Source organism: Apodemus sylvaticus, chromosome 13 (genome assembly GCF_947179515.1).
Source record: "Apodemus sylvaticus chromosome 13, mApoSyl1.1, whole genome shotgun sequence".
Lineage (NCBI taxonomy): Eukaryota > Metazoa > Chordata > Mammalia > Rodentia > Muridae > Apodemus > Apodemus sylvaticus.
In genome coordinates this window covers 100,356,656-100,428,744 of record NC_067484.1, presented here as the reverse complement: position 1 = coordinate 100,428,744, position 72,089 = coordinate 100,356,656, and positions in this window count along the sequence as shown.

Genomic DNA, 72,089 nt, shown 5'->3' with positions numbered 1-72,089 from the left:
AACAAGATAATTTCGCACGATGTGGGATTTCCTTAAAACGTAGTATTCTGACATATTTTTTGGAGAGAAAACTCTCCTGGGCGTTCTCTTTTGAGGCTACAAGCTTAGACATACACGTAACACCAAATCTTTTCGAATCACAATGTGTTGTTTTGGAAAAACCAGATAATTTTGCACGATGCGTTATTTCTTCTGGTAAAGTTTAAGTATTTCAATTACGTACTTATTTGTCTTTACTCTGCAACACTATATTTCCTTATAACGTTGTATTCTTACATGTTCTTTCGAGAGATAACTCTCCTGTGCATTCTCTTTTAAGGCTGCACGCTTAGACAAATAACGAACACCAAAGCTTTTCGAGTTACAACAAGTTGTTTAGGAAATACAAGATAATTTTATATGATGCATTATTTCTTCTTGTAAAGTTTAAGTATTTCTAATATGTACGTATATGTCTTATTCTGCAAAACTGTATTTCCTTGTAACGTGGAATTCTTACATATTCTTGTGAGAGAAAACTCTCCTGTGCATTTTCTTTGAGGCTACACTCTTAGACATACACGCAACACCAAAGCTATTCGAGTTACAACAAGTTGTTCTTACATATTCTTTCAAGAAAAAAACTCTTCTTTTCGTTCTCTTTTGAGGCTGCATGCTAAGAAATATATACAACACCAAATGTATTCGAGTTACAACGTGTTGTTTATGAAAAACAAGATAATTTCGCACAATGCGGGATTTCCTTAAAGCGTGGTATTCTGACGTATTTTTTCAAGAGAAAACTATCCTGTGCGTTCTCTTTTGAGGCTAGACGCTTAGACATACAGGCAACAACAAATATTTTGGAGTTACAACGTTTTGTTTAGGAAAAACAAGATAATTTCGCACGATGCAGGATTTCATTAAAAGGTGGTATTTTGACATATTTTTTTCGAGAGAAAATTCTCCTGTGGGTTCTCTTTTGAGACTCCACGTTTAGACATACACGCAACACCATATGTTTTCGAGTTACAACGTGTTGTTTACGAAAAACAAGATAATATTGCACGATGTGTTATTTCTTCTCATAAAATTTAAGTATTTCTAATACGTACGTATTTGTCTTTACTCTGCAACACTGTATATCCGTATAACGTGGTATTCTTATATATTCTTTCGAATTAAAACTCTCCTTTGCATTCTCTTTTGAGGGTACATGCTTAGACATACACGCAACACCAAAGCTTTTAGAGTTACAACGAGTTTTTTAGGAAAACCAAGATAATTTTGCACGATGCATTATTTCTCCTCGTAAAGTTTAAGTATTTCTAATATGTACATATTTGTCTTTACTCTGCAACACTATAATTCCTTATAACGTGGTATTCTTACATATTCTTTCAAGAGAAATCTCTCCTGTGCATTCTCTTTTAAGGCTGCACGCTTAGAGAAATACGGAACACCAAAGCTTTTCGAGATACAACAAGTTGTTTAGGAAAAACAAGATAATTTTGCACGATGCGGGATTTTCTTAAAACTTGGTATTCTGATATATTTTTTCGAGAGAAAACTCTCCTGGGCATTCTCTTTTGAGGCTACACGCTTAGACATACACGCAACACCAAATCTTTTTGAGTTACAACATGTTGTTTAGGAAAAACAAGATAATTTTACACAATGCATTATTTCTTCTCATAAACTTTAAGTATTTCTAATACATACATATTTTTCTTTACTCTGAAACACTGTATTTCCTTATAACGTGGTAATCTTACATATTCTTTCGAGAGAAAACTCTCCTGTGGATGCTCTTTTGAGGATACACACTTAGACATACACGCAACACCATATCTGTTCGAGTTACAACGTGTTGTTTAGGAAAAACAAGATAATATTGCACGATTTGTTATTTCTTCTCATAAAGTTTAAGTATTTCTTATACGTACTTATTTGTCTTTACTCTGCAACACTGTATTTCCTTATAACTTGGTATTCTTACATATTCTTTCCAATTGAAACTCTCCTGTGCGTTCTCTTTTGAGGCTGCATGTTTAGACAAAAACACAACACCAAAGCTTTTCGAGTTACAAGTTGTTTTGGAAAAAAGGTAATTTCGCACGATGCGGGATTTCCTTAAAACGTGGTATTCTGACATATTTTTTTCGAGAGAAAACACTCTTGTGCATTCTCTTTTGAGGCTACATGCTGAGACATACAAGCAACACCAAAGCTTTTTGAGTTACAACGTGTTGTTTAGGAAAAACAAGATAATTTTGTACGATGCCTTATTTCTTCTCGTAAAGTTTAAGTATTTCTAATATGTACGTATTTGTCTTTATTCTGCAACAACATATTTCCTTAAACGTGGTATTCTTACATATTCTTTCTAGAGTAAACTCTCCTGTGCATTCACTTTTGAGGCTAAAGGCTTAGACATACACGCAACACCAAAGCTTTTCGAGTTAAAATGTGTTGTTTAGGAAAAACAAAATAATTTCGCGCGATGCGGGATTTCCTTAAAACGTGGTATTCTGACATATTTTGTCGAGAGAAAATTCTTCTGTGGGTTCACTTTTGAGGCTAAACGTTTAGACATACAAGCAACACCATATCTTTTCGAGTTACAACATGTTGTTTAGGAATAACAAGATAATATTGCACGATGTGTTATTTCTTCTCGTAAAGTTTAAGTATTTCTAATACATACGTATTTGTCTTTACTCTGCAACACAGTATATCCTTATAACGTGGTATTCTTACATATTCTTTCGAATTAAAATTCTCCTGTACATTCTCTTTTGAGGCTACACGCTTAGACATACACGCAACACCAAAGCTTTTCGAGTTACAACGTGATTTTTAGGAAAACCAAGATAATTTTGCACGATTCGTTATTTCTTCTCGTAAAGTTTAAGTATTTCTAATACGTACATATTTGTCTTTACTCTGCAACACTATATTTCCTTATAACGAGGTATTCTTACATATTCTTTCAAGAAAAAACTCTCCTGTGCATTCTCTTTTAAGGCTGCACGCTTAGACAAATACGGAACACCAAAGCTTTTCGAGTTACAACAAGTTGTTTAGGAAAAACAAGATAATTTTGCAGGATGCGGGATTTTCTTAAAACGTGGTATTCTGACTTTTTTTTTTTCAAGAGAAAACCCTCCTGGGCATTCTCTTTTGAGGCTACATGCTTAGACATACATGCAACACGAAAACTTTTCGAGTTACAACGGTTTGTTTAGGAAATACAAGATAATTTTGTACGATGCATTATTTCTTCTTGTAAAGTTTAAGTATTTCTAATATGTACGTATTTGTCTTTACTCTGCAAAACTGTATTTCCTTGTTACGTGGAATTCCTACATATTCTTGCAAGAGAAAACTCTCCTGTGCATTTTCTTTTGAGGCTACACTCTTACACATACAAGCAACACCAAAGATTTTCGAGTTACAACAAGTTGTTTAGGAAAAAAAAGATAATTTCACATGATGCGGGATTTCCTTAAAACATGGTATTCTGACGTATTTTTTTTTTGAGAGAAAACTCTCCTGTTCGTTCTCTTTTGAGGCTACACGCTTAGACATACACACAACACCAAAGCTTTTCGAGTTGCAATGTGTTGTTTAAGAAAAACAAGATAATTTCGCACAATGCGGGATTTCCTCAAAACGTGGTATTCTGACATATTTTTTCGAGAGAAAACTATCCTGTGGGTTCCCTTTTGAGGCTACACTTTTAGAGATACACGCAACACCAAATCCTTTCGAGTTACAACGTTTTGTTTAGGAAATACAAGATAAATTTATATGATGCATTATTTCTTCTTGTTAAGTTTAAGTATTTCTAATATGTACGTATTTGTCTTTATTCAGCAACCCTTTATTTCCTTATAACGTGGTATTCGTACATATTCTTTCTAGAGAAACTCACCTGTGGATTCTCTTTTGAGGCTACACTCTTAGACATACACGCAGCCCAAAAGTTTTTCTAGTTACAACGTGTTGTTTAAAAAAAATAACAATTTCGCACGATGTGGGATTTCCTTAAAACGTGGTATTCTGACACATTTTTTCAAGAGAAAATTCTCCTGTGGGTTCTCTTTTGCGGCTACATGTTTAGACATACACGCAACAACAAATCTTTTCCAATTACAACGTGTTGTTTAGGAAATACAAGATAATTTTTTACGGCGCTTCATTTCTTCTCATAAAGTTTAAGTATTTCTAATACGTACATGTTTGTCTTTAATTTGCAACATTGTGCTTCCTTATAACGTGGTATTCTTACATATTCTTTCTAGAGCAAACTCTCCTGTGCATTCTCTTTTGAGGCTACATGCTTAGACATACACGCAACACCAAAGCTTTTCGAGTTACAACGTCTTGTTTAAGAAAAACAAGATAATTTTGCATGATGTGTGATTTCCTTAAAACGTGGTATTCTGACATATTTTGTCGAGAGAAAATTCTTCTGTGGGTTCTCTTTTGAGGCTAAACGTTTAGACATACACGCAACACCATATCTTTTCGAGTTACAACATGTTGTTTAGGAATAACAAGATAATATTGCACGATGCGTTATTTCTTCTCGTAAAGTTTAAGTATTTCTAATATGTACATATTTGGCTTTACTCTGCAAAACTGTATATACTTATAACGTGGTATTCTTACATATTCTTTCGAATTAAAACCCTCCTGTGCATTCTCTTTTGAGGCTACACGCTTAGACATACATGCAACACCAAAGCGTTTCGAGTTACAACATTTTTTTTTTTAGGAAAACCAAGATAATTTTGCACGATGCGTTATTTCTTCTCGTAAAGTTTAAGTATTTCTAATACGTACGTATTTGTCTTTACTCTGCAACACTATAATTCCTTATAACGTGGTATTCTTACATATTCTTTCAAGAGAAAACTCTCCTGTGGATTCTCTTTTAAGGCTGCACGCTTAGACAAATATGGAACACCAAAGCTCTTCGAGTTACAACAAGTTGTTTAGGAAAAACAAGATAATTTTGCAGGATGCGGGATTTTCTTAAAACGTGGTATTCTTAAATATTTTTTCGAGAGAAAAATCTCCTGGGCATTCTTTTTGAGGCTACATGCTTAGACATACACGCAACACCAAAGCTTTTCGAGTTACAACGTTTTTTTTAGGAAAACCAAGATAATTTTGCACGATGCGTTATTTCTTCTCGTAAAGATTAAGTTTTTCTAATATGTACGTATTTGTCTTTTCTCTGCAACACTATAATTCCTTATAACGTGGTATTCTTACATATTCTTTCAAGAGAAAACTCTCCTGTGGATTCTCTTTTAAGGCTGCATGATTAGACAAATACGGAACACCAAAGCTCTTCGAGTTACAACAAGTTGTTTAGGAAAAACAAGATAATTTTGCAGGATGCGGGATTTTCTTAAAACGTGGTATTCTGACATATTTTTTTTCGAGAGAAAACTCTCCTGGGCATTCTTTTTGAGGCTACATGCTTAGACATACACGCAACACGAAAGCTTTTCAAGTTACAACGTGTTGTTTAGAAAATACAAGATAATTTTGTACGATGCGTTATTTCTTCTCCCAACACCAAAGCTTTTCGAGGTACAACATGTTGTTTAAGAAACACAAAATAATTTCGCACGATGCAGGATTTCTGTAAAACATGGTATTCTGACATATTTTTTCGAGAGAAAACTCTCCTGTGCGTACACTTTTGAGGTGACAAGCTTAGTCATACACGTAACAAAAAGTCTTTTCGAGCTACTACGTGTTGTTTAGGAAAAAAAAGAAAAATTTGCACGATGCGTTATTTATGCTCATAAAGTTTAAGTATTTCCAATTTGTATGTATTTGTCTTTACTCTGCAACACTGTATTTCCTTATAACATTATATTCTTACATATTCTTTCGAGAGAAAACTCTCCTGTGCGTTCTCTTTTAATGCTGCACGCTTAGACAAAAATGCAACAACAAAGCTTTTCGAGTTAGAACAAGTTGTTTAGGAAAAAAAAAAGATAATTTCGCACAATGCAGGATTTCCTTAAAATGTTGTATTCTGACATATTTTTCTGAGAGAAATCTCTCCTGTGCGTTCGCTTTTGAGGCTACAGGTTGAGACATACAAGCAACACCAAAGCTTTTCGAATTACAACGTGTTGTTTAGGAATAACAAGATGATTTCGCACGATGCAGGATTTCCTTAAAACGTGGAATTCTGACATATTTTTTCGAGAGAAAATTATCCTGTGGGTTCTCTTTTGAGGCTACACATTTAAACATACATGCAACACCAAATCTTACCGAGTTAACAACATGTTGTTTAGGAAATACCAGATAATTTTGTACGATGCGTTATTTCATCTCATAAAGTTTAAATATTTGTAATACCTACGTATTTGTCTTCACTCTGCAACACTGTATATCCTTATAACGTGGTATTCTTTCATATTCATTCGAGAGAAAACTCTCCTGTGCATTCTGTTTTGAAGCTACACGCTTAGACATACACGCAACACCAAATCTTTTGGAGTTACAACATGTTGTTTAGGAAAAACAAGATAATTTCCAACGATGCAGGATTTCCTTAAAACGTGGTATTCTGACATATTTTTTCCAGAGAAAACTCTCCTCTTCATTTTCTTTTGAGGCTACACGTTTAGACATACACGGATCACCAAAGCTTTTCGAGTTACAACATGTTGTTTAGGAAAAATTGATAAATTCGCACTGTGTGGGATTTACTTAAACATGGTATGCTGACATATTTTTTTGAGAGAAAACTCTCCTGTGCGTTCTCTTTTGAGTCTACACACTTAGACATACACACCACACCAAATATTTCGAGTTACAAAGTGTTGTTTAGGAAATACAAGATAATTTTGTACCATGTGTTATTTCTTCTTGTAAAGTTTAAGTATTTTTAATATGTACGTATTTGCCTTTACTCTGCAAAACTGTATTTCCTTGTAACGTGGTATTCTTACATATTCTAGCGAGAGAAAACTCTCCGGTGCATTCTCTTCTGAGGCTACACACTTAGACATACACACAACTCCAAAGCTTTTTGAGTTAAAACATGTTTTTTAAGAAAAACAAGATAATTTCGCATGATGCGGTATTTCCTTAAAACGTGGTATTCTGACATATTTTTTCGAGAGAAAACTCTCCTATGCATTCTATTTTGAGGCCACAGGCTTAGACATACACGTAACACCAAATCTTTTCGAGTTACAACGTGTTGTTTAGGAAAAATAAGATAATTTTGCACGATGCGTTATTTCTTCTCATAAAGTTTCAATATTTCCAATACATAAGTATTTGTCTTTACTCTGCAACACTATACTTCCTTATAACGTGGTATTCTTACATATTCTTTCGAGAGAAAACTCTCCTGTGCATTCTCTTTCGAGGCTGCACGCTTAGAAAAAAACACAACACCTAAGCTTTTCGAGTTACAACAAGTTGTTTAGGAAAAACAAGATAATTTCGCATGATACCGTATTTTCTTAAAACGTGGTATTCTGACTTATTTTTTCGAGAGAAAACTCTCCTGTGTGTTCTCTTTTGACGCTACAAGCCTAGACATACAAGTAACAGAAAATCTTTTTGAGTTACAACGTGTTGTTAAGGAAAAACAACATAATTTTGCACGATGCGTTATTTCTTCTCGTAAAGTTTAAATATTTCCAATACGTATGTATTTGTCTTGTCTCTGCAACATTATATTTCCTTATAACGTGGTATTCTTGCATATTCTTTCGAAAGGAAACTCTCCAGTGCGTTCTCTTTTGAGGCTGCATGCTTAGACAAAAATGCAACACCAAAGCTTTTCGAGTTACAAGTTGTTTAGGAAAAACAAGATAATTTCGCACAATGCGGGATTTCCCTAAACGTGGTATTCTGACATACTTTTTCGAGAGAAAACTCTCCTGTGCGTTCTCTTTTGAGGCTACACGCTTAGACTTACAGGCAACACCAAATCCTTTCGAGTTACAACGTTTTGTTTAGGAAAAACAAGATAATTTTGCACCATGCGTTATTTCTTCTCTTAAAGTTTAAGTATTTCTAATACGTACGTATTTGTCTTTGCTCTGCAACACTGTATTTCCTTATAATGTTGTATTCTTACATATTCTTTCTATAGAAAACTCTCCTGTACGTTCTCTTTTGAGGCTAAATCCTTAGGCGGACACACAACACCAAAGTTTTTCGAGTTAAAACGTGTTCTTTAAGAAAAACAAGATAATTTCGCACGATGCGGGATTTCCTTAAAACGTGGTATTCTGAACTATTTTTTCGAGAGAAAAATCTCCTGTGCATTCTCTTTTGAGGCTACAAGCTTAGACATACACATAACACAAAATCTTTTCGAATTACAACGTGTTGTTTAGAAAAAACAATATAATTTTGCAGAATGCGTTATTTCTTCTTGTAAAGTTTAAAAATTTCCAATATGTACGTATTTATCTTTAATCTGCAACACTATATTTCCTTATAACTTGGTATTCTTACATATTCTTTCAAGAGAAAACTCTCCTGTGCGTTCTTCTTTGAGGCTGCACGCTTAGACAAAAACGCAGCACCAAAGCTTTTCGAGTTACAACAAGTTGATTAGGAAAAAAAGATAATTACGCACGATGCAGGATTTCCTTAAAACGTAGTATTCTGACATATTTTTTGAGAGAAAACTCTCCTGTGTGTTCTCTTTTGAGGCTACATGTTGACACATGCAAGCTACACCAAAGCTTTTCGAGTTACAAAGTGTTGTTTAGGAAATACAAGATAATTTCGCACGATGCAGGATTTCCTTAAAACGTGGTATTCTGACATATTTTTTCGAGAGAAAACTCTCCTGTGCATTCTCTTTTGATGCTACAAGCCTAGACATAAATGTAACGCAAAATCTTTTCGAATTGCAACGTGTTGTTTAGGAAAAACAAGATAATTTTTCACGATGCGTTATTTCTTCTCGTAAAGTTTAAGTGTTTCCAATATGTACGTATTTGTCTTTACTCTGCAACACTGTATTTTCTTATAACGTGGTATTCTTACATATTCTTTCTAGAGAAAACTCTCCTGTGCATTCTCTTTTGAGGCTACACTCTTAGACATACACGCAACACCAAAGCTTTTAGAGTTGCAAGGTGTTGTTTAAGAAAAACAAGATAATTTCGCAGGATGTGGGATTTCCTTAAAACGTGGTATTCTGAAATATCTTTTGGAGAGAAAACTCTCCTGGGCGTTCTCTTTTGAGGGTACAAACATAGACATACACGCAACAAAAGTCTTTTCGAGTTACAACGTGTTGTTTAGGAAAAACAAGATAATTTTGCACGATATGTTATTTCTTCACATAAAGTTTAAGTATTTCCAATACGTACGTATTTTTCTTTACAACACTGTATTTCCTTATAACATGGAATTCTTACATATTCTTTCAAGAGAAAACTCTCCTGTGCATTCTCTTTTGAGGCTACACACTTAGGCATACACGCAACACTAAAGCTTTTCGAGTTACAACGTGTTGTTTAGGAAATACAAGATAATTTGGCACGATGGGGGATTTCCATAAAACGTGGTATTATGACATATTTTTTCGACAGAAAACTTTCCTGTGCGTTCTCCTTTGAGGCTAAACGCTGAGACATACAAGCTACACCAAAGCTTTTCAAGTTACAACGTGTTCTTTAGGAAAAACAAGATAATTTTGCACGATGCAGGATTGACTTAAAACGTGGTATTCTGACATATTTTTTCAAGAGAAAACTCTCCTAGGCGTTCTCTTTTGAGGCTGCACGCTTAGGCATACACACAACACCAAAGCTTTTCGAGTTACAACGTGTTATTAAGAAATACAAGAAAATTTCGCACGATGCGGGATTTCCTTAAAACGTGGTATTCTGACATAGTTTTCGAGAGAAAACTCTCCTTTGCATTCTCTTTTGAGGCTACAAGCTTTGACATACACGTAACACTAAATCTTTTCGAGTTACAACGTGTTGTTTAGGACAAACAAGATAATTTCATACGTTGCAGGATTTACTTAAAACGTGGTATTCTGACATATTTTTTGGAGAGAAAACTGTCCTGTTCGTTCTCTTTTGAGGCTGCACGCTTAGACAAACACTCAACACCAAATCTTTTCGAGTTACAACGTGTTGTTTTGGAAATACAAGATAATTTTGTATGAAGCGTTATTACTTCTCATAAATTTTAAATATTTCTAATACGTATGTATTTGTCTTTAATCTGCAACAGTGTATTTCCTCATAACGTGTTATTTTTACATATTCTTACGAGAGAAAACTCTCCTGTGAGTTCTCTTTTGAGGCTACAGACTTAGACATACACGCAACACCAAATATTTTCGAATTACAACGTATCGTTTAGGAAAAACAAGATAATTTCGCATTATGCGGGATTTCCTTAAAACGTGGAATTCTGACATATTTTTTCGAGAGAAAACTCTCCTGTGCGTTCTCTTTTGAGGCTACATGCTTAGACATACACACCACACCAAATCATTTCGAGTTACAACGTGTTGTTTAGGAAATACAGGATAATTTTTTACGATGCGTTACTTCTTCTCTTAAAGTTTAGGTAATTCTAATATGTACGTATTTGTCTTTACTCTGCAAAACTGTATTTGCTTGTAACCTGGTATTCTTACATATTATTGTGAGAGAAAACTCTCCTGTGCATTCTCTTTTGAGGCTACACACTTAGATATACACGCAACACCAAAGCTTTTCGAGTTACAACGTGTTGTTTAGGAAAAAGAAGATAATTTTGCACGATGCATTATTTCTTCTCGTAAAGTTTAAGTATTTCTAATACGTACTTATTTGTCTTTACTCTGCAACACTGTATTTCCTTATAATGTTGTATTCTTACATTTTCTTTCAAGAGAAAACTGTCCTGTGCGTTCTCTTTTGAGGCTACACGCTTAGGCATACACGCATCATCAAAGGTTTTCGAGTTACAACGTGTTCTTTAAGTAAAACAAGAATAATTTCGCACGATGCGGGATTTCCTTAAAACGTGATATTCTGACATATTTTTTTCGAGAGAAAACTCTCCTGTGCATTCTCTTTTGAGGCTACACGCTTAGACATACACGCAACACTAAAGCTTTTCGAGTTACAACGTGTTGTTTAGGAAATAAAAGATAATATTGTACGAAGCATTATTTATTCTCCTAAAGTTTAGGTATTTCTAATACGTACGTACTTGTCTTTAATCTGCAACAGTGTATTTCCTTATAACGTGTTATTCTTACATATTTTTTCGAGAGAAAACTCTCCTGTGGATTCTCTTATGAGGCTACACGCTTAGGCATACACGCAACTCCAAATATTTTTGAATTATAACGTGTTGTTTATGAAAAACAAGATAATTTCGCACTATGCGGGATTTCCTTAAAACGTGGTATTCTGAAAAATTTTTTCGAAAGAAATCTCTTCTGTGCGTTCTCTTTTGAGGTTACATGCTTAGACATAGAAGCCACAACAAATATTTTCGAGTTACAACGTGTTGTTTAGGAAATACAAGATAATTTTTCACGATGTGTTATTTCTTCTCGTAAAGTTTAAGTATTTCTAATATGTACGTATTTGCCTTTACTCTGCAAAACTGTATTTCCTTGTAACGTGGTATTCTTACATATTCTTGCGAGAGAAAACTCTCCTGTGCATTCTCTTTTGAGGCTACACACTTAGACATACACGCAACACCAAAGCTTTTCGAGTTAAAACATGTTGTTTAGGAAAAACAAGATAATTTCGCACAATGCAGGATTTCCTTAAAACGTGTTATTCTGACATATTTTTTTCGAGAGAAAACTCTCGTGTGCATTCTCTTTTGAGGCTACACGCTTAGACTTACAGGCAACACCAAATCCTTTTGAGTTACAACGTGTTGTTTAGGAAAAACAAGATAATTTTGCACGATGCGTTATTTCTTCTCTTAAAGTTTAAGTATTTCTAATATGTACATATTTGTCTTTACTCTGCAACACTGTATTTCCTTATAATGTTGTATTCTTACATATTCTTTCGAGAGAAAACTCTCCTGTGTGTTCTCTTTTGAGGCTAAACCCTTACGCAAACACACAACACTAAAGTTTTTCGAGTTAAAACGTGTTCTTTAAGAAAAACAAGATAATTTGGCACGATGCGGGATTTCCTTAAAACGTGGTAATCTGAAATATTTTTTCGAGAGAAAACTCTCCTGTGCATTCTCTTTTGAGGCTACAAGCTTAGACATACACGTAACACAAAATCTTTTCGAATTACAACGTGTTGTTTAGAAAAAACAATATAATTTTGCACAATGTGTTATTTCTTCTTGTAAAGTTTAAAAATTTCCAATATGTACCTATTTGTCTTTAATCTGCAACACTGTATTTCTTTATAACTTGGTATTCTTACATATTCTTTCAAGAGAAAACTCTTCTGTGCGTTCTCCTTTGAGGCTGCACGCTTAGACAAAAACGCAGCTCCAAAGCTTTTCGCGTTACACCAAGTTGATTAGGAAAAAAACATAATTACGCACGATGCAGGATTTCCTTAAAACGTGGTATTCTGACATATTTTTTGAGAGAAAACTCTCCTGTGTGTTCTCTTTTGAGGCTACACGCTGAGACATGCAAGCTACACCAAAGCTTTTTGAGTTACAACGTGTTGTTTAGGAAAAACAAGATAATTTCGCACGATGCAGGATTTCCTTAAAACGTGTTATTCTGACATATTTTTTCGAGAGAAAACTCTCGTGTGCATTCTCTTTTGAGGCTACACACTTAGACTTACAGGCAACACCAAATCCTTTCGAGTTACAACGTGTTGTTTAGGAAAAACAAGATAATTTTGCACGATGCGTTATTTCTTCTCTTAAAGTTTAAGAATTTCTAATATGTACATATTTGTCTTTACTCTGCAACACTGTATTTCCTTATAATGTTGTATTCTTACATATTCTTTCGAGAGAAAACTCTCCTGTGTGTTCTCTTTTGAGGCTAATCCCTTACGCAAACACACAACACTAAAGTTTTTCGAGTTAAAACGTGTTCTTTAAGAAAAACAAGATAATTTGGCACGATGCGGGATTTCCTTAAAACGTGGTAATCTGAAATATTTTTTCGAGAGAAAACTCTCCTGTGCATTCTCTTTTGAGACTACAAGCTTAGACATACACGTAACACTAAATCTCTTCGAATTACAACGTGTTGTTTAGAAAAAATAATATAATTTTGCACAATTCGTTATTTCTTCTTGTAAAGTTTAAAAATTTCCAATATGTACCTATTTGTCTTTAATCTGCAACACTGTATTTCTTTATAACTTGGTATTCTTATATATTCTTTCAAGAGAAAACTCTTCTGTGCGTTCTCCTTTGAGGCTGCACGCTTAGACAAAAACGCAGCTCCAAAGCTTTTTGCGTTACACCAAGTTGATTAGGAAAAAAACATAATTACGCACGATGCAGGATTTCCTTAAAACGTGGTATTCTGACATGTTTTTTGAGAGAAAACTCTCCTGTGTGTTCTCTTTTGAGGCTACACGCTGAGACATGCAAGCTACACCAAAGCTTTTCGAGTTACAATGTGTTGTTTAGGAAAAACAAGATAATTTCGCACGATGCAGGATTTCCTTAAAACGTGGTATTCTAACATATTTTTTTGAGAGAAAACTCTCCTGTGCATTCGCTTTTGACGCTACAAGCCTAGACATACACGTAACACAAAACCTTTTCGAGTTACAACCTGCTGTTTAGGAAAAACAAGATAATTTTTCACGATGCGTTATTTCTTCTAGTAAAGTTTAAGTATTTCCAATATGTACGTATTTGTCTTTACTCTGCAACACTGTATTTCCTTATAACGTGGTATTCGTACCTATTCTTTCTAGAGAACTCCCCTGTGCGTTCTCTTTTGAGGCTACATGCTTAGACATACATGCAACACCAAAGCTTTTAGAGTTGCAAGGTGTTGTTTAAGAAAAACTAGATAATTTCGCAGGATGCGGGATTTCCTTAAAACGTGGTATTCTGACATATCTTTTGGAAAGAAAACTCTCGTGGGCATTCTCTTTTGAGGGTACAAGCTTAGACATACATGCAACAGAAAATCTTTTCGAGTTACAACATGTTGTTTAGGAAAAACAAGATAATTTTGCACGATGTATTATTTCTTCTCGTAAAGTTTAAGTATTTCTAATACGTACGTATTTTTCTTTACAACACTGAATTTCCTTATAACATGGTATTCTTACATATTCTTTCAAGAGAAAACTCTCCTGTGCATTCTCTTTTGAGGCTACAAACTTAGACATACACGCAACCCGAAAGCTTTTCGAGTTACAACGTGTTGTTTAGGAAAAACAAGATAATTTCGCACGATGGGGGATTTCCATAAAACGTGGTATTCTGACATATTTTTTTGACGGAAAACTCTCCTGTGCATTCTCCTTTGAGGCTAAACGCTGAGACATACAAGCCACACCAAAGCTTTTCAAGTTACAACGTGTTGTTTAGGAAAAACAAGATAATTTCGCATGATGCAGGATTTCCTTAAAACGTGGTATTCTGACATATTTTTTCGAGAGAAAACTCCCCTGTGCATTCTCTTTTGAGGCTACATGCTTAGTCATACACGCAACACCAAAGCTTTTCGAGTTACAACGTGTTCTTTAAGAAATACAAGATAATTTCGCACGATGCGGGATTTCCTTAAAACGTGGTTTTCTGACATAGTTTTTCGAGAGAAAACTCTCCTTTGCATTCTCTTTTGACGATACAAGCTTAGATATAATGTAACACAAAATCTGTATGCGTGTATGTCCTAGTGGGTAGCCTCAAAAGAGAACACAGGCCAGTTTTCTCTTGAAAAAATATGTCAGAATACCACGTTTTAAAGAAAATCCCGTATCGTGCGAAATTATCTATTTTTTCCCTAACAACTTGTTGTAACTCGAAAAGCCATGGTGTTGTGTTTTTGTCTAAGCATGCAGCCTCAAAAGAGAACGCACAGGAGAGTTTTCTCTCAAAAGAATATGTAAGAATACCACGTTATAAAGAAATAAAGTGTTGCAGAAAAAAGACAAATACGTACGTAATGGAAATTCTTAAAATTTAACAGAAGAAATAACGCATCGTGCAAAATCATCTTGTTTTTCCTAAACAACACGTTGTAACTCGAAAAGATTTGGTGTTACATGTATGTCTAAGCTTGTAGTCTCAAAAGAGAACGCACAGGAGAGTTTTCTCTCGAAAAAATATGTCAGGATACCACGTCTTAAGGAAATCCCGCATCCTGTTAAATTATCTAGTTTTTCCTAAACAACATGTTGTAACTCGAAAAGCTTTGGTGTTGCGTGTATGTATAAGCGTATAGCCTCAAAAGAGAATGCACAGGAGAGTTTTCTCTCGCAAGAATATGTAAGAATACCACGTTACAAGGAAATACAGTTTTGCAGAGTAAAGACAAATACGTACATATTAGAAACACTTAAACTTTACGAGATTAAAACATCATGCAGTATTATCTTGTTTTTCCTAAACAACACGTTGTAACTCAAAATGATTTGGTGTTGCGTGTATGTCAAAGCTTGTAGCCTCAAAAGAGAACTCACAGGAGAGTTTTCTCTAGAAAAAATATGTCAGAATACCACGTTTTAAGGAAATATCACATCGTGAGAAATTATCTTGTTTTTTCTAAACAACACGTTGTAACTCGAAAAGCTTGTTGTTGCGTGTATGTCTAAGTGTGTACCCTCTAAAGAGAACGCACAGGAGAGTTTCTCTCGAAAGAATAAGTAAGAATACCACGTTATAAGGAAATACAGTTTTGCAGGGTAAAGACAAATAAGTACATATTAAAAATACTTAAATTTTACGAGAAGAAATAATGTATCGTACAAAATTATGTTGTATTTCCTAAACAACACGTTGAAACTCGAAAAGATTGGGTGTTACCTGTTTGTCTCAACATGTAGCCTCAATAGAGAACCCACAGGAGTATTTTCTCTCGAAAAAATATGTCATAATATCACGTGTTTTGAAATCCTTCATCATCCGAAATTATCTTGTTTTTCCTAAACAACACATTGTAACTCGAAAAGCATTGGTGTTGCATGTATGTCTAAGTGTGTAGCCTCAAAAGAGAATGCACATGAGAGTTTTCTCTCGAAAGAAATGTCAGAATACCATGTTTTAAGAAAATCCCTCATCATGCGAAATTATCTTTTTTTTTCCTAAACAACTTGTTGTAACTCGAAAAGCTTTGGTGTTGCGTGTATGTCTAAGGTGCAGTCTCAAAAGAGAACGCACAGGAGAGTTTTCTCTCGAAAGAACATGTAAGAATACCACGTTATAAGGAAATATAGTGTTGCAGAGTAAAGACAAATACGTACATATTAGAAATACTTAAACTTTACAGGAAGAAATAACGCATCGTGCAAAATTATCTTGTTTTTCGTAAACAACATGTTGTAACTCGAAAAGCATTGGTGTTGCATGTATGTCTTGCATGTATGCAAGATTGTAGCCTCAAAAAAGAATGCACAGGAGAGTTTTCTCTCAAAAGAAATATGTAAGAATACCACGTTTTAAGTAAATCCTGTATCATGCGAAAATATCTTGTTTTTCCTAAACAACATGTTGTAACTCGAAATGCTTTGGTGTTGCATGTATGTCTAAGCGTGTAGCCTCAAATGAGAACGCACAGGAGAGTTTTCTCTCAAAGAATATGTAAGAATACCACGGTATAAGGAAATACAGTTTTGCACAGTAAAGGCAAATAAGTACGTATTAGAAATACTTAAACGTTACGAGAAGAAATAACACATCTTGCAATTTTATCTTCTTTTTCCTAAACAACACATTGTAACACGAAAAGATTTGGTTTTGCATGTATGTCTAAGCGGGTGTCCTCAAAAGAGAATGAACAGGAGAGTTTTCCCTCGGAAAAATTTGTCAAAATACCACGTTTTAAGGAAATCCCGCATCGTGCGAAATTATTTTGTTTTTCTTAAACAACACGTTGTAACTCCAAAAGTTTTGGTGTTGTGTGTATGTCTAAGAGTTTAGACTCAAAAGAGAACGCACAGGAGAAGTTTCTCTCGAAAGAATATGTAAGAATACCACGTTATAAGTAAATACAGTGTTGCAGAGTAAACACAAATACATACTTATTGGAAATACTTAAACTTTACGAGAAGAAATAACGCATTGTAAAAAATTATCTTTTATTTCCTAAACAACACATTGTACTGGAAAAGATATGGTGTTGTGTGTATGTGTAAATGCGTAGCCTCAAAAGAGAATGCACAGGAGAGTTTTCTCTCGAAAAATATGTCAGAATACCACGTTTTAAGAAAATCCCGTATCATGCAAAATTATCTTGTTTTTCCTAAACAACTTGTTGTAACTCGAAAAGCTTTTGTGTTGCATTTTTATCTAAGGTGCAGCCTCAAAAGAGATCACACGGGAGAGTTTTCTCTCGAAAGAATATGTAAGAATACCACGTTATAAGGAAATATAGTGTTGCAGAGTAAAGACAAATATGTACGTATTAGAAATACTTAAACTTTACAAGAAGAAATAATGTATCGTGCAAAATTATCTTGTTTTTCCTAAACAACACGTTGTAACTCGAAAAGATTTGGTGTTGCATGTATGTCTAAGCATGTAGCCTCAAAAGAGAACGCACAGGAGAGTTTTGTCTCGAAAAAATGTCAGAATACCACGTTTTAAGGAAATCCTGCATCATGCGAAATTATCTAGTTTTTCCTAAAAAACATGTTGTAACTCGAAAAGCTTTGGTGTTGCATGTATGTATAAGCGTGTAGCCTCAAAAGAGAATGCACAGGAGAGTTTTCTCTCACAAGAATATGTAAGAATACCACGTTAAAAGGAAATACAGTTTTGCAGAGCAAAGACAAATACGTACATATTAGAAACACTTAAACATTACGAGAATAACGCATCATGCAAAATTATCTTGTTTTTCCTAAACAACACGTTGTCACTCAAAAAGATTTGGTGTTGCATGTATTTCTAACCTTGTAGCCTCAAAAGAGAACACACAGGAGTGTTTTCTCTAGAAAAATTATGTCAGAATACCAATGTTTTAAGGAAATATAGCATCGTGAGAAATTATCTTGTTTTTTCTAAACTACACGTTGTAACTCGAAAAGCTTTGGTGGTGCGTGTGTGTCTAAGTGTGTAGCCTCGGAATAGAACGCACAGGAGAGTTTCTCCCGAAAGAATATGTAAGAATACCACGTTATAAGGAAATACACTTTTGCGGGGTAAAGACAAATACGTACATATTAGAAATACTTAAACTTTATGAGAAGAAATAACATATCATACAAAATTATCTTGTATTTCCTAAACAACACGTTGAAACTCGAAAAGATTTGGTGTTACATGTATGTCTACACGTGTAGCCTCAATAGAGAACACAAGGAGTATTTTCTCTCGAAAAAATATGTCAAAATATAACGTTTTTGGAAATCCTTCATCATCCGAAATTATCTTGTTTTTCCTAAACAACACATTCTATCTCGAAAAGCTTTGGTGTTGTGGGTATGTCTAAGCGTGCAGCCTCAAAAGAGAACGCACAGTAGAGTTTTCTCTCGAAAAAATATGTCAGATTACCACATTTTAATTAAATCCCGCATCATGCGAAATTATCTTTTTTTTCCTAAACAACTTGTTGTAACTAGAAAAGCTTTTGTGTTGCCTGTATGTCTAAGGTGCAGCCTGAAAAGAGAACGCACAGGAGAGTTTTCTCTCGAAAGAATATGTAAGAATAACAGGTTATAAGGAAATATAGTGTTGCAGAGTAAAGACAAATATGTACGTATTAGAAATACTAAAACTTTACAAGAAGAAATAACGCATCCTGCAAAATTATCTTGTTTTTCCTAAACAACACATTGTAACTCGAAAAGCTTTGGTGGTGCGTGTATGCCAAACCGTGTAGCCTCAAAAGAGAACACACAGGAGAGTTTTCTCTCGAAAAATATGCCAGAATACCACGTTTTAAGTAAATCCCGCATCATGCGAAATTATCTTGTTTTTCCTAAAGAACATGTTTTAGCTCGAAATGCTTTGGTGTTCCATGCATGTCTAAGCGTGCAGCCTCAAATGAGAATGCACAGGAGAGTTTTCTCTCAAAGAATATGTAAGAATACCACAGTATAAGGAAATACAGTTTTGCAGAGTAAAGGAAAATTCGTACGTATTAGAAATACTTAAACGTTACGAGAAGAAATAACACATCGTGCAATTTTATCTTCTTTTTCCTAAACAACACGTTGTAACTCGAAAAGATTTGGTGTTGCATGTATGTCTAAGCTTGTGTCCTCAAAAGAGAATGCACAGGAGAGTTTTCCGTCAGAAAAATATGTCAGAATACCAAGTTTTAAGGAAATCCCGCATCGTGCGAAATTATCTTGATTTTCTTAAACAACACGTTGTAACTCCAATATTTTGGTGTTGTGTGTATAGACATAAGTGTGTAGACTCAAAAGAGAACGCACAGGAGAGTTTTCTCTCGAAAGAATATTTAAGAATACCACGTTGCAAGGAAATACAGTTTTGCAGAGTAAAGACAAATACGTTCATATTAGAAACACTTAAACTTTACGAGAAGAAATAACGCATGGTAAAAAATTATCTTGTATTTCCTAAACAACACATTGTAACTTGAAAAGAATTGAAGTGGCATGTATGTCTAAGCATGTAGCCTCAAAAGAGAAGGGACAGAAGGGTTTTCACTCGAAAAAATATGTCAGATACCACGTTTTAAGGAAATCCTGCTTCGTGCGGAAATTATATTGTTTTTCTTAAACAACACGTTACAACTAGTATAGCTTTGGTGTTGCGTGAATGTCTTAGCGTGTAGCCTCGAAAGAACACAGAGGAGAGTTTTCTCTCGAAAGAATACGTAAGAATACTACGTTATAAGGAAATACAGTGTTGCAGAGTAAAGACAAATACATACATATTAGAAATACTTAAACTTTACAAGAAGAAATAATGCATCGTAAAAAATTATCTTGTATTTCCTAATCAACACGTTGTAACTCGAAAAGATTAGGTGTTGTGTGTATGTGTAAATGGGTAGCCTCAAAAGCGAATTCACAGGAGAATTTTCTCTCGAAAAAATATATCAGAATACCACGTTTGAAGGAAATCCTGCATCGTGTGAAATTATCTTGTTATTCCTCAACAACAAGGTGTAACTCGAAAAGCTTTGGTGTTGCGTGTATGTCTAAGCATGTAGCTTCAAAAGAGAACGCCCAGGAGAGTTTTCTCTCAAAGAATATGTAAGAATACCACAGTATAAGGAAATACAGTTTTGCAGAGTAAAGGCAAATACGTACGTATTAGAAATACTTAAACTTTGCGAGAAGAAATAACACATCGTGCAATATTATCTTCTTTTTCCTAAACAACACGTTGTAACAGGAAAAGCATTGGTGTTGCTTGTATGTCTAAGCGTGTAGCCTCAAAAGAGAACGCACAGGAGAGTTTTCTCTCGTATGAAAATGTAAGAATAACAAGTTATAAGAAAATACAGTGTTGCAGAGTAAAGACAAATACTTACATATTAGAAATACTTAAACTTTACAAGAAGAAATAAAGCATCGTAAAAAAATTATCCTGTATTTCCTAAATAACACGTTGTAACTCGAAAAGATTTGGTGTAGCATGTATATCTAAGTTTGTACCCTCAAAAGAGAATGCACAGTCGTGTTTTCTCTAGAAATATGTCAGAAAACCACGTTTTAGGTAAATCCTGCATCGTGAGAAATTATATTGTTTTTCCTAACAAAACATTGTAACTCGAAAAGCTTTGGTGTTGCGTGTATGTCTAAGCATTCAGACTCAAAAGAGAATGCACAGGTGAGTTTTCTCTCCAAAAAATATGTCAGAATACCACGTTCTAAGGAAATCCCGCATCGTGCGAAATTATCTTGTTTTTCTTAAAGAACACATTATAACTCGAAAAGCATTGGTGTTGCGTGTATGCCTAAGCGTGTAGCATCAAAGGAGAATGCACAGGAGAGTTTTCTCTCGAAAGAATATGTAAGAATACCACATTATAAGGAAATACAGTGTTCCAGAGGAAAGACAAATAAGTACGCTTTAGAAATACTCAAACTTTACAGGAAGAAATAACGCATCTTACAAAATTATCTTGTTTTTCCTAAACAACACGTTGTAACTCTACAAGCTTTGGTGTTTCCTGTATGTCTAAGCGTGTAGCCTCAAAAGAGAACGCACAGGAGAATTTTCTCTCGAAAAAATATGTCAGAATACCACATTTTAAAGAAAACCTGCATCATGCGAAATTATCTTGTTTTTCCTAAACAACAAGTTGTAAATCGAAAACCTTTGTGTTGCATATATTTCTAAGCGTGTAGCCTCAAATGAAAACGCACAGGAGAGTTTACCCTTGAAAAAAATATGTCAGAATACCTCGTTTTAAGAAAATCCCGTATCGTGCAATATTATCTTGTATTTCCTAAACAACACATTGTAACTCGAAAAGCTTTGGTGTTGCGTTTTTGTCTAAGCATGCAGCCTCAAAAGAGAACACACAGGAGAGATTTCTCTTGAAAGAATATATAAGAATACCACGTTATAAAGAAATAAAGTGTTTCAGAGTAAAGACAAATTCGTACATATTGGTAATACTTAAACATTACGAAAAGAAATAATGCATCGTACAAAATTATCTTGTATTTCCTAAACAACAGGTTGTAACATGAAAAGATTTGATGTGGCGTGTATGTCAAAGCTTGTAGCCTCAAAAGAGAACGCACAGGAGAGTTTTCTCTCAAAAATGTGTCAGAATACCACGTTTTAAAGAAATCCCGCATCGTGCGAAATTATCTTGTTTTTTCCTAAACAACACGGTGTTTTGTCTCGAAAAAATGTCAGAATACCACGTTTTATGGAAATCCCGCATCGTGCGAAACTATCTAGTTTTTCCTAAACAACATGTTGTAACTCGAAAAGCTTTGGTGTTGCGTGTATGTATAAGCATGTAGCCTCAAAACAGAATGCACAGGAGAGTTTTCTCTCGCAAGAATATGTAAAATACCACTTTACAAGGAAATACAGTTTTGCAGAGTAAAGACAAATACGTACATATTAGAAACACTTAAACGTTACGAGAATAATGCATCATGCAAAATTATCTTGTTTTTCCTAAGCAACACGTTGTAACTCAAAAAGATTTGGAGTTGCATGTATGTCTAAGTTTGTAGCCTCAAAAGAGAACGTACAGGAGAGTTTTATCTAGAAAAAATGTCAGAATACCACGTTTTAAGGAAATATCGCATTGTGAGAAATTATATTGTTTATTCTAAACAACACGTTGTAACTCGAAAAGCTTTGGTGTTGCGTGTATGTCTAAGTGTGTAGCCTCAAATGAGAACACACAGGAGAGTTTCTCTCGAAAGAATATGTATGAATACCACTTTATAAGGAAATAAAGTGTTGCAGGGTAAAGACAAATACGTACCCATTAGAAATACTTAAACATTAAGAGAAGAAATAACGCATCGTACAAAATTATCTTGAATTTCCTACACAGTACGTGGAAACTCGAAATGATTTGGTGTTCCGTGTATGTCTCAACATGTAGCCTCAATAGAGAACCCACAGGAGTATTTTCTCTCGAAAAAAATATGTCATCATATCACGATTTTGGAAATCCTGCATTGTCCGAATTATCTTGTTTTTCCTAAACAACACGTTGTAACTCGAAAAGGTTTGGTGTTGCGTGTATGTCTAAGCGTGTAGCCTCAAAAGAGAACGCACAGGAGAGTTTTCTCTCGAAAAAATATGTCAGAATACCACCTTTTAAGAAAATACCGCATCATGCGAAATTATCTATTTTTTTCCTAAAAAACTTATTGTAACTCAAAAAGTTTTGGTGTTGCGTGTATGGCTAAGTTTCAGCCTCAAAAGAGAACGCACAGGAGAGTTTTCTCTCGAAATAATATGTAAGAATACTACGTTATAAGGAAATATAGTGTTGCAGAGTAAAGACAAATACGTACTTATTAGAAATAATAAACTTTACAAGAAGAAATAACGCATCGTAAAAAAATTATTTTGTATTTCCTAAACAACACGGTGTAACTCGAAAAGATTTGGTATTGTATGTATGTGTAAATGGGTAGCCTCAAACAGAGCTCACCGGAGAATTTTCTCTCGAAAAAATATGTCAGAATACCACGTTTGAAAGAAATCCTACATCATGCGAAATTATCTTGTTATTCCTAAACAACACGTTGTAATTATGAAAAGCTTTGGTGTTGCGTGTATGTCTAAGCATATATCCTCAAAAGAGAATGCACAGGAGAGTTTTCTCTCGAAGGAATATGTAAGAATACCACGTTATAAGGAAATACAGTTTTGCAGAGTAAAGGCAAATACGTACGTATTAGAAATACTTAAACTTTACGAGAAGAAATAAAACATCGTGCAATATTATCTTCTTTTTCATAAACAGCACATTGTAACTCGAAAAGATTTGGTGTTGCATGTATGTCTAAGCGTGTATCTTTAAAAGAGAACACACAGGAGAGTTTTCACTCGAAAATATAAGTCAGAATACCACTTTTGAAGGAAATGCCGCATCGTGCGAAATTATCTTGTTTTTCATAAACAACACATTGAAACTCGAAAAGCCTTGGTGTTGTGTGCATGTCTAAGAGTGTAGGCTCAAAAGAGAATGCACAGGAGAGTTTTCTCTCGAAAGAATATGTAAGAATACCACGTTATAAGGAAATACAGTTTTGCAGAGTAAAGGCAAATAAGTACATATTAGAAATACTTAAACTTTATAAGAAGAAATAAAACATCGTGCAATATTATCTTCTTTTTCCTAAACAACACGTTGTAACTCGAAAAGATTTGGTATTGCGTGTATGTCTAAGCGTGTATCTTCAAAAGAGAAAGCACAGGAGAATTTTCACTCGAAATTATAAGTCAGAATACCACGTTTTAAGGAAATCCCGCATCGTGCGAAATTATCTTCTTTTTCTTAAACAACACGTTGTAACACCAAAAGTGTTGGTGTTGCGTGTATGTCTAAGCGTGTAGCCTCAAAAGAGAATGCACCGGAGAGTTTTCTCTTGAAGGAGTATGTAAGAATACCACGTTATAAGGAAATACAGTGTTGCAGAGTAAAGACAAATATGTACGTATTAGATTTACTTAAACTTTATGAGAAGAAATAACGCATCATACAAAATTATCTTGTATTTCCTAAACAACACGTTGTAACTAGAAACAACTTGGTGTTGCGTGTATTTCTCAATGTGTAGCCTCAAAAGAGAAGCCACAGGAGAATTTTCTCTCGAAAAAATATGTCAGAATACCACGTTTTAAGGAAATCCTGCATCGTGCGAAATTATCTTGTTTTTCCTAAACAACACGTTGTAACTCGAAAAGCTTTGTTGTTGCTTGTATGTCTCAGCGTGTAGCCTCAAAAGATAACGCGCAGGAGAGTTTTCTCTCGAAAAATATGTCAGAATTCCACGTTTTAAGGAATTCCTTCATCGTGCGAAATTAACTTTTTTTTTTCCTTAACAACTTTTAACTCCAAAAGCTTTGGTGTTGCGTTTTTGTCTAAGCGTGCAGCCTCAACAGAGAATGCAAAGGAGAGTTTTCTCTCGAAAGAATATGTAACAATACCACGTTATTAGGAAATACAGTGTTGCAGAGTAAAGACAAATACGTACATATTGGAAATACTTAAACTTTACGAGAAGAAATAAGGCATCGTGCAAAATTATCTTGTTTTTCCTGAACAACACGTTGTAACTCGAAAAGATTTTTTGTTACATGTATGTCTAAGGTTGTAGCCTCAAAAGAGAATGCACAGGCAATTTTTACCTCGAAAAAATATGTCAGAATACCACGTTTTAAGTAAATCCTGCATCCTGTGAAATTATCTTGTTTTTCCTAAACAACACGTTGTAACTCGAAAAGGTTTGGTGTTGCATGTATGTCTAAGTGTGTAGCCTTCAAAGAGAATGCACAGGAGAGTTTTCTCTCGCAAGAATATGTAAGAATACCACGTTACAAAGAAATACAGTGTTGCACTGTAAAGACAAATAAGTTCATATTGGAAATACTTAAACTTAACGAGAATAAATAATCATCGTGCAAAATTATCTTGTTTTTCCTAAACAACTCGTTGTAACTCAAAAAGATTTGGTGTTGCGTGTATGTCTAAGCATGTAGCCTCAAAAGAGAACGCACAGGAGAGTTTTCTCTCGAAAGAATATATAAGAATACCACGTTATATAGAAATACACTGTTACAGAGTAAAGACAAATACGTAAATATTGGAAATACTTAAACTTTAGGAGAAGAAATAACGCATCGTGCAAAATTATCTTGTTTTTCCTAAACAACACGTTGTAACTCGAAAAGCTTTGGTGTTGCGTGTATGTCTAAGAATGTAGCCTCAAAAGAGAATGCACAGGAGAGTTTTCTCTCGAAAGAATATATATGAATACCACGTTATAAAGAAATAAAGTGTTTCAGAGTAAAGACAAATACGTACATATTGGTAATACTTAAACATTACGAAAAGAAATAACGCATCGTACAAAATTATCTTGTATTTCCTAAACAACAGGTTGTAACTTGAAAACATTTGATGTGGCGTGTATTTCAATGCTTGTAGCCTCAAAAGAGAACGCACAGGAGAGTTGTCTCTCAAAAATATGTCAGAATACCACGTTTTAATGAAATCCCACATCGTGCGAAATTATCTTGTTTTTCCTAAACAACACGGTGTAATTCGAAAAGATTTGGTGTTGCGTGTATGTCTAAGTGTGTAGCCTCAAAGGAGAACGCTCAGGAGAGTTTTCTCTCGACAGAATATGTAAGAATACCACGTTATAAGGAAATACAGTGTTGCAGAATAAAGACAAATACGTATGTATTTGAAATACTTAACCTTTACAAGAAGAAATAACGCATCATACAAAATTATCTTGTATTTACAAAACAACACGTTGTAACTCGTAAAGATTTGGTGTTGCGTGCATGTCCTAGTATGTAGCCTCAAAAGAGAATGCACAGGAGAGTTTTCACTCGAAAAAAATGTCAGAATACCACGTTATAAGGAAATCCCGCATCGTGCGAAATTATCTTGTTTTTCTTAAACAACACATTGCAACTCGAAAAGCCTTGGTGTTGTGTGCATGTCTAAGCGTGTAGACTCAAATGAGAACGCACAGGAGAGTTTTCTCTCGAAAGAATATGTAAGAATACCATGTTATAAGGAAAGATAGTGTTGCAGAGTAAAGACAAATTCGTACGTATTAGAAATACTTAAACTTTGAAAGAAGAAATAATGCATCGTGCAAAATTATCTTGTTATTCCTAAACAACACATTGTAACTTGAAAGGATTTGGTGTTGCGTGTATGTCTAAGTGGGTAGCCACAAAAGAAAACACACACGAGAGTTTTGTCTCGAAAAACTGTCAGAATACCACGTTTTATGGAAATCCCGCATCGTGCGAAACTATCTAGTTTTTCCTAAACAACAGGTTGTAACTCGAAAAGCTTTGGTGTTGCGTGTATGTATAAGCATGTAGCCTCAATAGAGAATGCACAGGACAGCTTTCTCTCGCAAGAATATGTAAGAATACCACGTTACAAGGAAATACAGTTTTGCAGAATAAAGACAAATACGTACATATTAGAAACACTTAAACTTTACGAGAATGACGCATCATGCAAAATTATCTTGTTTTTCCTAAACAACACGTTGTAACTCAAAAAGATTTGGAGTTGCGTGTGTGTCTAAGCTGGTAGCCTCAAAGGAGAACGCACAGGATAGTTTTCTCTAGAAAAAAATATGTCAGAATACCACGTTTTAAGGAAATATCGCATCGTGAGAAATTATATTGTTTTTTCTAAACAACACATTGTAACTTGAAAAGCTTTGGTGTTCCATGTATGTCTAAGTGTGTAGCCTCAAAAGAGAACACACAGGAGAGTTTCTCTCGAAAGAATATATAAGAATACCACGTTATAAGGAAATACAGTGTTGCAGGGTAAAGACAAATACATACACATTAGAAATACTTAAACTTTACGAGAAGAAATAACGCATCGTAAAAAATTATCTTGAAATTCCTAAACAGTACGTTGAAACTCGAAATGATTTGGTGTTGCGTGTATGTCTCAATGTGTAGCCTCAATAGAGAACCCACAGTAGTATTTTCTCTCGAAAAAAATATGTCATAATATCATGTTTTTGGAAATCCTGCATCGTCGGAAATTATCATGTTTTTCCTAAACAACATGTTGTAACTCGAAAAGGTTTGGTGTTGCGTGTATGTCTAAGCGTGTAGCCTCAAAAGAGAATGCACAGGAGAGTTTTCTCTCGAAAAAATATGTCAGAATACCGCACTTTAAGAAAATACCGCATCATGTGAAATTATCTTTTTTTTCCTAAAAAACATGTTGTAACTCGAAAAGTTTTGGTGTTGCGTGCAAGTCTAAGGTTCAGCCTCAAAAGAGAACGCACTGGAGAGTTTTCTCTCGAAAGAATATGTAAGAATACTACGTTATAAGGAAATATAGCGTTGCAGAGCAAAGACAAATATGTACGTATTAGAAATACTTAAACTTTACAAGAAGAAATAACGCATCGTGCAAAATTATCTTGTATTTCCTAAAGAACAGGTTGTAACTTGAAAAGAATTGAAGTGGCATGTATGTCTAAGCGTGTAGCCTCAAAAGAGAATGAACAGTAGGGTTTTCACTCGAAAAAATATGTCAGAATACCACGTTTTAAGGAAATCCTGCTTGGTGCGAAATTATCTTGTTTTTCTTAAACAACACGTTATAACTCGAAAAGCTTTGGTGTAGCGTGTATGTCTAAGCGTGTAGCCTCAAAAGAGAATGCAGTGGAGAGTTTTCTCTCGAAAGAATAGGTAAGAATACCGCGTTATAAGGAAATACAATGTTGAGGAGTAAAGACAAATACGTACGTATTAGAAATACTTAAACTTTACAAGAAGAAATAACGCATCGTAAAAAATTATTTTGTATTTCCTAAAAAACACCATGTAACTCGAAAAGATTTGGTATTGTGTGTATGTGAAAATGGGTAGCCTCAAACAGAACTCACAGGAGAATTTTCTCTCGAAAAAATATGTCAGTATACCACGTTTGAAAGAAATCCTACATCATGCGAAATTATCTTGTTATTCCTAAATAACACGTTGTAACTATGAAAAGCTTTGGTGTTGCGTGTATGTCTAAGCATATAGCCTCAAAAGCAAACGCACAGGAGAGTTTTCTCTCGAAAGAATATGTAAGAATACCACGTTATAAGGAAATACAGTTTTGCAGAGTAAAGGCAAATACGTACGTATTAGAAATACTTAAACTTTACGAGAAGAAATAAAACATCGTGCAATATTATCTTCTTTTTCCTAAACAACACGTTGTAATTCGAAAAGAATTGGTGTTGTGTGTATGTCTAAGCTTGTATCTTCAAAAGAGAACGCACAGGAGAGTTTTCACTCCAAAATATAAGTCAGAATACCACGTATTAAGGAAATCCCGCATCGTGCGAAATTTTCTTGTTTTTCTTAAACAACAGGTCGTAACTCCAAAATTTTTGGTGTTGCGTGTATGTCTAAGCGTGTAGCCTCAAAAGAGAATGCACCGGAGAGTTTTCTCTAGAAAGAGTATGTAAGAATACCACGTTATAAGGAAATACAGTGTTGCAGAGTAAAGACAAATATGTATGTATTAGATATACTTAAACTTTACAAGAAGAAATAATGCATCATGCAAAATTATTTTGTATTTCCTAAAGAACAGGTTTTACTTGAAAAGAATTGAAGTGGCATGTATGTCTAAGCGTGTAGCCTCAAAAGAGAATGCACAGTAGGGTTTTCACTCGAAAAAATATGTCAGAATACCACGTTTTAAGGAAATCCTGCTTGGTGCGAAATTATCTTGTTTTTCTTAAACAAAACGTTATAACTCGAAAAGCTTTGGTGTAGCGTGTATGTCTAAGGGTGTAGCCTCAAAAGAGAATGCAGCGGAGAGTTTTCTCTCGAAAGAATAGGTAAGAATACCACGTTATAAGGAAATACAATGTTGAGGAGTAAAGACAAATACGTACGTATTAGAAATACTTAAACTTTACAAGAAGAAATAACGCATCGTAAAAAATTATTTTGTATTTCCTAAACAACACGATGTAACTCGAAAAGATTTCGTATTGTGTGTATGTGAAAATGGGTAACCTCAAACAGAACTCACAGGAGAATTTTCTCTCGAAAAAATATGTCAGTATCCCACGTTTGAAAGAAATCCTACATCATGCGAAATTATCTTGTTATTCCTAAACAACACGTTGTAACTATGAAAAGCTTTGGTGTTGCGTGTATGTCTAAGCATATAGCCTCAAAAGCGAACGCACAGGAGAGTTTTCTCTCGAAAGAATATGTAAGAATACCACGTTATAAGGAAATACAGTTTTGCAGAGTAAAGGCAAATACGTACGTATTAGAAATACTTAAACTTTACGAGAAGAAATAAAACATCATGCAATATTATCTTCTTTTTCCTAAACAACACGTTGTAATTCGAAAAGAATTGGTGTTGTGTGTATGTCTAAGCTTGTATCTTCAAAAGAGAACGCACAGGAGAGTTTTCACTCCAAAATATAAGTCAGAGTACCACGTTTTAAGGAAATCCCGCATCGTGCGAAATTATCTTGTTTTTCTTAAACAACACGTCGTAACTCCAAAATTTTTGGTGTTGCGTGTATGTCTAAGCGTGTAGCCTCAAAAGAGAATGCACCGGAGAGTTTTCTCTAGAAAGAGTATGTAAGAATACCACGTTATAAAAAAATACAGTGTTGCAGAGTAAAGACAAATATGTATGTATTAGATATACTTAAACTTTACAAGAAGAAATAATGCATCATGCAAAATTATCTTGTATTTCCTAAACAACAGGTTGTAACTTGAAAAGAATTGAAGTGGCATGTATGTCTAAACATGTAGCCTCAAAAGAGAATGCACAGGAGGGTTTTCACTCGAAAAAATATGTCAAAATACCACGTTTTAAGGAAATCCTGCTTGGTTCGAAATTATCTTGTTTTTCTTAAACAACATGTTATAACTCGAAAAGCTTATGTGTTGCGTGCTTGTCTAAGCGTGTAGCCTCAAAAGAGAACGCAGTGGAGAGTTTTCTCTCGAAAGAATAGGTACGAATACCATGTAATAAGGAAATACAATGTTGAGGAGTAAAGACAAATACATACGTATTAGAAATACTTAAACTTTACAAGAAGAAATAACGCATCGTAAAAAATTATTTTGAATTTCCTAAACAACACGTTGTAACTCGAAAAGATTTGGTATTGAGTGTATGTATAAATGGGTAGCCTCAAACAGAGCTCACAGGAGAATTTTCTCTCGAAAAAATATGTCAGTATACCACGTTTGAAAGAAATCCTACATCATGCGAAATTATCTTGTTATTCCTAAACAACACGTTGTAACTATGAAAAGCTTTGGTGTTGTGTGTATGTCTAAGCATATAGCCTCAAAAGCGAATGCACAGGAGAGTTTTCTCTTGAAAGAATATGTAAGAATACCACGTTATAAGGAAATACAGTTTTGCAGAGTAAAGGCAAATACGTACGTATTAGAAATACTTAAACTTTACGAGAAGAAATAAAACATCTTGCAATATTATCTTCTTTTTCCTAAACAACACGTTGTAACTCAAAAAGAATTGGTGTTGCGTGTATGTCTAAGCTTGTATCTTCAAAAGAGAATGCACAGGAGAGTTTTCACTCCAAAATATAAGTCAGAATACCACGTTTTAAGGAAATCCCGCATCGTGCGAAATTATCTTGTTTTTCTTAAACAACACATTGTAACTCCAAAAGTTTTGGTGTTGCGTGTATGTCTAAGCCTGTAGCCTCAAAAGAGAATGCACCGGAGAGTTTTCTCTTGAAAGAGTATGTAAGAATACCACGTTATAAGGAAATACAGTGTTGCAGAGTAAAGACAAATACGTATGTATTAGATATAATTAAACTTTATGAGAAGAAATAACACATCATAAAAAATTATCTTGTATTTCCTAAACAACACGTTGTAACTAGAAACAATTTTGTGTTGTGTATATGTCTAAATGTGTAGCCTCAAAAGAGAAGCCACAGGAGATTTTTCTCTCGAAAAAATATGTCAGAATACCACGTTTTAAGGAAATCCTGCATCGTGCGAAATTATCTTATTTTTCCTAAACAACAAGTTGTAACTCGAAGAGCTTTGTTGTTGCTTGTATATCTCAGCGTGTAGCCTCAAAAGAGAAAGCACAGGAGAGTTTTCTCTCAAAAAATATGTCAGAATTCCACGTTTTAAGGAAATCCTTCATCGTGCGAAATTATCTTTTTTTTCCTAAACAACCTGTAACTCCAAAATCTTTGGTGTTGCGTTTTCGTCTAAGCGTGCAGCCTCAAAAGAGAACGCACAGGAGAGTTTTGTCTCAAAAATATGTCAGAATACCACGTTTTAAAGAAATCCTGCATCGTGCGAAATTATCTTGTTTTTCCTAGACAACACGTTGTAATTGGAAAAGATTTGGTGTTTCGTGTATGTCTAAGCGTGTAGCCTCAAAGGAGAACGCACAGGAGAGTTTTCTTCCAGCAGAATATGGAAGAATACCACGTTATAAGGAAATACAGTGTTGCAGAATAAAGACAAATACGTATGTATTTGAAACACTTAAACTTTACAAGAAGAAATAATGCATCATACAAAATTATCTTGTATTTACAAAACATGTTGTAACTCGTAAAGATTCGTTGTTGTGTGTATGTCCTAGTGTGTAGCCTCAAAAGAGAATGCACAGAAGAGTTTTCACTCGAAAAAAATATGTCAGAATACCACGTTTTAAGGAAATCCCGCATCGTGCGAAATTATCTTGTTTTTCTTAAACAACACATTGTAACTCGAAAAGCCTTGGTGTTGTGTGCATGTGTAAGTGTGTAGACTCAAAAGAGAACGCACAGGAGAGTTTTCTATCGAAAGAATATGTAAGAATACCATGTTATAAGGAAATACAGTGTTGCAGAGTAAAGACAAATACATACTTATTAGAAATACTTAACGTTACGAGAAGAAATAAAGCATCCTAAAAAAATTACCTTGTATTTCCTAAACAACACGTTGTAACTCGAAAAGATATGGTGTTCTGTGTATGTGTAAATGCGTAGCCTCAAAAGAGAACGCACAGGAGAATTTTCTCTCGAAAAATATTTCAGAATACTACGTTTTAAGAAAATCCCGTATCGTGCGTAATTATCTTGTTTTTCCTAAACAACTTGTTGTAACTCGAAAAGCTTTGGTGTTGCGTGTATGTATAAGCATGTAGCCTCAAAAGAGAATGCACAGGAGAGCTTTCTCTCGAAAGAATATGTAAGAATACCACGTTAAAAGGAAATACAGTTTTGCAGAGTAAAGACAAATACGTACATATTAGAAACACTAAAACTTAACGAGAATAAAGCATCATGCAAAATTATCTTGTTTTTCCTAAACAACACGTTGTAACTCAAAATGATGTGGAGTTGCGTGTATGTCTAAGCTGATAGCCTCAAAAGAGAATGCACAGGAGAGTTTTCTCTAGAAAAGATATGTCAGAATACCACGTTTTAAGGAAATATCGCATCGTGAGAAATTATATTGTTTTTTCTAAACAACACGTTGTAACTCGAAAAGCTTTGATGTTGTGTGTATGTCTAAGTGTGTAGCCTCAAAAGAGAACACGCAGGAGAGTTTCTCTCGAAAGAATATGTAAGAATACCAAGTTATAAGGAAATACAGTTTTGCAGGTTAAAGACAAATATGTACACATTAGAAATACTTATACTTTACAAGAAGAAATAACGCATCGTACAAAATTATCTTGTATTTCCTAAACAATACGTTGAAACTCGAAATGATATGGTGTTGCGTGTATGTCTCAATGTGTAGCCTCAATAGAGAACCCACAGGAGTATTTTTTCTCGAAAAAAATATGTCATAATATCACGTTTTTGGAAATCCTGCATCGTCCGAAATTATATTGTTTTTCCTAAACAACACGTTGTAACTCGAAAAGGTTTGGTGTTGCGTGTATGTCTAAGCATGTAGCCTCAAAAGAGAATGCACAGGAGAGTTTTCTCTCAAAAAAATATGTCAGAATACCACATTTTAAGAAAATACCGCATCATGCGAAATTATCAATTTTTTCTTAAAAAACTTGTTGTAACTCGAAAATCTTTGGTGATGCGTGTATGTCTAAGGTCCAGCCTCAAAGGAGAACACATGGAGAGTTTTCTCTCGAAATAATATGTAAGAATATTATGCTTTAAGGAAATATAGTGTTGCAGAGTAAAGACAAATACGTACATATTAGAAATACTTAAACTTTACAAGAAGAAATAACGCATCGTGCGAAATTATCTTGTTTTTCTTAAACAACACGTTGTAACTCCAAAAGTTTTGGTGTTGCGTGTATGTCTAAGCGTGTAGCCTCAAAGGAGAATGCTCAGGAGAGTTTTCTCTCGACAGAATATGTAAGAATACCACGTTATAAGGAAATACAGTGTTGCAGAATAAAGACAAATACGTATGTATTTGAAATACTTAAACTTTACAAGAAGAAATAACGCATCATACAAAATTATCTTCTATTTACAAAACAACATGTTGTAACTCGTAAAGATTTGGTGTTGCGTGCATGTCCTAGTGTGTAGCCTCAAAAGAGAACGCACAGGAGAGTTTTCACTTGAAAAAAATGTCAGAATACCACGTTTTAAGGAAATCCCGCATCGTGCGAAATTATCTTGTTTTTCTTAAACAACACATTGTAACTCGAAAAGCCTTGGTGTTGTGTGCATGTCTAAGCGTGTAGACTCAAAAGAGAATGCACAGGAGAGTTTTCTCTCGAAAGAATATGTAAGAATACCATATTATAAGGAAATATAGTGTTGCAGAGTAAAGACAAATTCATACGTATTAGAAATACTTAAACTTTGAAAGAAGAAATAATGCATCGTGCAAAATTATCTTGTTTTTCCTAAACAACACATTGTAACGTGAAAGGATTTGGTGTTGCTTGTATGTCTAAGCGGGTAGCCACAATAGAAAACACACAGGAGAGTTTTGTCTCGAAAAAATGTCCGAATACCACGTTTTATGGAAATCCCGCATCTTGCGAAACTATCTAGTGGTTCCTAAACAACATGTTGTAACTCGAAAAGCTTTGGTGTTGCGTGTATGTATAAGCATGTAGCCTCAAAAGAGAATGCACAGGAGAGTTTTCTCTCGCAAGTATATGTAAGAATACCACGTTACAAGGAAATACAGTTTTGCAGAATAAAGACAAATACGTACATATTAGAAACACTTAAACTTTACGAGAATGACGCATCATGCAAAATTATCTTGTTTTTCGTAAACAACACGTTGTAACTCAAAAAGATTTGGAGTTGCGTGTATGTCTAAGCTGGTAGCCTCAAAAGAGAACGCACAGGAGAGTTTTCTCTAGAAAAAAATATGTCAGAATACCACGTTTTAAGGAGATATCGCATTGTGAGAAATTATATTGTTTTTTCTAAACAACACATTGTAACTCGAAAAGCTTTGGTGTTGCGTGTATGTCTAAGTGTGTAGCCTTAAAAGAGAACACACAGGAGAGTTTCTCTCGAAAGGATATGTAAGAATACCACGTTATAAGGAAATACAGTGTTGCAGGGTAAAGACAAATACGTACACATTAGAAATACTTAAACTTTACGAGAAGAAATAACACATCGTACAAAATTATCTTGAATTTCCTAAACAGTACGTTGAAACTCGAAATGATTTGGTGTTGCGTGTATGTCTCAATGTGTAGCCTCAATAGAGAACCCACAGGAGTATTTTCTCTCGAAAAAAATATGTCATAATATCACGTTTTTGGAAATCCTGCATCGTCCGAAATTATCTTGTTTTTCCTAAACAACACGTTGTAACTCGAAAAGGTTTGGTGTTGCGTGTATGTCTAAGCGTGTAGCCTCAAAAGAGAACGCAGAGGAGAGTTTTCTCTCGAAAAAATATGTCAGAATGCCACATTTTAAGAAAATACCGCATCATGTAAAATTACCTTTTTTTTTTCCTAAAAAACTTGGAACTCGAAAAGTTTTGGTGTTGCGTGATTGTCTAAGGTTCAACCTCAAAATAGAACGCACTGGAGAGTTTTCTCTCGAAAGAATATGTAAGAATATTACGTTATAAGGAAATATAGTGTTGCAGAGTAAAGACAAATACGTACATATTAGAAATACTTAAACTTTACAAGAAGAAATAACGCATCGTGCGAAATTATCTTGTTTTTCTTAAACAACACGTTGTAACTCCAAAAGTTTTGGTGTTACGTGTATGTCTAAGCGTGTAGCCTCAAAGGAGAATGCTTAGGAGAGTTTTCTCTCGACAGAATATGTAAGAATACCACGTTATAAGGAAATACAGTGTTGCAGAATAAAGACAAATATGTATGTATTTGAAATACTTAAACTTTACAAGAAGAAATAACGCATCATACAAAATTATCTTGTATTTACAAAACAACATGTTGTAACTCGTAAAGATTTGGTGTTGCGTGCATGTCCTAGTGTGTAGCCTCAAAAGAGAACGCACAGGAGAGTTTTCACTTGAAAAAAATGTCAGAATACCACGTTTTAAGGAAATCCCGCATCGTGCGAAATTATCTTGTTTTTCTTAAACAACACATTGTAACTCGAAAAGCCTTGGTGTTGTGTGCATGTCTAAGCGTGTAGACTCAAAAGAGAATGCACAGGAGAGTTTTCTCTTGAAAGAATATGTAAGAATACCACGTTATAAGGAAATACAGTTTTGCAGAGTAAAGGCAAATACGTACGTATTAGAAATACTTAAACTTTACGAGAAGAAATAAAACATCTTGCAATATTGTCTTCTTTTTCCTAAACAACACGTTGTAACTCAAAAAGAATTGGTGTTGCGTGTATGTCTAAGCTTGTATCTTCAAAAGAGAACGCACAGGAGAGTTTTCACTCCAAAATATAAGTCAGAATACCACGTTTTAAGGAAATCCCGCATCGTGCGAAATTATCTTGTTTTTCTTAAACAACACATTGTAACTCCAAAAGTTTTGGTGTTGCGTGTATGTCTAAGCCTGTAGCCTCAAAAGAGAATGCACCGGAGAGTTTTCTCTTGAAAGAGTATGTAAGAATACCACGTTATAAGGAAATACAGTGTTGCAGAGTAAAGACAAATACGTATGTATTAGATATACTTAAACTTTATGAGAAGAAATAACACATCATACAAAATTATCTTGTATTTCCTAAACAACACGTTGTAACTAGAAACAATTTGGTGTTGTGTATATGTCTAAATGTGTAGCCTCAAAAGAGAAGCCACAGGAGATTTTTCTCTCGAAAAAATATGTCAGAATACCACGTTTTAAGGAAATCCTGCATCGTGCGAAATTATCTTATTTTTCCTAAACAACAAGTTGTAACTCGAAGAGCTTTGTTGTTGCTTGTATATCTCAGCGTGTAGCCTCAAAAGAGAAAGCACAGGAGAGTTTTCTCTCAAAAAATATGTCAGAATTCCACGTTTTAAGGAAATCCTTCATCGTGCGAAATTATCTTTTTTTTTCCTAAACAACTTGTAACTCCAAAAGCTTTGGTGTTGCGTTTTCGTCTAAGCGTGCAGCCTCAAAAGAGAACGCACAGGAGAGTTTTGTCTCAAAAATATGTCAGAATACCACGTTTTAAAGAAATCCTGCATCGTGCGAAATTATCTTGTTTTTCCTAGACAACACGTTGTAATTGGAAAAGATTTGGTGTTTCGTGTATGTCTAAGCGTGTAGCCTCAAAGGAGAACGCACAGGAGAGTTTTCTTCCAGCAGAATATGGAAGAATACCACGTTATAAGGAAATACAGTGTTGCAGAATAAAGCCAAATACGTATGTATTTGAAACACTTAAACTTTACAAGAAGAAATAACGCATCATACAAAATTATCTTGTATTTACAAAACAACATGTTGTAACTCGTAAAGATTCGTTGTTGTGTGTATGTCCTAGTGTGTAGCCTCAAAAGAGAATGCACAGGAGAGTTTTCACTCGAAAAAAATATGTCAGAATACCACGTTTTAAGGAAATCCCGCATCGTGCGAAATTATCTTGTTTTTCTTAAACAACACATTGTAACTCGAAAAGCCTTGGTGTTGTGTGCATGTGTAAGTGTGTAGACTCAAAAGAGAACGCACAGGAGAGTTTTCTATCGAAAGAATATGTAAGAATACCATGTTATAAGGAAATACAGTGTTGCAGAGTAAAGACAAATACATACTTATTAGAAATACTTAACGTTACGAGAAGAAATAAAGCATCCTAAAAAAATTACCTTGTATTTCCTAAACAACACATTGTAACTCGAAAAGATATGGTGTTCTGTGTATGTGTAAATGCGTAGCCTCAAAAGAGAACGCACAGGAGAATTTTCTCTCGAAAAATATTTCAGAATACTACGTTTTAAGAAAATCCCGTATCGTGCGAAATTATCTTGTTTTTCCTAAACAACTTGTTGTAACTCGAAAAGCTTTGGTGTTGCGTTTTTATCTAAGGTGCAGCCTCAAAAGAGATTGCACGGGAGAGTTTTCTCTCGAAAGAATATGTAAGAATACCATGTTATAAGTAAATATAGTGTTGCAGAATAAAGACAAATATGTACATATTAGAAATACTTAAACTTTAAAAGAAGAAATAATGCATCGTGCAAAATTATCTTGTTTTTCCTAAACAACACATTGTAACTTGAAAAGATTTGGTGTTGCGTGTATGTCTAAGCTTGTAGCCTCAAAAGAGAACACACCGGAGAGTTTTGTCTCGAAAAAATGTCCGAATACCACGTTTTATGGAAATCCCGCATCTTGCGAAACTATCTAGTGGTTCCTAAACAACATGTTGTAACTCGAAAAGCTTTGGTGTTGCGTGTATGTATAAGCATGTAGCCTCAAAAGAGAATGCACAGGAGAGCTTTCTCTCGAAAGAATATGTAAGAATACCACGTTAAAAGGAAATACAGTTTTGCAGAGTAAAGACAAATACGTACATATTAGAAACACTAAAACTTAATGAGAATAAAGCATCATGCAAAATTATCTTGTTTTTCCTAAACAACACGTTGTAACTCAAAAAGATGTGGAGTTGCGTGTATGTCTGAGCTGATAGCCTCAAAAGAGAACGCACAGGAGAGTTTTCTCTAGAAAAGATATGTCAGAATACCACGTTTTAAGGAAATATCGCATCGTGAGAAATTATATTGTTTTTTCTAAACAACACGTTGTAACTCGAAAAGCTTTGATGTTGTGTGTATGTCTAAGTGTGTAGCCTCAAAAGAGAACACGCAGGAGAGTTTCTCTCAAAAGAATATGTAAGAATACCAAGTTATAAGGAAATACAGTTTTGCAGGTTAAAGACAAATATGTACACATTAGAAATACTTATACTTTACAAGAAGAAATAACGCATCGTACAAAATTATCTTGTATTTCCTAAACAATACGTTGAAACTCGAAGTGATATGGTGTTGCGTGTATGTCTCAATGTGTAGCCTCAATAGAGAACCCACAGGAGTATTTTCTCTCGAAAAAAATATGTCATAATATCACGTTTTTGGAAATCCTGCATCGTCCGAAATTATATTGTTTTTCCTAAACAACACGTTGTAACTCGAAAAGGTTTGGTGTTGCGTGTATGTCTAAGCATGTAGCCTCAAAAGAGAATGCACAGGAGAGTTTTCTCTCGAAAAAATATGTCAGAATACCACATTTTAAGAAAATACCGCATCATGCGAAATTATCATTTTTTTCTTAAAAAACTTGTTGTAACTCGAACATCTTTGGTGATGCGTGTATGTCTACGGTCCAGCCTCAAAGGAGAACACATGGAGAGTTTTCTCTCGAAAGAATATGTAAGAATATTATGCTTTAAGGAAATATAGTGTTGCAGAGTAAAGACAAATACGTACATATTAGAAATACTTAAACTTTACAAGAAGAAATAACGCATCGTGCGAAATTATCTTGTTTTTCTTAAACAACACGTTGTAACTCCAAAAGTTTTGGTGTTGCGTGTATGTCTAAGCGTGTAGCCTCAAAGGAGAATGCTCAGGAGAGTTTTCTCTCGACAGAATATGTAAGAATACCACGTTATAAGGAAATACAGTGTTGCAGAATAAAGACAAATACGTATGTATTTGAAATACTTAAACTTTACAAGAAGAAATAACGCATCATACAAAATTATCTTCTATTTACAAAACAACATGTTGTAACTCGTAAAGATTTGGTGTTGCGTGCATGTCCTAGTGTGTAGCCTCAAAAGAGAACGCACAGGAGAGTTTTCACTTGAAAAAAATGTCAGAATACCACGTTTTAAGGAAATCCCGCATCGTGCGAAATTATCTTGTTTTTCTTAAACAACACATTGTAACTCGAAAAGCCTTGGTGTTGTGTGCATGTCTAAGCGTGTAGACTCAAAAGAGAATGCACAGGAGAGTTTTCTCTCGAAAGAATATGTAAGAATACCATATTATAAGGAAATATAGTGTTGCAGAGTAAAGACAAATTCATACGTATTAGAAATACTTAAACTTTGAAAGAAGAAATAATGCATCGTGCAAAATTATCTTGTTATTCCTAAACAACACATTGTAACGTGAAAGGATTTGGTGTTGCTTGTATGTCTAAGCGGGTAGCCACAATAGAAAACACACAGGAGAGTTTTGTCTCGAAAAAATGTCAGAATACCACGTTTTATGGAAATCCCGCATCATGCGAAACTATCTATTTTTTCCTAAACAACATGTTGTAACTCGAAAAGCTTTGGTGTTGCGTGTATGTATAAGCATGTAGCCTCAAAAGAGAATGCACAGGAGAGTTTTCTCTCGCAAGAATATGTAAGAATACCACGTTACAAGGAAATACAGTTTTGCAGAATGAAGACAAATACGTACATATTAGAAACACTTAAACTTTACGAGAATGACGCATCATGCAAAATTATCTTGTTTTTCGTAAACAACACGTTGTAACTCAAAAAGATTTGGAGTTGCGTGTATGTCTAAGCTGGTAGCCTCAAAAGAGAACGCACAGGAGAGTTTTCTCTAGAAAAAAATATGTCAGAATACCACGTTTTAAGGAGATATCGCATTGTGAGAAATTATATTGTTTTTTCTAAACAACACATTGTAACTCGAAAAGCTTTGGTGTTGCGTGTATGTCTAAGTGTGTAGCCTTAAAAGAGAACACACAGGAGAGTTTCTCTCGAAAGGATATGTAAGAATACCACGTTATAAGGAAATACAGTGTTGCAGGGTAAAGACAAATACGTACACATTAGAAATACTTAAACTTTACGAGAAGAAATAACACATCGTACAAAATTATCTTGAATTTCCTAAACAGTACGTTGAAACTCGAAATGATTTGGTGTTGCGTGTATGTCTCAATGTGTAGCCTCAATAGAGAACCCACAGGAGTATTTTCTCTCGAAAAAAATATGTCATAATATCACGTTTTTGGAAATCCTGCATCGTCCGAAATTATCTTGTTTTTCCTAAACAACACGTTGTAACTTGAAAAGGTTTGGTGTTGCGTGTATGTCTAAGCGTGTAGCCTCAAAAGAGAACGCAGAGGAGAGTTTTCTCTCGAAAAAATATGTCAGAATGCCACATTTTAAGAAAATACCGCATCCTGTAAAATTATCTTTTTTTCCTAAAAAACTTGTAACTCGAAAAGTTTTGGTGTTGGGTGCATGTCTAAGGTTCAACCTCAAAATAGAACGCACTGGAGAGTTTTCTCTCGAAAGAATATGTAAGAATACTACGTTATAAGGAAATATAGCGTTGCAGAGTAAAGACAAATATGTACATATTAGAAATACTTAAACTTTACAAGAAGAAATAACGCATCGTGAAAAATTATCTTGTATTTCCTAAACAACAGGTTGTAACTTGAAAAGAATTGAAGTGGCGTGTATGTCTAAGCGTGTAGCCTCAAAAGAGAATGCACAGGAAGGTTTTCACTCGGAAAAATATGTCAGAATACCATGTTTTAAGGAAATCCTGCTTGGTGCGAAATTATCTTGTTTTTCTTAAACAACACGTTATAACTCGAAAAGTTTTGGTGTTGTGTGTATGTCTAAGCGTGTAGCCTCAAAAGAGAATGCAGCAGAGAGTTTTCTCTCGAAAGAATAGGTAAGAATACCACGTTATAAGGAAATACAATGTTGAGGAGTAAAGACAAATACATACGTATTAGAAATACGTAAACTTTACAAGAAGAAATAACTCATCGTAAAAAATTATTTTGTATTTCCTAAACAACAGGTTGTAACTCAGAAAGATTTGGTATTGTGTGTATGTGTAAATGGGTAGCCTCAAACAGAGCTCACAGGAGAATTTTCTCTCGAAAAAATATGTCAGTATACCACGTTTGAAAGAAATCCTACATCATGCGAAATTATCTTGTTATTCCTAAACAACACGTTGTAACTATGAAAAGCTTTGGTGTTGCGTGTATGTCTAAGCATATAGCCTCAAAAGCGAACGAACATGGGGGGTTTTCTCTCGAAAGAATATGTAAAGAATACCACGTTATAAGGAAATACAGTTTTGCAGAGTAAAGGCAAATATGTACGTATTAGAAATACTTAAACTTTACGAGAAGAAATAAAACATCGTGCAATATTATCTTCTTTTTCCTAAACAACACGTTGTAACTCGAAAAGAATTGGTGTTGCGTGTATGTCTAAGCTTGTATCTTCAAAAGAGAATGCACAGGAGAGTTTTCACTCCAAAATATAAGTCAGAATACCACGTTTTAAGGAAATCCCGCATCGTGCGAAATTATCTTGTTTTTCTTAAACAACACGTTGTAACTCCAAAAGTTTTGGTGTTGCGTGTATGTCTAAGCCTGTAGCCTCAAAAGAGAATGCACCGGAGAGTTTTCTCTTGAAAGAGTATGTAAGAATACCACGTTATAAGGAAATACAGTGTTGCAGAGTAAAGACAAATACGTATGTATTAGATATACTTAAACTTTATGAGAAGAAATAACGCATCATACAAAATTATCTTGTATTTCCTAAACAACACGTTGTAACTAGAAACAATTTGGTGTTGTGTATATGTCTAAATGTGTAGCCTCAAAAGAGAAGCCACAGGAGATTTTTCCCTCGAAAAAATATGTCAGAATACCACGTTTTAAGGAAATCCTGCATCGTGCGAAATTATCTTGTTTTTCCTAAACAAAAAGTTGTAACTCAAAGAGCTTTGTTGTTGCTTGTATATCTCAGCGTGTAGCCTCAAAAGAGAAACCGCAGGAGAGTTTTCTCTCAAAAAATATGTCAGAATTCCACGTTTTAAGGAAATCCTTCATCGTGCCAAATTATCTTTTTTTTTTCCTAAACAACTTGTAACTCCAAAAGCTTTGGTGCTGCGTTTTCGTCTAAACGTGCAGCCTCAAAAGAGAACACACAGGAGAGTTTTGTCTCAAAAATATGTCAGAATACCACGTTTTAAAGAAATCCAGCATCGTGCGAAATTATCTTGTTTTTCCTAGACAACACTTTGTAATTCGAAAAGATTTGGTGTTTCGTGTATGTCTAAGCGTGTAGCCTCAAAGGAGAACGCACAGGAGAGTTTTCTTTCAGCAGAATATGGAAGAATACCATGTTATAAGGAAATACAGTGTTGCAGAATAAAGATAAATACGTATGTATTTGAAATACTTAAACTTTACAAGAAGAAATAACGCATCATACAAAATTATCTTGTATTTACTAAACAACATGTTGTAACTCGTAAAGATTCATTGTTGCGTGTATGTCCTTGTGTGTAGCCTCAAAAGGGAACGCACAGGAGAGTTTTCACTCGAAAAAAATATGTCAGAATACCACGTTTTAAGGAAATCCCGCATCGTGCGAAATTATCTTGTTTTTCTTAAACAACACATTGTAACTCGAAAAGCCTTGGTGTTGTGTGCATGTGTAAGCGTGTAGACTCAAAAGAGAACGCACAGGAGAGTTTTCTATTGAAAGAATATGTAAGAATACCATGTTATAAGGAAATACAGTGTTGCAGAGTAAAGACAAATACATACTTATTAGAAATACTTTAACTTTATGAGAAGAAATAATGCATCGTAAAAAATTACCTTGTATTTCTTAAACAACACGTTGTAACTCGAAAAGATATGGTGTTCTGTGTATGTGTAAATGCGTAGCCTCAAAAGAGAACGCACAGGAGAGTTTTCTCTCGAAAAATATTTCAGAATACCACGTTTTAAGAAAATCCCGTATCGTGCGAAATTATCTTGTTTTTCCTAAACAACTTGTTGTAACTCGAAATGCTTTGGTGTTGCATTTTTATCTAAGGTGCAGCCTCAAAAGAGATCACACGGGAGAGTTTTCTCTCGAAAGAATATGTAAGAATACCATGTTATAAGTAAATATAGTGTTGCAGAATAAAGACAAATATGTACGTATTAGAAATACTTAAACTTTAAAAGAAGAAATAATGCATCGTGCAAAATTATCTTGTTTTTCCTAAACAACACATTGTAACTTGAAAAGATTTGGTGTTGCGTGTATGTCTAAGCTTGTAGCCTCAAAAGAGAACACACCGGAGAGTTTTGTCTCGAAAAAATGTCCGAATACCACGTTTTATGGAAATCCCGCATCATGCGAAACTATCTATTTTTTCCTTAACAACATGTTGTAACTCGAAAAGCTTTGGTGTTGCGTGTATGTAAAAGCATGTAGCCTCATAAGAGAATGCACAGGAGAGTTTTCTCTCGCAAGAATATGTAAGAATACCACGTTAAAAGGAAATACAGTTTTGCAGATAAAGACAAATATGTACATATTAGAAACACATAAACTTAACGAGAATAACGCATCATGCAAAATTATCTTGTTTTTCCTAAACAACACGTTGTAACTCAAAAAGATTTGGAGTTGCGTGTATGTCTAAGCTGATAGCCTCAAAAGAGAATGCACAGGAGAGTTTTCTCTAGAAAAGATATGTCAGAATACCACGTTTTAAGGAAATATCGCATCGTGAGAAATTATATTGTTTTTTCTAAACAACACGTTGTAACTCGAAAAGCTTTGATGTTGTGTGCATGTCTAAGTGTGTAGCCTCAAAAGAGAATACACAGGAGAGTTTCTCTCGAAAGAATATGTAAGAATACCAAGTTATAAGGAAATACAGTGTTGCAGGGTAAAGACAAATATGTACACATTAGAAATACTTAAACTTTACGAGAAGAAATAACGCATCGTACAAAATTATCTTGTATTTCCTAAACAATACGTTGAAACTCAAAATGATATGGTGTTGCGTGTATGTCTCAATGTGTAGCCTCAATAGAGAACCCACAGGAGTATTTTCTCTCGAAAAAAAAATATGTCATAATATCACGTTTTTGGAAATCCTGCATCGTCCGAAATTATCTTGTTTTTCCTAAACAACACGTTGTAACTCGAAAAGGTTTGGTGTTGCGTGTATGTCTAAGCATGTAGCCTCAAAAGAGAATGCACAGGAGAGTTTTCTCTCGAAAAAATATGTCAGAATACCACATTTTAAGAAAATACCGCATCATGCGAAATTATCATTTTTTTCTTAAAAAACTTGTTGTAACTCGAAAATCTTTGGTGATGCGTGTATGTCTAAGGTCCAGCCTCAAAAGAGAACACACTGGAGAGTTTTCTCTCGAAAGAATATGTAAGAATATTACGTTATAAGGAAATATAGTGTTGCAGAGTAAAGACAAATACGTACATATTAGAAATACTTAAACTTTACAAGAAGAAATAACGCATCGTGCAAAATTATCTTGTATTTCCTAAACAACAGGTTGTAACTTGAAAAGAATTGAAGTGGCGTTTATGTCTAAGCGTGTAGCCTCAAAGGAGAACGCACAGGAGTGTTTTCACTCGAAAAAATATGTCAGAATACCACGTTTTAAGGAAATCCTGCTTGGTGCGAAATTATCTTGTTTTTCTTAAACAACACGTTATAACTCGAAAAGCTTTGGTGTTGCGTGTATGTCTAAGCGTGTAGCCTCAAAAGAGGACGCAGCGGAGAGTTTTCTCTCGAAAGAATAGATAAGAATACCACGTTATAAGGAAATACAATGTTGAGGAGTAAAGACAAATACATACGTATTAGAAATACTTAAACTTTACGAGAAGAAATAAAACATCGTGCAATATTATCTTCTTTTTCCTAAACAACACGTTGTAACTCGAAATGATTTGGTGTTGCGTGTATGTGTAAATGGGTAGCCTCAAACAGAGCTCACAGGAGAATTTTCTCTCGAAAAAATATGTCAGTATACCACGTTTGAAAGAAATCCCGCATCGTGCGAAATTATCTTGTTATTCCTAAACAACACGTTGTAACTCCAAAAGTTTTGGTGTTGCGTGTATGTCTAAGCGTGTAGCCTCAAAAGAGAATGCACCGGAGAGTTTTCTCTTGAAAGAGTATGTAAGAATACCACGTTATATGGAAATACAGTGTTGCAGAGTAAAGACAAATAAGTATGTATTAGATATACTTAAACTTTATGAGAAGAAATAACGCATCATACAAAATTATCTTGTATTTCCTAAGCAACACGTTGTAACTAGAAACAACTTGGTATTGCGTGAATGTCTAAATGTGTAGCCTCAAAAGAGAAGCCACAGGAGAATTTTCTCTCGAAAAAATATGTCAGAATACCACGTTTTAAGGAAATCCTGCATCATGCGAAATTATCTTGTTTTTCTTAAACAACACGTTGTAACTCGAAAAGCTTTGGTGTTGGGTGTATGTCTAAGCGTGTAGCCTCAAAAGAGAAAGGACAGGAGAGTTTTTCTCTCGAAAAAATATGTCAGAATACCACGTTTTAAGGAAATCCCGCATCGTGCGAAATTATCTTGTTTTTCCTAAACAACACGTTGTAACTCGAAAAGCTTTGTTGTTGCTTGTATGTCTCAGCGTGTAGCCTCAAAAGAAAATGCACAGGAGAGTTTTCTCTCGCAAGAATATGTAAGAATACCACGTTACAAGGAAATACTGTTTTGCAGAGTAAAGACAAATACGTACATATTTGAAATACTTAAACTGTACGAGAAGAAATAACGCATTGTACAAAATTATCTTCTATTTCCTAAACAACACGTTGTAACTCGAAAAGCTTTGGTGCTGCATGTATGTCTAAGCGAAAGAGAACACACAGGAGAGTTTGCTCTAGTAAGAATATGTAAGAATACCACGTTATAAGGAAGTATAATGTTGCAGAGTAAAGACAAACACGTATGTATTAAAAATACTTAAACTTTGCCAAAAGAAATAACGCATCACAAAAAATTTTCTTGTATTTCCTAAACAACACGTTTTAATTGGAAAAGATTTGGTGTTGCGTGTATGTCTAAACGTGTATCCTCAAAATAGAACCCACAGGAGAATTTTCTCTTGAAAAATTTGTCAGAATACCACGTTTTAAGGAAATCCCACATCGTGTGAAATTATCTTATTTTTTTTTTTAAACAGCACGTTGTAACTACAAAAGCTTTGGGGTTGTGTGTATGTCTAAGAGTGTAGCCTCAAAGGAGAATCCACAGGTGAGTTTTCTCTAGAAAGAATATGTAAGAATATCACGTTATAAGGAAATAAAATGTTGCAGAATAAAGACAAATACGTACTTATTAGAAATACTTAAACTTTACGAGAAGAAATAACGCATCATAAAAATTATCTTGTATTTCCTAAACAACACGTTGTAACTCGAAAGGATTTGGTGTTGCGTGTATGTCTAAAAGTGTAGCCTCAAAAGAGAATGCACAGGAGAGTTTTCTCTCGAAAAAATATGTCAGAATACCACGTTTTAAGGAAATCCCGCATCGTGCGAAATTCTCTTTTTTTTTCCTAAACAACTTGTTGTAACTAGAAAATCTTTGGTGTTGCCTGTATGTCTAAGAGTGTAGCCTCAAAAGAAAATGCACAGGAGAGTGTTCTATCGCAAAAATATGTAAGAATACCACGTTACAAGGAAATACAGCTTTGCAGAGTAAAGACAAAAACGCACATGTTTGAAATGCTTAAACATTACCAGAAGAAATAAGGCATTGTAGAAAATTATCTTGTATTTCCTAAACAACACGTTGTAACTCGAAAATCTTTGGTGTTGCGTGTATGTCTAAGCGTCTAGCCTCAGAAGAGAATGCACAGGAGAGTTTTTTCTCACAAGAATATGTAAGAATACCACGTTACAAGGAAATACAGTTTTGCAGAGTAAAGACAAATACATACATATTAGAAATACTTAAACTTTATGAGAAGAAATAACGCATCATAAAAAATTATCTTGTATTTCCTAAACAACACGTTGTAACTCGAAAAGCTTTGGTGTTTCGTGTATGTCTAAGCATGTAGCCTCAAAAGATAATGCACAGGAGAGTTTGCTCTAGAAAAAATATGTAAGAATACCACGTTATAAGGAAGTACAATGTTGCAGAGTAAAGACAAACACGTACGTATTAGAAATATTTAAACTTTATGAGAAGAAAAAACGCATCGTAAAAAAATTATCTTGTATTTCCTAAACAACACGTTGTAATTGGAAAAGATTTGGTGTTGCGTGTATATCTAAACATGTAGCCTCAAAAGAGAACCCACAGGAGAATTTTCTCTTGAAAAAATACGTCAGAATACCACGTTTTAAGGAAATCCTGCATCGTGAGAAATTATCTTGTTTTTCCTAAACAACACATTGTAACTCGAAAAGCTTTGGTGTTGCGTGTATGTCTAAGCGTCTAGCCTCAAAACAGAACTCACAGGAGAGTTTTCTCTTGAAAAAATATATCAGAATACCACGTTTTAAGGAAATCCCGCATCGTGCGAAATTATGTTGTTTTTCCTAAACAACTTGTTGTAACTCCAAAAGCTTTGGTGTTGCACATTTTTCTAATCGTGAAGACTCAAAAGAGAAAGCACAGCAGAGTTTTCTCTTGAGAGAATACGTAAGAATACCATGTTATAAGGAAATAAAGTGTTTCAGAGTAAAGACAAATACCTACTTATTGGAAATACTTAAACTTCATGAGAAGAAATAACGCATCGTGCAAAATTTTCTTGGTTTTCCTAAACGATACGTTGTAACTCGAAAAGCTTTGGTGTTGCGTGTATGTCTAAACGTGTAGCCTCAAAAGAGTACCCACAGGAGAATTTTCTCTTGAAAAAATATGTCAGAAAACCACGTTTTAAGGAAATCCTGCATCATGCGAAATTATCTTTTTTTTCCTAAACAACTTGTTGTAACTCGAAATGCTTTGGTGTTGCGTTTTTGTCTAAGCCTGCAGCCTCAAGTGAGAACGCACAGGAGAGTTTTCTCTCAAAGCAATATGTAAGTATACCACATTATAAGGAAATACTGTGTTGCAGAGTAAAGACAAATACGTACTTATTGAAAATACTTAAACTTTACGAGAAGAAATAACGCATCATGCAAAATTATCTTATTTTTCCTAAACAACACGTTGTAACTCGAAAAGCGTTGGTGTAGCTTGCATGTCTCAGCGTGTAGCCTCAAAAGAGAACACACAGGAGAGTTTTCTCTCGAAAACACATGTCAGAATACCACGTTTTAAGGAAATCCTGCATCTCGCGAAATTATCTTTTTTTTTTTCTTAAACAACTTGTCGTAACTCGAAAAGCTTTGGTGTTGCGTTTTTGTCTAAGCATGCAGCCTCAAAAGAGAACGCACAGGAGAGTTTTCTCTCAAAAGAATATGTAAGAATACCATGTTATAAGGAAACCAGTGTTGCAGAGTAAAGACAAATACGAATGTATTAGAAATACTTAAACTTTACCAGAAGAAATAAGGCATCGTACAATATTAACTTGTATTTCCTAAAGAACACGTTGTAACTCGAAATTATTTTGTGTTGCGTGTATGTCTAAAAGTGTAGCCTCAAAAGAAAAAAAAACAGGAGAATTTTCTCTCGAGAAAATATGTCAGAATACCACGTTTTAAGGAAATCCTGCATCGTGCAAAATTATCTTGTTTTTCCTAAACAACATGTTGTAAGTCGAAAAGCTTTGGTGTTGCTTGTATGTCTCCGTGTGTAGCCTCAAAACAGAATGCACAGTAGAGTTTTCTCTCAAAAAAATATGTCAGAATACCGCGTTTTAAAAAAATCCTGCATCGTGCGATATTAACATGCTTTTCTTAAACAACACTTTGTAACTCAAAAAGCTTTGGTGTTGCGTGTATGTCTAAGCCTGTAGAATCAAAAGAGAACACACAGGAGAGTTTTCTCTCAAAAGAATATGTAAGAATACCACATTATAAGTAAATCTAGTGTGGTAAAGACAAATGCGTACGTATTAGAAATACTTAAACTTTACGAGAAGAAATAACGCATGGTAAAAAATTATCTTGTATTTCCTAAACAACACGTTGTAACTCGAAAAGATTTGGAGTTGTGTGTATGGCTAAATGTGTAGCCTCAAAAGAGAACCCACAGGAGAATTTTCTCTCGAAAAAATATGTCAGGTTACCACGTTTTAAGGAAATCCTGCATCGTGCGAAATTATCTTGTTTTTCCTAAACAACAAGTTGTAACTCGAAAATCTTTGGTGTTGCGTGTATGTCTAAGCGTGTAGTCTCAAAAGAGAATGCATAGGAGAGTTTTCTCTTGAAAAAATATGTCCGAATACCACATTTTAAGGAAATCCCGTATCGTGCGAAATTATCTTGTTTTTCCTAAACAACTTGTTGTAACTCGAAAATCTTTGGTGTTGTGTTTTTGTCTAAGCATGTAGCCTCAAAAGAGAACGCACAGGAGAGTTTTCTCTTGAAAGAATATGTAAGAATACCACGTTATAAGGAAATATAGTGTTGCAGAGGAAAGACAAATATGTACGGATTGGAAATATTTAAACTTTATGAGAAGAAATAACGCATCGTGCAAAAATTATCTTGTTTTTCCTAAACAACCCATTGTAACTCGAAAAGATTTGGTGTTGCGTGTATGTCTAAGCTTGTAGCTTCAAAAGAGAACGCACAGGAGAGTTTTCCCTCGAAAAAATGTGTCAGAATACCACGTTTTAAGGAAATACTGCATATAGAGAAATTATCTTTTTTTTCCTAAACAACACGTTGTAACTCGAAAAGTGTTGAAGTAGCCTGCATGTCTCAGCATGTAGCCTCAATAGAGAACACACAGGAGAGTTTTCTCTCGAAAAAACATGTCAGAATACCAAGTTTTAAGGAAATCCTGCATCGTGCGAAATTATCTTTTTTTTCCTAAACAACTTGTCGTAATTCGAAACGCTTTGGTGTTGTGTTTTTGTCTAAGCGTGCATCCTCAAAAGAGAACGCACAGGAGAGTTTTCTCTCAAAAGAATATGTAAGAATACCACGTTATAAGGAAACCAGTGTTGCAGAGTAAAGACAAATACGTATGTATTAGAAATACTTAAACTTTACGAGAAGAAATAACGCATCGTACAATATTAACTTGTATTTCCTAAAGAACACGTTGTAACTCAAAATGATTTGGTGTTGCGTGTATGTCTAAACGTGTAGCCTCAAAAGAAAAAGAACAGGAGTATTGTCTCTAGAAAAAATATGTCAGAATACCACGTTTTAAGGAAATCCTGCATCGTGCAAAATTATCTTGTTTTTCCTAAACAACATGTTGTAAGTCGAAAAGCTTTGGTGTTGCTTGTATGTCTCCGTGTGTAGCCTCAAAAGAGAACACACAGGAGAGTTTTCTCTCTAAAAAATATGTCAGAATACCACGTTTTAAAGAAATCCTGCATCGTGCGAAATAATCTTGTTTTTCCTAAACAACATGTTTTAACTCGAAGAGCTTTGTTGTTGCGTGTATGTCTAAGCATGTAGCCTCAAAAGAGAATGCACAGCACAGTTATCTCAAGAAAGAATATGTAAGAATACCACGGTATAAGGAAATACTGTGTTGCAGAGTAAAGACAAAAATGTACGTATTAGAAATACTTAAACTTTACCAGAAGAAATAACGCATCTTGCAAAATTATCTTGTTTTTCCTAAACAACACGTTGTTACTCGAAAAGATTTTGTGTTACATGTATGTCTAAGCTTGTAGCCTGAAAGGAGAACGCACAGAAGAGTTTTCTCTCGAAAAAATATGTCAGAATACCACGTTTTAAGGAAATCCCGCATCGTGCGATATTATCTTGTTTTTCTTAAAGAAAACATTGTAACTCGAAAAGCTTTTGTGTTGCATGTATGTCTAAGAATGTAGACTCAAAAGAGAACGCCCAGGAGAGTTTTCTCTCACAAGAATATATAAGAATACCATGTTACAAGGAAATACAGTTTTGCAGAGTAAGGACAAATACATACATATTAGAAATACTTAAACTTTACGAGAACAAATAACGCATCGTAAAAAATTATCTTGTATGTCCGAAACAAAACGTTATAACTCAAAAAGATTTAGTGTTGCGTGTATGTCGAAGCTTTTAGCCTCAAAAGAGAACGCACAGGAGAGTTTTCTCTCGAAAATTATGTCAGAATATCACGTTTTAAGGAAATCCTGAATCGTGTGAAATTATCTTGTTTTTCCTAAACAACATGATGTAACTCGAAAAGCTTTGGTGTTGCATGTATGTCTAAACGTGTAGCCTCAAAAGAGAACGCAAAGGAGAGTTTTCTCTTGAAAGAATATGTAGGAATACCACGTTATGAGGAAATACAGTGTTGCAGAGTAAAGACAAATACGTACGTATTAGAAATACTTAAACTTTATGAGAAGAAATAATGCATCGTGCAAAATTATCTTGTTTTTCCTAAACAACACGTTGTAACTCGAAAGTATTTGGTGTTGCATGTTTGTCTGAGCTTGTAGCCTGAAAAGAGAATGCACAGGAGAGTTTTCTCAAGAAAAAATATGTCAGAATACCACGTTATAAGGAAATCCTGCATATTGTGAAATTATCTTGTTTTTCCTAAACAATATGTTTTAAATCGAAAAGTTTTGGTGTTTCTTGTATGTCTAAGTGTGTAACCTCAAAAGAGAATGCACAGGAGAGTTTTCTCACGCAAGAATATGTAAGAATACTACGTTACAAGGAAATATAGTTTTGCAGAGTAAAGACAAATACGTACATATTAGAAATACTTAAACTTTATAAGAAATAACTCATCGTAAAAAACATTATCTTGTATTTACTAAACAACACGGTATAATTCGAAAAGATTTGGTGTTGCATGTATGTCTAAACGTGTAGCCTCAATAGAGAACCCACAGGAGAATTTTCTCTCCAAAAAATATGTCAGAATACCACGATTTAAGGAAATGCTGCATCGTGCGAAATTATTTTGTTTTTCCTAAACTACACGTTGTAACTCGAAAAGGTTTGGTGTTGCGTGGATGTCTCAGCGTGTAGCCTCAAAAGAGAATGCACAGGAGAGTTTTCTCTCTAAAAACTCTGTCAGAATACCACGTTTAAGGAAATCCTGCATCGTGCGAAATTATCTCGTTTTTCCTAAACAACATGTTTTGACTCAAAAAGCTTTGGTGTTGCATATATGTCTAAGTGTATAGCCTCAAAAGAGAATGCACAGGAGAGTTTTCTCTCGCAAGAATATGTAAGAATACCACGTTACAAGGAAATACAGTTTTGCAGAGTAAAGACAAATACATACATATTAGAAATACTTAAACTTTACAAGAAGAATTATCGCATCGTAAAAAATTATCTTGTATGTCCTAAACAAAACGTTATAACTCGAAAAGATTTGGTGTTGAGTGTATGTCTAAGGTTTTAGCCTCAAAAGAGAATGCACAGGAGAGTTTTCTCTCGAAAAGTATGTCAGAATATCACGTTTTAAGGAAATCCTGCATCGTGTGAAATTATCTTGTTTTTCCTAACAACACGATGTAACTCGAAAAGCTTTGGTGTTGCATGTATGTCTAAGCATATAGCCTCAAAAGAGAACGCAAAGGAGAGTTTTCTCTTGAAAGAATATGTAAGAATACCACGTTATGAGGAAATACAGTGTTGCAGAGTAAAGACAAATACGTACTTATTAGAAATACTTAAACTTTACAAGAAGAAATAACACATCGTGCAAAATTATCTTGTTTTTCCTAAACAACACATTGTAACTCGAAAGGATTTGGTGTTGCAATTATGTCTGAGCTTGTACCCTGAAAAGAGAATGCACAGGAGAGTTTTCTCTAGAAAAAATATGTCAGAATACCACGCTATAAGGAAATCCTGCATATTGCAAAATTATCTTGTTTTTCCTAAACAATATGTTTTAAATCGAAAAGCTTTGGTGTTGCTTGTATGTCTAAGTGTGTAGCCTCAAAAGAGAATGCACAGGAGAGTTTTCTCTCGCAAGAATATGTAAGAATACCACGTTACAAGGAAACACAGTTTTGTAGAGTAAAGACAAATACATACATATTAGAAATACTTAAACTTTACAAGAAGAAATAACGCATCGTAAAATATTATCTTGTATGTCCTAAACAAAACGTTATAACTCGAAAAGATTTGCTGTTGTGTGTATGTCTAAGCTTTTAGCCTCAAAAGAGAACGCACAGGAGAGTTTTCTCTCTAAAAGATATGTCAGAATATAACGTTTTAAGGAAATCCTGCATCGTGTGAAATTATCTTGTTTTTCCTAAACAACACAATGTAACTCGAAAAGCTTTGGTGTTGCTTTTTTTCTAAGGGTGCAGCATTAAAAGAGAACGCACAGGAGAGTTTTCTTTCAAAAGAATATGTAAGAATACCACGTTATAAGGAAATATAGTGTTGCAGAGTAAAGACAAGTACTTATGTATTGGAAATAATTAAACTTTACCAGAAGAAATAACGCATCATGCAAATTTATCTTGTTTTTTTCCTAAACAACACGTGGTAACTCAGATAGATTAGGTGTTGCGTGTATGTGTAAGCTTGTAGCTTCAAAAGAGAATGCAGAGGACCGTTTTCTCTCGAAAACATATGTCAGAATACCACGTTTTAAGGAAATCCTGCATTTTGCGAAAGTACCTTGTTTTTCCTAAACAGCATATTTCAAATCGAAAAGCTTTGGTGTTGCATGTATGTCTAAGTGTGTAGCCTCAAAAGAGAATGTACAGGAGAGTTTTCTCTCGCAAGAATATGTAAGAATACCACATTACAAGGAAACACAGTTTTGCAGAGTAAAGACAAATACATACATATTAGAAATACTTAAACTTTACAAGAAGAAATAACGCATCATAAAATATTATCTTGTATGTCCTAAACAAAACGTTATAACTCGAAAAGATTTGCTGTTGTGTGTATGTCTAAGCTTTTAGCCTCAAAAGAGAACGCACAGGAGAGTTTTCTCTCTAAAAGATATGTCAGAATATAACGTTTTAAGGAAATCCTGCATCGTGTGAAATTATCTTGTTTTTCCTAAACAACACAATGTAACTCGAAAAGCTTTGGTGTTGCTTTTTTTCTAAGGGTGCAGCCTTAAAAGAGAACGCACAGGAGAGTTTTCTTTCAAAAGAATATGTAAGAATACCACGTTATAAGGAAATATAGTGTTGCAGAGTAACGACAAGTACTTATGTATTGGAAATAATTAAACTTTACCAGAAGAAATAACGCATCATGCAAATTTATCTTGTTTTTTTCCTAAACAACACGTGGTAACACAGATAGATTAGGTGTTGCGTGTATGTGTAAGCTTGTAGGTTCAAAAGAGAATGCAGAGGACTGTTTTCTCTCGAAAACATATGTCAGAATACCACGTTTTAAGGAAATCCTGCATTTTGCGAAAGTACCTTGTTTTTCCTAAACAGCATATTTCAAATCGAAAAGCTTTGGTGTTGCATGTATGTCTAAGTGTGTAGCCTCAAAAGAGAATGCACAGGAGAGTTTTCTCTCGCAAGAATATGTAAGAATACCACGTTACAAGGAAATACAGTTTTGCAGAGTAAAGACAAATACATACATATTAGAAATACTTAAACTTTACAAGAAGAAATAACGCATCGTAAAATATTATCTTGTATGTCCTAAACAAAACGTTATAACTCGAAAAGATTTGCTGTTGTGTGTATGCCTAAGCTTTTAGCCTCAAAAGAGAACGCACAGGAGAGTTTTCTCTCTAAAAGATATGTCAGAATATAACGTTTTAAGGAAATCCTGCATCGTGTGAAATTATCTTGTTTTTCCTAAACAACACAATGTAACTCGAAAAGCTTTGGTGTTGCTTTTTTTCTAAGGGTGCAGCATTAAAAGAGAACGCACAGGAGAGTTTTCTTTCAAAACAATATGTAAGAATACCACGTTATAAGGAAATATAGTGTTGCAGAGTAACGACAAGTACTTATATATTGGAAATAATTAAACTTTACCAGAAGAAATAACGCATCACGCAAATTTATCTTGTTTTTTTCCTAAACAACACGTGGTAACTCAGATAGATTAGGTGTTGCGTGTATGTGTAAGCTTGTAGCTTCAAAAGAGAATGCAGAGGACTGTTTTCTCTCGAAAACATATGTCAGAATACCACGTTTTAAGGAAATCCTGCATTTTGCGAAATTACCTTGTTTTTCCTAAACAGCATATTTCAAATCGAAAAGCTTTGGTGTTGCATGTATGTCTAAGTGTGTAGCCTCAAAAGAGAATGCACAGGAGAGTTTTCTCACGCAAGAGTATGTAAGAATACCACGTTACAAGGAAATATAGTTTTGCAGAGTAAAGACAAATACGCACCTATTAGAAATGCTTAAACTTTAACAGAAGAAATAACGCATCGTACAAAATTATCTAAAATTTCCTAAACAACACGTTGTAACTAGAAAAGATTTGGTGAGGCGTGTATGTCTAAGCGCATAGCCTCAAAAGAGAACGCACAGGAGAGTTTTCTCTCGAAAAAATATGTCAGAATACCACGTTTAAGAAAATGCCGTATCGTGCGAAATTGTCTTGTTTTTCCTAAACAACTTGTTGTAACTCGAAAAGCATTGGTGTTGCGTTTTTGTCTAAGCGTTCAGCCTCAAAAGAGAATGCATAGGAGAGTATTCTCTCGAAAGAATATGTAAGAATACCACGTTATAAGGAAATATAGTGTTGCAGAGTAAAGAGAAGTACGTACGTATTGGAAATATTTAAATTTTAACAGAAGAAATAATGCATCCTGCAAAATTATCTTGATTTTTTCTAAACAACACCTTGTAACTCGGAAAGATTTGGTGTTGCGTGTATGTCTAAGCTTGTAGCCTCAAAAGAGAACGTACAGGAGAGTTTTCTCTCAAAAATATATGTCAGAATGCCACGTTTTAAGGAAATCCCGCATAGTGCGAAATTATATTGTTTTTCCTAAATAGAACGTTGTAACTCGAAAGGATTTGGTGTTTCGTGTATATCTAAACGTGTAGCCTCAAAAGAGACCCCACAGGAGAATTTTCTCTCCACAAAATATGTCAGAATACTACGTTTTAAGGAAATCCCGCATCGCGCGATATTATCTTTTTTTTCTTTAACAACACGTTGTAACTCGAAAAGCTTTGGTGATTCGTGTATGTGTAAGCGTGTAGCCTCAAAAGAGGATGCACAGGAGAGTTTTCTCTCGAAAGAATATGTAAGAATACCACATTACAAGGAAATACAGTGTTGCAGAGTACAGACAAATACTTACGTATTAGAAATACTTAAACATTACGAGAAGAAATAATGCATCATACAAAATTATCTTGTATTTCCTAAACAACACGTTGTAACTCGAAAAGATTTGGTGTTGCATGTATGTCTAATCGTTTAGCCTCAAAAGAGAATGCACAGGAGAGTTTTCTGTCGAAAAAATATGTCAGAATACCACGTTTTAAGGAAATCCCGCATCGTGCGAAATTCTCTTGTTTTTCTTAAACAACACGTTGTAACTAGAAAAGCTTTGGTGTTGCATGTATGTCTAAGGGTGTAGCCTCAAAAGAGAAGGCAAAGGAGAGTTTTCTCTCGAAAGAATATGTAAGACTACCTAGTTATAAGGAAATACAGTGTTGCAGAGTAAAGACGAATACGTACGTATTAGAAATACTTAAACTTTATGAGAAGAAATAACGCATCGTAAAAAATTATCTTGTATTTCCTAAACAATACGTTTTAACTCGAAAAGATTTGGTGTTGCGTGTATGTCTAAGGGTACAGCCTCAAAAGAGAATGCACAGGAGAGTTTTCTCTCGAAAGAAAATGCAAGAATACCACGTTATAAGGAAATACAGTGTTGCAGAGTAAAGGCAAATACCTACGTATAGGAAATACTTAAACTTTACGAGAAGAAATAACGCATCGTGCAAAATTATCGCGTTTTTCCTAAACAACACTTTGTAACACGAAAAGCTTTGGTGTTGCCTGTATGTCTAAACATGTAGCCTCAAATAGAATGCACAGGAGAGTTTTCTCTCGAAAGAATATGTAAGAATACCACGTTATAAGGATATACAGTTTTGCAGAGTAAAGACAAATACGAACGTATTAGAAATACTTAAACTTTACGAGAAGAAATAATGCATCGTACAAAATTATCTTGTATTTCCTAAACAACACGTTGTAACTTGAAAAGATTTGGTGTTGCGTGTATGTCTAAACATGTAGCCTCAAAAGAGAACCCACAGGAGAATTTACCTCGAAAAAATATGTCAGAATACCACGTTTTAAGGAAATCTCGCATCGTGTGAAATTATCTTCTTTTTCCTAAACAACACGTTGTAAATCTAAAATGTTTAGTGTTGTGTGTATGTCTAAGCGTGCAGCCTCAGAATAGAATGCACAGGAGAGTTTTCTCTCGAAAGAATATGTAAGAATACCACGTTATAAGGAAATACAGTGTTGCAGATTAAAGGCAAATACGTACATATTAGGAATACTTAACCTTTATGAGAAGAATTATCGCATCGTGCAAAATTATCTTATTTTTCCTAAACAAAACTTTGTAACTCAAAAAGTTTTTGTGTTGCGTGTATGTCTAAGCTTGTAGCCTTAAAAGATAATGCACAGGAGATTTTTATCTCTAAAAAATATGTCAGAATACCACGTTTTTAGGAAATCCCGCATCGTGCGAAATTATCTTGTTTTTCCTAAACAACATGTTGTAACTCGAAAGGAGTTGGTGTTGCGTCTATGTCTAAGCATGCAGTCTCAGAATAGAATGCACAGGAGAGTTTTCTCTCGAAAGAATTTGTAAGACTACCACGTTATAAGGAAATAAAGTGTTGCAGATTAAATAAAAATACGTACATATTAGAAATACTTAAAATTCATGAGAAGAAATAATGCATCGTACAAAATTATGTTGTATTTCCTATACACCACGTTGAAACTCGAATGGATTTGGTGTTGCGTCTGTGTCTAAGGGTGCAACCTCAAAAGAGAATGCACAGGAGAGTTTTCTCTCGAAAGAATATGTCAGAACACCACATTATAAGGAAATGCAGTGTTGCCGCGTAAAGACAAATACCTACGTATAGGTAGTACTTAAACTTTACGAGAAGAAATAAGGAATCATGCAAAATTATCTTGTTTTTCCTAAACAACACGTTGTAACTCGAAAAGTTTTGGAGTTGCGTGTATGTCTAATCTTTAGCCTCAAAAGAGAACACACAGGAGAGTTTTATCTCGAAAAAATATGTCAGAATACCACATTTTTAGGAAATCCCGCATCGTGCGAAAGTATCTTGTTTTTCGTAATCAACACGTTGTAACTCGAAAAGCTTTGGTGTTGCGTGTATGTCTAAGTGTGTAGCCTCAAAAGAGATCGCACAGGAGATATTTTTCTTTAAAAAAATATGTCAGAATACCATGTTTTCAGAAAATCCCGCATCGTGCGAAATTATCGTGTTTTTCCTAAACAACTTGTTGTAACTCAAAAAGCTTTGGTGTTGCGTTTTTGTCTACGCATACATCCTCAAAAGAGAACGCACAGGAGAGTTTTCTCTCAAAAGATTATGTAAGAATACCTCGTTACAAGGAAATACAGTGTTGCAGAGTAAAGACAAATACGTACTTATTAGAAATACTTAAACTTTATGAGAAGAAATAACGCATCGTAAAAAATTATCTTGTATTTTCTATGCAACACGTTGTAACTCGAAAAGCTTTGGTGTTGCATGTATATCTAAGGTGCAGCCTCAAAAGAGAATGCACAGGAGAGTTTTCTCTCGAAAGAATATATAAGAATACCACGTTATAAGTAAATACAGTGTTGCAGACTAAAGACAAATATGTACGTATAGGAAATACTTAAACTTTACGAGAAGAAATAACGCATCATACAAAATTACCTTGTATTTCCTAAACAACACATTGTAACTCGAAAAGATTTGGTGTTGCATGTATCTCTAAACATGTAGCCTCAAACGAGAACCCACAGGAGAATTTTCTATCGAAAAAATATCTCAGAATACCACGTTTTTAGGAAATCCCGCATTGTGCGAAATTATCTTGTTTTTCCTAACCAACACATTGTAACTCGAAAATCTTTGGGGTTGCATGTATGTGTAAACATGTAGCCTCAAATAGAACGCACAGGAGAGTTTTCTGTCGAAAGAATATGTAAGAATACCACGTTATAAGGAAATACAGGGTTGCAGAGTAAAGACAAATACTTATGTATTAGAAATACTTAAACTTTATGAGAAGAAATAACACATCGTAAAAACTTATCCAGTATTTCCTAAACTTCACGTTGTGACTCAAAAAGATTTGATGTTGCATGTATGACTAAGCGTGTACCCTCAAAAGAGAATGCACAGGAGAGTTTTCTCTCGAAAAAATATGTCAGAGTACCACGTTTTAAGGAAATCCCGCATCGTGAGAAATTATCTTGTTTTTTCCTAAACAATATGTTTTAACTCGAAAAGCTTTGGTGCTGCGTGTAAGTGTGTAGCCTCAGAAGAGAACGCACAGGAGAGTTTTCTCTCAAAAGAATATGTAAGAATACCTCATTACAAGGAAATACACTGTTGCAGAGTAACCACAAATACGTACATATTAGAAATACTTAAACTTTAGGAGAAGAAATAAAGTATCGTGGAAAATTATCTTGTTTTTCCTAAACAGCACGTTGTAACTCGAAAAGCATTGGTGTTCCGTGTATGTCTAAGCATGTAGCCTCTAAAGAGAACGCACAGGAGAGTTTTCTCTAGAAAAAATATGTCAGAATACCACGTTTTAAGGAAATCCTGTGTCGTGTGAAATTATCTTCTTTTTCCTAAACAACATGTGGTAACTCGAAAAGCTTTGGTGTTGCGTGTATGTCTAAGCGTGCAGTCTCAGAAGAGAACGCACAGGAGAGTTTTCTCTCAAAAGAATATGTAAGAATACAACGTTATAAGGAAATAAGTGTTGCAGATTAAAGACAAATACGTACGTATTGGAAATTCTTAAACTTAAGAGAAGAAATAAGGCATCGTGCAAAATTATCTTGATTTTAAAAAAAAATGTTTTAACTCTAAAACATTTGGTGTTGCTTGTATGTCTAAGCATGAAGCCTCAATAGAAAAGCCACAGGAGAATTTTCTCTCGAAAAAATGTCAGAATGCCACGTTTTAAGGAAATCCCGCATCGTGCGAAATTATCTTGTTTTTCCTAAACAACACGTTGTAACTCGAAAAACTTTGGTGTTACGTGTATGTCTAAGGGTGCAGCCTCAAAAGAGAATGCACAGGAGAGTTTTCTCTCGAAAGAATATGCAAGAATACCACGTTATAAGGAAATACAGTGTTGCAGAGTAAAGACAAATACCTACGTATAGGAAATACTTAAACTTTACGAGAAGAAATAATGCATCGTGCAAAATTATCGCGTTTTTCCTAAACAACACATTGTAAGTAGAAAAGCTTTGGTGTTGCCTGTATGTCTAAACATGTAGCCTCAAATCGAACGCAGAGGAGTGTTTTCTCTCTAAAGAATATGTAAGAATACCACGTTATAAACATATACAGTGTTGCAGAGTAAAAACAAATGTGAACGTATTAGAAATACTTATACTTTATGAGAAGAAATAACGCATCTTACAAAATTATCTTGTATTTCCTAAACAACACGTTGTAACTTGAAAAGATTTGGCGTTGCGTGTATGTCTAAACATGTAGCCTCAAAAGAGAACCCAAAGGAGAATTTAATCTCGAAAAAATATGTCAGAATACCACGTTTTAAGGAAATCTCGCATCGTGTGAAATTATCTTCTTTTTCCTAAGCAACACGTTTTAACTCTAAAACCTTTGGTGTTGTGTGTACGTCTAAGCGTGCAACCTCAGAATAGAATGCACAGGAGAGTTTTCTCTCGAAAGAATATGTAAGACTACCACGTTATAAGGAAATACAGTGTTGCAGAGTAAAGGCGAATACTTATCGTGTGAAATTCTCTTGTTTTTTCTAAACAACACATTGTAACTCGATAGGAGTTGGTGTTGCGTGTATGTCTCAGCATGCAGCCTAAGAATAGAATGCACAGGAGAGTTTTCTCTCGAAAGATTATGTAAGACTACCATGTTATACGGAAATACAGTGTTGCAGATTAAATACAAATACGTACATATTAGAAATACATAAATGTATGAGAAGAAATAATGCATCGTACAAAATTATGTTGTATTTCCTATACACCACGTTGTAACTCGAAAAGATTTGGTGTTGCGTGTATGAGTAAGCGTGTAAACTCAAAGGGAATGCACAGGAGAGTTTTCTCTTGAAAAAAATATGTCAGAATACCACGTTTAAGGAAATCCAGCATTGTGCGAAATTATCTTGTTTTTCCTAAATAACACGTTGTAACTCGAAAAGATTTGGTGTTGCGTGTATGTCTAAGCTTCTAGCCTCAAAAGAGAACGCACAGGAGAATTTTCTCTCGAAAAAACATGTCAGAATACCCCGTTTTAAGGAAATTGCACATCGTGCAAAATTATCTTGTTTTTCCTAAACAACACATTGTAACTTGAGAAGGTTTGGTGTTGCGTGTATGTCTAAGCGTGTAGCCTCAAAAGAGAACGCACAGGACAGTTTTCTCTCAAAAGAATATGAAAGAATACCACGTTATAAGCAAATACAGTGTTGCAGATTAAAGACAAATACGTACTTATTAAAAATACTTAAACTTTACGAGAAGAAATAATGCATCGTACAACATTATCTTGTATTTCCTATACAACACTTTGTAATTTGAAAAGATTTGGTGTTGCGTGTATTTGTAAACGAGTATCCTCAAAAGAGAACCCATAGGAGAATTTTCTCTCAAAAAAATATGTTAGAATACAACGTTTTAAGGAAATCCCGCACCATGCGAAATTATCTTGTTTTTCCTAAACAACACGTTGTAACTCGAAAAGCTTTGGTGATGCATGTATGTCTAAGTGTGGAGCCTCAAAAGAGAACGCACAGGAGAGTTTTCTCTAGAAAGAATATGTAAGAATACCACATATTCAGGAAATACAGTGTTGAGGAGTAAAGACGAATCCATACTTATTGGAAATACTTAAACTTTACAAGAAGAAATAACGCATCGTGCAAAATTATCTTGTTTTTCCTAAACAACACGTTGGAAGTCGAATTGATTTGATGTTGCATGTATGTCTAAGCTTGTAGCCTCAAGAGAGAACACACAGGACAGTTTTCTCTCGATAAAATATGTCAGAATACCACGTATTAAGGAAATCCCGTATTATGCGAAATTATTTTGTTTTTCCTAAACAACATGTTTTAACTCGAAAAGCTTTGGTGTTGCGTGTATGTCTATGTGTGTAGCCTCAAAAGAGAACGCACAGGAGAGTTTTTTCTCAAAAAAATATGCCAGATTACCACGTTTTCAGAAAATCCCGCATCGTGCCAAATTATCTTGTTTTTCGTAAACAACTTGTTGTAACTCGAAAAGCTTTGGTGTTGCATTTTTGTCTTCGCGTGCAGCCTCAAAAGAGAACGCACAGGAGAGATTTTTCTCAAAAGAATATGTAAGAATACCTCGTTAAAAGGAAATACAGTGTTGCCGAGTAAAGACAAATACGTACTTATTAGAAATACTTAAACTTTACGAGAAGAAATAACGCATCGTACAAAATTATGTTGTATTTCCTATACAACACGTTGCAACTCGAAATACTTTGGTGTTGCATGTATGTCTAAGGGTGCAGCCTCAAAAGTGAATGCACAGGAGTGTTTTCTCTTGAAAGCATATGTAAGAATACCAATTTATAAGGAAATACAGTGTTGCAGAGTAAAGACAAATAGGTACGGATAGGAAATACTTAAACTTTATGAGAAGAAATAACGCATCATACAAAATTATCTTGTTTTTCCTAAACAACACGTTGTAACACGAAAAGCTTAGGGGTAGCATGTATGGCTAAGCATGTAGCCTCAAATAGAATGCACAGGAGAGTTTTCTCTCGAAAGAATATGTAAAAATACCACGTTATAAGGAAATACAGTGTTGCATAGTAAAGACAAATACGTATGTATTTGAAATACTTAAACTTTACGAGAAGAAATAACGCATCTTACCAAATTATCTTGTATTTCCTATACAACACGTTGTAAATCGAAAAGATTTGGTGTTGCGTTTTTGTCTAAGCGTGCAGCCTCAAAAGAGAATACACAGGTGAGTTTTCTCTCAAAAGAATATGTAAGAATGCCTCGTTAGAAAGAAATACAGTGTTGCAGAGTAAAGACAAATACGTATGTATTAGAAATACTTAAACTTTAAGAGAAGAAATAGCACATCATGCAAAATTATCTTGTTTTTCCTAAACAACATGTTGTAACTCGAAAAGATTGGGTGTTGCATGTATGACTAAGCGTGTAGCCTCAAAAGAGAATGCACAGGAGAGTTTTCTCTCAAAAAATATTTCAGAATACCACCTTTTAAGGAAATCCTGCATCGTGATAAATTATCTTGTTTTTCCTAAACAACACGTTGTAACTCGAAAAGGTGTGGTGTTGCGTGTATGTCTAAGCGTGTAGCATCAAAGGAGAATGCAGAGGAGAGTTTTCTCTCCAAAAAATATGGCAGAATACCACGTTTTAAGGAAATTCCGCATCGTGCGAAATTATCTTGTTTTCCCTAAACAAGTTGTAACTCGAAAAACTTTGGTGTTGCGTGTCTGTCAAAGGTTGTAGCCTCAAATGAGAATGCACAGGAGAATTTTCTCTCAAAAGAATATGAAAGAATACCACGATATAAGCAAATACAGTGTTGCAGATTAAAGACAAATATGTACTTATTAGAAATACTTAAACTTTACGAGAAGAAATAACGCATCATACAAAATTATCTTGTATTTCCTATACAACACTTTGTAACTTGAAAAGATTTGGTGTTGCATGTATTTCTAAACGTGTATCCTCAAAAGAGAACCCACAGGAGAATTTTCTCTCGAAAAAATATGTTAGAATACAACGTTTTAAGGAAATCCAGCATCGTGCGAAATTATCTTGTTTTTCCTAAACAACACGTTGTAACTCAAAAAGCTTTGGTTTTGCATGAAGTCTAAGGGTATAGCCTCAAAAGAGAACGCACAGGAGAGTTTTCTCTCAAAAGAATATGTAAGAATACCACGTTATCAGGAAATACAGTTTTGCAGAGTAAAGACAAATACATACTTATTGGAAATACTTAAACTTTACAAGAAGAAATAAAGCATCGTGCAAAATTATCTTGTTTTTCCTAAACAACACGTTGGAATTCGAATTGATTTGATGTTTCATGTATGTCTAAGCTTGTAGCCTCAAGAGAGAACACACAGGAGAGTTTTCTCTCAATAAAATATGTCAGAATACCACGTATTAAGGAAATCCCGTATCATGCGAAATTATCTTGTTTTTCCTAAACAACATGTTTTAACTCGAAAAGCTTTGGTGTTGCGTGTATGTCTAAGCGTGTAGACTCAAAAGAGAACTCACAGGAGAGTTTTTTCTCGAAAAAATATGTCAGAATACCACGTTTTCAGAAATCCTGCATCGTGCGAAATTATCTTGTTTTTCATAAACAACTTGCTGTAACTCGAAAAGCTTTGGTGTTGCGTTTTTGTCTACGCGTGCAGCCTCAAAAGAGAACGCACAGGAGAGTTTTCTCTCAAAAGAATATGTAAGAATACCTCTTTAAAAGGAAATACAGTGTTGCAGAGTAAAGACAAATACGTACTTATTCGAAATCCTTAAACTTTACAAGAAGAAATAACGCATCGTACAAAATTATCTTGTATTTCCTATACAACACGTTGTAACTCGAAATGCTTTGGTGTTGCATGTATGTCTAAGTGTGGAGCCTCAAAAGTGAATGCACAGGAGAGTTTTCTCTCGAAAGCATATGTAAGAATACCACTTTATAAGGAAATACAGTGTTGCAGAGTAAAGACAAATAGGTACGGATAGGAAATACTTAAACTTTAAGAGAAGAAATAATGCATCTTACAAAATTATCTTGTTTTTCCTAAACAACACGTTGTAACTCGAAAAGCTTTGGTGATGCATGTATGTCTAAGTGTGGAGCCTCAAAAGAGAACGCACAGGAGCGTTTTCTCTAGAAAGAATATGTAAGAATACCACATATTCAGGAAATACAGTATTGAGGAGTAAAGACAAATCCATACTTATTGGAAATACTTAAACTTTACAAGAAGAAATAAAACATCATGCAAAATTATCCTGCTTTTCCTAAACAACACGTTGGAAGTCGAATTGATTTGATGTTGCGTGTATGTCTAAGCTTGTAGCCTCAAGAGAGAACACACAGGAGAGTTTTCTCTCGATAAAATATGTCAGAATACCACGTATTAAGGAAATCCCATATTATGCGAAATTATCATTTTTTCCCTAAACAACATGTTTTAACTCGAAAAGCTTTGGTGTTGCGTGTATTTCTAATTGTGTAGCCTCAAAAGAGAACGCACAGGAGAGTTTTTTCTCAAAAAAATATGTCAGATTACCACGTTTTCAGAAAATTCCGCATCGTGCCAAATTATCTTGTTTTTCGTAAACAACTTGTTGTAACTCGAAAAGCTTTGGTGTTGCGTTTTTGTCTACGCGTGCAGCCTCAAATGAGAACGCACAGGAGAGTTTTCTCTCAAAAGAATATGTAAGAATACCTCGTTAAAAGGAAATACAGTGTGCCGAGTAAAGACAAATACGTACTTATTAGAAATACTTAAACTTTACGAGAAGAAATAACGCATCGTACAAAATTATGTTGTATTTCCTATACAACACGTTGCAACTCGAAATGCTTTGGTGTTGCATGTATGTCTAAGGGTGCAGCCTCAAAAGTGAATGCACAGGAGAGTTTTCTCTTGAAAGCATATGTAAGAATACCACTTTATAAGGAAATACAGTGTTGCAGAGTAAAGACAAATAGGTATGGATAGGAAATACTTAAACTTTACGAGAAGAAATAACGCATCTTACCAAATTATCTTGTATTTCCTATACAACACGTTGTAACTCGAAAAGATTTGGTGTTGCGTTTTTGTCTAAGCATGCAGCCTCAAAAGAGAACACACAGGTGAGTTTTCTCTCAAAAGAATATGTAAGAATACCTCGTTACAAAGAAATACAGTGTTGCAGAGTAAAGACAAATACGTATGTATTAGAAATACTTAAACTTTAAGAGAAGAAATAACACATCATGCAAAATTATCTTGTTTTTCCTAAACAACACGTTGTAACTCGAAAAGATTGGGTGTTGCATGTATGACTAAGCGTGTAGCCTCAAAAGAGAATGCACAGGAGAGTTTTCTCTCAAAAAATATTTCAGAATACCACCTTTTAAGGAAATCCTGCATCGTGATAAATTATCTTGTTTTTCCTAAACAACACGTTGTAACTCGAAAAGGTGTGGTGTTGCGTGTATGTCTAAGCGTGTAGCATCAAAGGAGAATGCAGAGGAGAGTTTTCTCTCCAAAAAATATGGCAGAATACCACGTTTTAAGGAAATTCCGCATCGTGCGAAATTATCTTGTTTTCCCTAAACAAGTTGTAACTCGAAAAACTTTGGTGTTGCGTGTCTGTCAAAGGTTGTAGCCTCAAATGAGAATGCACAGGAGAATTTTCTCTCAAAAGAATATGAAAGAATACCACGATATAAGCAAATACAGTGTTGCAGATTAAAGACAAATATGTACTTATTAGAAATACTTAAACTTTACGAGAAGAAATAACGCATCATACAAAATTATCTTGTATTTCCTATACAACACTTTGTAACTTGAAAAGATTTGGTGTTGCATGTATTTCTAAACGTGTATCCTCAAAAGAGAACCCACAGGAGAATTTTCTCTCGAAAAAATATGTTAGAATACAACGTTTTAAGGAAATCCAGCATCGTGCGAAATTATCTTGTTTTTCCTAAACAACACGTTGTAACTCAAAAAGCTTTGGTTTTGCATGAAGTCTAAGGGTATAGCCTCAAAAGAGAACGCACAGGAGAGTTTTCTCTCAAAAGAATATGTAAGAATACCACGTTATCAGGAAATACAGTTTTGCAGAGTAAAGAAAAATACATACTTATTGGAAATACTTAAACTTTACAAGAAGAAATAAAGCATCGTGCAAAATTATCTTGTTTTTCCTAAACAACTCGTTGGAATTCGAATTGATTTGATGTTTCATGTATGTCTAAGCTTGTAGCCTCAAGAGAGAACGCACAGGAGAGTTTTCTCTCAAAAGAATATGTAAGAATACCTCGTTAAAAGGAAATACAGTGTTGCAGAGTAAAGACAAATACGTACTTATTCGTTGTAACTCGAAATGCTTTGGTGTTGCATGTATGTCTAAGGGTGGTGCCTCAAAAGTGAATGCACAGACAAATACGTATGTATTAGAAATACTTAATCTTTACGAGAAGAAATAACGCATCGTACAAAATTATCTTGTATTTCCTATACAACATGTTGTAACTCGAAAAGATTTAGTGTTGCGTTTTTGACTAAGCGTGCAGCCTCAAAAGAGAATGCACAGGTGAGTTTTCTCCCAAAAGAATATGTAAGAATACCTCGTTACAAAGAAATACAGTGTTGCAGAGTAAAGACAAATACGTATGTATTAGAAATACTTAAACTTTAAGAGAAGAAATAACGCATCATGCAAAATTATCTTGTTTTTCCTAAACAACACGTTGTAACTCGAAAAGATTGGGTGTTGCATGTATGACTAAGCGTGTAGCCTCAAAAGAGAATGCACAGGAGAGTTTTCTCTCAAAAAATATTTCAGAATACCACCTTTTAAGGAAATCCTGCATCGTGATAAATTATCTTGTTTTTCCTAAACAACACGTTGTAACTCGAAAAGGTGTGGTGTTGCGTGTATGTCTAAGCGTGTAGCATCAAAGGAGAATGCAGAGGAGAGTTTTCTCTCCAAAAAATATGGCTGAATACCACCTTTTAAGGGAATCCTAAACAACACGTTGTAACTCGAAAAGCTTTGGTGATGCATGTATGTCTAAGGGTGTAGCCTCAAAAGAGAATGCACAGGAGAGTTTTCTCTGGAAAGAATATGTAAGAATACCACGATACAAGGAAATATGTAAGAATACCACGTTATAAGGTAATATAGTGCTGCAGTGTAAAGGCGAATATGTACGTATTAGAAATTCTTAACCTTTATGAGAAGAATTATCACATAGTGCAAAATTATCTTGTTTTTCCTAAACAAAACTTTATAACTCAAAAGATTTGGTGTTGCGTGTATGTCTAAGCTTGTAGCCTCAAAAGAGAATGCACAGGAGATTTTTCTCTCTAAAAAATATGTCAGATTAACATATTTTAAGGAAATCCCGCATCGTGCGAAATTATCTTCTTTTTCCTAAACAACACGTTGTAACTCTAAAAGCTTTGGTGTTGCGTGTATGTCTAAGCATGCAGCCTCAGAATAGCATGAACAGGAGAGTTTTCTCTCGAAAGAATATGTAAGAATACCACGTTATAAGGAAATACAGCGTTGCAGATTAAATACAAATACGTACATATTAGAAATACTTAAACTTTATGAGAAGAAATAAAGCATCATACAAAATTATGTTGTATTTCCTATACAACATGTTGTAACTCAAACAGATTTGGTGTTGGTTTATGTCTAAGGGTGCAGCCTCAAAAGAGAACGCACAGGAGAGTTTTCTCTCGAAAGAATATGTAAGAATACCACATTAAAAGGAAATATAGTGTTGAAGCATAAAGACAAACACCTACATATAAGTAATACTTAAACTTTACAAGAAGAAATAACGCATCTTGAAAAATTATCTTGTTTTTCCTAAACAACACGTTGTAACTTGAAACGATTTGGTGCTGCATGTATGTCTAAGCATGTAGCCTCAAAAGAGAATGCACAGGAGAGATTTCTCTTGAATGAATATGTCAGAATACTACCTTTTAAGGAAATCCCGCATCGTGCGAAATTATCTTGTTTTTTCCTAAACAACATATTTTAACTTGAAAATCTTTGGTGTTTCGTGTATTTCTAAGTATGTAGCCTCAGAAGAGAACGCACAGGGGAGTTTTCTCTCAAAAGAATATGTAAGAAACCTCGTTACAAGGAAATACAGTGTTGCAGAGTAAAGACAAATACGTACTTTTTAGAAATACTTAAACTTTATGAGAAGAAATAACGCATCGTGCAAAATTATTTTGTTTTTCCTAAACAACACGTTGTTACTCGAAAAGATTTGGTGTTGCGTGTATGACTAAGCATGAAGGCTCAAAAGAGAACGCCCAGGAGAGTTTTCTCTCGAATGAATATGTCAGAATACCACATTTTAAGGAAATCGCCCATCGTGCGAAATTATCTTGTTTTTCCTAAACAAAACTTTGTAACTCGAAAAGCTTTGGTGTTGCATGTATGTCTAAGTGTGCAGCTTTAAAAGAGAAGGCAGAGGAGAGTTTTCTCTCAAAAGAATATGTAAGAATTCCACGTTATAAGGAAATACAGTGTTGCACAGTAAAAACAAATACGTAAATATTAGAAATACTTAAACTATACAAGAAGAAATAAAGCATCGTACAAAATTATCTTGTATTTCCTATACAACACTTTGTAACTTGAAATGCTTTGGTGTTGCGTGTATGTCTAAGGGTGCAGTCTGAAAGGGAACGCACAGGAGAGTTTTCTCTCGAAAGAATATGTAAAAATACCATGTTATAAGGAAATACAGTGTTGCAAAGTAAAGACAAATACATATGTATAGGAAATACTTAAACTTTATGAGAAGAAATAACGCATCATATAAAATTATCTTGTATTTCCTAAACAATACGTTGTAACTTGAAAAGATTTGGTGTTAGGTGTATGTCTAAACATTTAGCCTCAAAAGAGAACCACAGGAGATTTTTCTATCGAAAAATATGTCAGAATAGCATGTTTTTAGGAAATCCCCATCGTGCGAAATTATCTTGTTTTTCCTAAACAACACATTGTAACTCGAAAAGCTTTGGGGTTGCATGTATGTCTAAGCATGTAGCCTCAAATAAAACGCACAGGAGAGTTTTCTCTCGCAAGAATATGTAAGAATACCACGTTATAAGGAAATACAATGTTGCAGAGTAAAGACAAATACTTACATATTAGAAATACTTACGCTTTACAGGAAGAAATAACGCATCGTACTAAATTATCTTGTATTTCCTAAACATCACGTTGTAAATCGAAAACATTTGGTGTTGCGTGTATTACTAAGTGTGTAGCCTCAAAGGAGAATGCACAGGAGAGTTTTCTCTCGAAAAAATATGTCAGAGTACCATGTTTTAAGGAAATCCTGCATCGTGAGAAATTATCTTGTTTTTTCTAAACAGCACGTTGTAACTCGAAAAGATTTGGTGTTGCGTGTATGTCTAAGCATGTAGCCTCAAAAGAGAACACACAGGAGAGTTTTCTCTCGAAAAATATGTCAGAATACCACGTTTTTAGGAAATCCCACATCGTGCGAAATTATCTTGTTTTTCCTAAACAACACGTTGTATCTCAAAAGAGAACCCACAGGAGAATTTTCTCTAGAAAAAATATGTCAGAATACCACGTTTTAAGGAAATCCTGCATCATGCGAAATTATATTGTTTTTCTTAAACAACACGTTGTAACTCGAAAAGCTTTGGAGTTGCGTGTATGTCTAAGCTTGTAGCCTCAAAAGAGAACACACAGGAGAGTTTTCTCTGGAAAGAATATGTAATAATACCATGTTATAAGGAAATAAAGTTTTGCAGAGTAAAGGCAAATAAGTACGTATTAGAAAACTTTAAACTTTATGAGAATAAATAACGCATCGTGCAAAATTATCTTGTTTTTCCTAAACAACACGTTGTAACTCAAAAAAAGTTGGTGTTGCGGTTATGTCTAAGCATGTAGCCTCAAAAGAGAATGCACAGGAGAGTTTTCTCACGATAAAAATATTTCAGAATACCACGTTTTAAGGAATTCCCGCATTGTATGAAATTATCTTATTTTTCCTAAACAACACGTTGTAACTCGAAAAGCTTTGGTGTAGCTTGCATGTCTCAGCGTGTAGCCTCAAAAGAGAACACACAGGAGAGTTTTCTCTCAAAAAATATGTCGGAATACCACGTTTTAAGGAAATGTTGCATCGTACATAATTATCTTTTTTTCCTAACCAACTTGTTGTAACTCGAAAAGCTTTGGTGTTGCGTTTTTCTCTAAGCATGCAGCCTCAAACGAGAACTAAAAGGACAGTTTTCTCTCAAAAGAATATGTAAGAATACCACGTTATAAAGAAATACAGTGTTGCAGATTAAAGACAAATACGTACATATTGGAAATACTTAAACTTTACGAGAAGAAATAATGCATCATGCAAAATTAACTTGTATTTCCTAAACACCACGTTGTAACTTGAAAGGATTAAGTGTTGCTTGTATGTCTAAACGTGTAGCCTCAAAAGAGAACCCACAGGAGATTTTTCTCTCGA